Genomic DNA, 72,089 nt, shown 5'->3' on the forward strand with positions numbered 1-72,089 from the left:
CATCAAGGTAAAGCTATTGGGCACATTTGTGTATGTTATGCTTTATTGGGCTTAGTTGTTTGGTATATTTGTTCATTGGGCTTATTTGTTCATTTATTTATGTTTCAGCTCCAGAAACTTAGGCCTCATGTAAGGCCTGATCCAGGTACTAGGCCACCACCACCTTCACTATCTGCAGATGAAACTACTACAACACCAGCTCCAAGGAACAAACCAAGGACTACAAGTGGTGTTAGAAAGAGGAGAGGTGGAGCTACTCATGCATCAACTTCAAATGTTGTTGCACCATCTTCAACTGCTGCTTCATCAGTTCCACATACATATGAACCAGAAGTACCAACTACTAGAGGAAGAGGCAGGGGTGGAAGAGGAACTAGAGGAGGCAGAGGTGGTGCTACTGCACTATTTCCACTGTCAATTGTTGCTCCAGTTCAAGTTGCAGCATTTATAACAATTTCTTTTGGAAGAGGTGTTGGCAACTCATCCACTAATTCTGGGGGTGGTGCACTGAAAGGAAGAGGGGCAAGAAGCAGAGCAAGAGGGAAGACAGCGCATAGAAGAAATGGGAGAATTGTAGGTGTTGGAATACTGCAGGATGAGGGACCAACACTGACTAGAGAACCAACACCAGTGCAGGTTTCTGCTTTAACTTTTTGTCTTGAATTTGCAATTTCTTGTTGGTAATGAACTTGCAATTTGTGTCTCTTATGACCTTACAATATCTAACTTGTTTTTCAATGCAGGTAAATCCTATACCAGGACTAGATGGATCCTTCTTAAGAGGTACTTATGGTGGCAGGGGAGGTGGGCCAGTAATAAGAGGAGGTGGTGCATTTTCTTCTACATCTGGAAGGGGAAAGAGGCCAAGAATGATGTACTTGCTAGGCACAAAAGAGCAGTGTGCGAATGAAGGACTTCCATGATGTGAATTTGGTTTAATCCCTTCTTTAATGTTTTTTGTTTTTGAAACATCTTTGTGTTTTTATGGATCTTTTGCAAACATCCAACTCTTTCATGTTGCAAACATTTTTTTTTTGATGAAACATGACATGTTACTTTAATCTGCTTTTTTGTAAGACTTCTTTTATTCAGTTTTTCCATGCTGAGATCTGTTGATTCTGTCAAAAATATGTGCATAAAACTGTCTGCAGGTGTGAAAATGAGTTGCTGGAAAAGTGGTTACTAAAATAGCAGTATTTGTGCGTTTATAGGGATTTGAAGGTGGGCTCAACGATCTGAATGACAGACAAATAACCCAGAACGTTGGATTCATCTGTTCTCAACCGTCAGATGTGCCTCAATGATACTCTAGTTAACATGTGTGAGTCACGTGTTAACGGTAACTGACGGTGTTAAGTAAATAAAAATTAATTTTTAAAAATAAATTATTTCTTAACTGTCAAGACGCTCTCGTGACCCAAACTCTAATTAAAATTTTGGCGTGACCCAAACGCAAAGCTGGTCACTTTTATGTGACCCAAAGTCAAAATATCCCCAATTGATTCTCTATTTTAGGCTTAGTTTGGTATTGCTGCGACTTTTATAAAAGCACTTTTTTGCTGTGCGTTGTTGTGTTGTGCTGTGAGAAAAAAGCAGTTAGACGTTTGGTAAAATATTAATTAAATTTAAAGCTGATTAAAAAAGCAATCAAAGTGTGTTTGGTAAAATATCATATTCAACCATTGTTATTGTGACAAATGACAAAAACAGACATATCTTTGAAAATAGTTTTATTCAATTTTATTGGGTTTAAAAATAAATAATCTTTTCTACTATTAAATATAAATATATAAAATATTGAATTTACTAATTGTTACTATTATTATAATTGTTAAAAAAAACATTTTACTTAACCACTTTTTAATATATATAATTTTCAAACAAAAAATCAAACTAAAATTAAGTAATTATCTAATATTTGTTTTTATTTTTATGTTTAACAAATTAAATGAAATGGTACCATAAAATAGTGTGAAAATAAAATATAATAATAATTAAGAAATAAAAAATTGATTGTATATATATTTAAGGGTAATTTTTGTCATTTACAAAATAAAATAGGGACAAAACGGATAAATAAAGCATTAAATTTTGGTGGGACCAAAGCTTATGCTTTTGTAGCTTTTAAATTAAAGCTCCTCCTCCTCAGCTTTTAAAAATTGAGGAATTTGGGAAGTGTTTTGGGTTAAAGTCACTTTGATATTTTTTTACCAAACATTAATTTCAAAAATTATTGACATATATAGATTTTGAAAGTGCTTTTGGAAAATAAAAGCATTACCAAACCCAACCTTAACATTGTTATTTTATTATAAAGACAATGTTATCCTAGAACATTGTAAGTGATCATTGTACTTTCAGCTTCTATTTGTTCATCTATTTTGTATCTTTCTCTCTTTTAAAATTTATTATTATTATTATTATAAGAAAGGAGCCATAGGGGACACAATATTATTAAAAATATAAGAAAATATTATAAAGATGCGGTTGGTAGCCTAGCCACAAGCTGGGCACCAATACCTTTCTGAATAACCAAACTTAATCTATGAAAAAGAAAATTACCATGACCACTGCAAGCATCAAGGTTAGCCAGGCAATTCTTAGTTAGACGCTTTAAAAACACAACAAAATTCTCACCAAGTTCACCTAAGATAGTGAAAGACAAAACCCCAAAACCAGAACCATGAGATGCACATTTATCCAAATATTTTATATGTTTACGTGAAACTGCATTGGCAATGGCTTAACCTGGTATGAAAACATTCCCAGCAGCGGTAGTGAAAGGTGAAACACCAGTAATATCAAAACAAACATCGCGTCCATTCAGTAACACCAATAATATTTTATCCTTTAATAATATTATCAAAGGTATTTACACAGAAATGGGTCGACGCCAGGCAACAGTTGTGCCCGACGCCTTTCTGGATAGACAACCCTACCCTTTGAAAAAGACTATTACAATAAACTAGATGGAAACCTAACAAGCTAAGCTCTAACATCGTACTACTACATTAGTTGAACAGGTTTCCATGGTAGCCTACCAGCGAGCCTCATGAGGAACCAACCAAGGGAACTGAAGTGGATAAGGGGGTTGATTATGTTGCAAAGGGGGCAAGCTAACTCTACCTTCCATGTTAAATTCTTCAATATTGCGCCATTGAGGAATCAAACATGGGACCTCTTGGAACACATGAAACCTTTGAGGAACGGGGATGACCAGCTGATCTAGCTACCCCTTTTCAGATTACACTAAAATCACAATCTTTATTTTATAGGTCCGATTTTTGGGAACCTCAATTCCTAATTGGAACAAGTACCTTATGTCAAAATTGAAAAATTCTATGGCTCGAATCTTTATGCATTATATGGTGGCGAGATCATTCTAAACAACAGTATGAACACGATACCAAGGAAAACTCGTAAAAATACCTCTTTAACAAAAAAATATAAATATTATATTACTTTATTGCATTGGAGAGGACTCTGTTTGTGCTATGGACTTCTAATTTTCCTGTCAAGGATCTTTGGTTTTTGCACTATATTCTTGGTTTGGAGGTCAAGCCTTATTCTGCTAGTCTCTTTATTTATTTCTTTCTTTCTAAGATTAGATATGTTTTTTCTTTACTCAATAGAAACGATATGTTTGGTGCAAAACTATGTTTTTCTCCTTTAGCTGCTCATACTCAGGTTAATCATGATGGTCCTTTGCTTGCCAATCTTACAGAGTTCAGATCTTATATAGGTTCTCTGAATTATTTAACGTGGAGTATACCCGAGATTTATTTGTTGTCATCCAGGTGTGTCAGCATACTATTACCTATTTTACGACACCTAAAAGGATTTTAAGATACCTTAAAGGTACAACTCATCATGGTATGTGTTTCACCAAAAGCCCTCTAGTTCTTAATGGTTTCTCAAATATTGATTGGGATGGTGATGCTAATAATGACAAGTTTACTTTAGGGTTTTACATCTAAATTCATTTCAATGCAGTTTCACGATCTGCTAAGAAACATGTTATTACCTTTATATCATACATAAGATATAAATATGAAGTTTTAGTTATTATTGCAACTGAAATAGCGTGAATATGTCAGCTTCTTAAGGATTTTTTCTTTAAAAAAAAACAAAAAAAAAAAACAAGGGCTATGGGATAGGATATTAAAACATCCTATCTTTTTCAAAATGGAGTAAACAGGAACCAAGAGGGTGTTCTTGCCAGTGATTGAGTATCTTTACATGTCATATTTGAGGGTATCCCAAAAAGAATTTGGGGCGACTAATAAAACAAAATAGGGTTACTAAGAATTAATATCAACACGCCCCTTATCCATTTCTTTTTCATGGTGTCTAATCTACCCTCGCTTAATTATTGTTGATGTTGATTATATTAGTGTTAGAAATATCATTTGAGCTATAGTTTTAAAAAGAAATAAAAAACGTGTTAGAAAAGAAGAAGAAGAAGTTTGGAAAAACTAGGGTTACTTAAAATCAATAACAAAAACGGATGATATCAAGAAGAAGATGGGAATCATCATGAAGAATATCATGTTGAAGGTTCAATAACGATTAGAGATGACGACTGAATGCATTCAGTGCCATTAACGTCTCGGAGTCGGTAGATAATAAAGTACGTTATCTACTGATTATACTCTTTTGTTCCAAAAGAGAAATACAATCGGTAGTTTCGATAACATAGACTACTACCGATTATGCCAAAAAAAATGATTTTTTTCCCCAATTTTGAATTTCTCTATTTTCATAATCGGTAATTTCGTGAAGTTCACTATCTACCGATTCTGATTGTAGCCACAATTTTTTTTCAAAACTAATAAAACTTCGAATTTTTCTACTTTCATAATCGGTAGTTTCGTGATGTTCTTTATCTAATGTTTGTGATAGTAGTCCGAAATATAAATTTAGCAAAATAAAATTTCAGATTTCTCTACTTTCGCAATCGGTAGTTTGATGTATTATTTTAGTATTAGACGTAGAGTCTATTTGTTTGAGCCTTGGATGTTTTCTTTATAGTTCTCAATGTTTGGCATTCAAGTCTCCTTTCTTCTAGGGTTAGGAAAATCATAGTGACCAAGTTTCCTCCTATTAGAAATCCTAAACGCTTCCAAGAAGTCTCTCTTGGCTTTCCAGTCTCGTTTCTCATCTTTCTCTCGATTGAAATATCCCCAAAACTCAATTTTTTTGTACCCAAAAGTGCCATAATGGTAGGCTCGATATCCATCATATTTACCGATTGTAAGACCTCTAAATGGACTTTTTCTGTGTCCGAAACTTCCTATAATCGGTAGGCTCGGGTTCCCTATTATCTATAGATTGTTTGATGTGTTTTCGCTCTTTATTTCGGCTATTTTGCCTGCAACTTCTTCGTCAGAACTAGGAATGACCTCATTCTTTTTGCGTTCAGTCCATATTTGAATTCTCTGCAAGATGATCATAAGAACTCCTGGATTTCAATGAGCTGAATTTGGTCTTTGGCTCTTCTTCATCAATAACACTTCACTTCGTTGCTTCTTTTAGCACTTTGTATTATAGCTATAACAAGTATGAATTTGACACTCTAAACATGTAAGTTAAGCACTTATAATAGTTTCATGATGTTCATTATCTAATGCAATAGTTGCCACAACTTTTATTTGATGTCAAAACTAATAAAATTTCGAATTTCTCTACTTTTACAATCGGTAGTTTCATGACGCTCATTATCTATCAATTGTGATACTTGCCCCAAATTATTTTTTCTCAAAACTAATGAAACTTCAAAATTCTCCACTTTCACATTCGATAGTTTAGCAAATTAGATGTCTACCGATTATGTCTAAATTTGGGTATAAAAACTCAAAATACGAAAAATAATTGGTAGATAAGTATCAATAATATCTACCGATTAAGATCGCTGAGGAATGAAGAATACAGTCATAATCGGTTGATAAAACCAATACGAAACTACCGATTATGAACTGTTACAGAAAACCTTAGAACCTTTTTTGGCCAACTCATTTATTTAAAGCAATAAAAATTCAAAAAATGATAGAATCTCAACCTATTGGTTTAGGGAAGTAGGGGTTTGAACCCCGTAATTGCCAGAATCCACTCCAATTTAAGGAGTTTGGAAGTAGTTTAGGGACCACTAGTTTATGGTGTCAAAAAAAAAGAGCTCGGTGGATAATTATATTGTTAGAAATTGTATCCAAAAAATAATCGATGATTTGGTTTAAGTTGTTGATTAACAATGATGATTTCATTATGAAAATAAAATGAATTGGTTATGAATTGAACAGGAGAAGAAAAAGAAATAAAATGAATTGATTACGGATGATGATTTCCTCTGATTTAGTCGGTAGACAAAAGAAATAAAGAAGAAGAGCTACAATTGAAATGGGAATGAATGATTTATTTCATTACTGAAAGGGCATATAGGGTATTTAATTAACTACTAGGACATCCCATGGATGGGTATACAGAAGGGAACATTATTTGAATACCCTTCAAAATCCTCCTCTTAAATATATCCGTATCTTCTGAAAAGTGAAAGCAACTAGCACAAATTGTTTCCAGAAATTGAAAAGATGGAAACAATTTTCTCAAAATGACTCCAAAAAAATGGAGGGTATTTATAACATTCCTAGTTGAAGTGTAATCCCAAACTCCTGTTCGCCCTAAAAAGCGCTAGGTATTTTTACGGGGTAGAGCAAAGGATATATAAAGAGACTAGAACCCAAGGTAGGCGGCACACCAAGTGGTTTTCACATTTTTAAGGGGAATAGCTCCCAATGCTCATATAAATTTCCGGCATGTGTGTGATTTTTTCTGGAGATCAAACACTGTTCTGGAACACGTCCTCACATCTTTCTGACCAAATACACCAAATCATCTCTTTTGTTCTTGTCCCTCTAGTAATCTAAAATTGGATTTGGTAAAAGAGTAAATCAGGTGTTGATACTCCTCTGTCCGTGCAAGGAGAACGGAGGAAAAATGGAACACGAAAACTCAATTTATGTCGACTGTTACTCCTAACATCTAACTTAGTTTTTATCAGTTTTGACATTGTAGTTGGGTACATCCATGGAAACTTAGAAATTTGGGGGCCCCACAATTTGAGGCTCTAGACGATGGCCAAGCCTATAACACCTCTGCATAGACTTCAGTGAAATGATCAACAAACTTGAGTCACAATGAACCATTCACACCTAAAACTTCAAGAGCATGCAACACTCCTTTTTACTGGCTAGATGACAATGATCTTTCTCTGTGTGCCCTCGCATAGTTTTCAGGCGTTCGGCTCCTACTTCGACCAACTGGCCCTCTTTCATGAGGTGAACGAGAGTAGGATGACTCTCGTCTGTACCTTCTCTCGTCAGGCGAATATGACCTGTTCAGTTAAGAGGTTAGGGTTAGATGTGTCACAATGCATTTCTTGTCAGGTAAACACAACAAAAGCGTAGTTTTTACCTTGAGTAACGCCCTGGCCTTGGAGAGCAGGGATAATAACCTGGGCTCCTAGACCGATATCGTTCCTGGCGTGGCGACCGAGAATAACGTGGGGAGTGTGAGTGCCGAGCGGGGGATCGTCGCCTATCATATGACCGACCCCTGAAAAAAAAGATCATCAACGAATTATAAGAATTTAAAAGTTACATTTCCTAATGCATGTGTCTCTAGAGTTACATAAACAATACCAAACTCAGAACACATCTCGACCCGATCCCAAAGACAGATCCACAATCCAATAAACAATGATATAATCACGACACATAAATCCAAATAATAACTGAAGGATAGTAGAAGCACGGACTTGATGTTTCTCTAGACTGGGGTCACACCTTATATGTAAGAATCTGCTGAAATAATATCTACACCAAAATCCAGCCAGGATTCCACCACAAAATGGCTGCTCTGAACGTTGGGAGCAAGTCCCAAAATCAGAGTCTATAAACAGTACTTCCAAAATTCTTAACTTTCAACATCTAACTCTCCAATCTTTTCTCCTTTCAAAACTTCCAAAAAATCCAAACTTTTCCTTCCTTACCTCAATAATTCAAATTTGAGTAAAGCGGATAATTTTTGACAACTCTTAGTCTTTATAAGCTAAACCAATTTCAGGTCCTGAATACTACATAGCAACCAACTCTATAAAAATGTACTGTGGCTAAAGAGAATCGTAGAAATAATAATATGTTTTTTTATGATCGATCAGCAGCGGGAATTGAACCCGCAACCTATAGGTTGGGAGTCCAACACCTGGCTAACTGGGCTAATGCCAGTTGGTTTATAAATAATGATATGGCCTAAAGAAAGATAAAAGGCGACATTACCTCACTCGCTCTCTTGCCCTCATGTCAGACGGCTTCTTTCTGTTCTCCTCAGCAAATACAACTGTCAGCTCTCGCCCATGAAGAATTTGACCGTCCATCTGATATTTGGCTTCAGCAGCATCAGCAGGATCTATATACTGGACAAAACCAAAGCCACGTGGATCCCTGAAAAACAAGACTTAACTGTCAAAAAAGGAAGGGAAACAAGCAGCCTGTGAATAATTCGGGAGTGTTCTAGTACACCAAATATTCGTGCCAGCTGTCGAGATAATATCCATCACAAGCCATGATAAGTACAGAAATTTTCAGTACTTCATAAAATTCAAGTAAAGGTAGCACTTTGGCTGCTGACCTTGCATGTGTCTAGTATAAAGATGACTTGAAGTTCTTCAAGGCTTTTAACATTCTTCAAATGTAACAAAACCTCTTTTTCTTCCCATCCCCACACACATTAACATCATCTTCAACATAACTATGCTTCAAAAAAAAAATCTTCAACAGAACTCTTATTACTTGATATCTTCATAACCTTATTAGATCCACTGCTAAATTCTTAGTAACAATTTTAGAAAAGCAAAGAAATAGTGGATGCTAAAGGAAAGAACAGGGAGAAAAACGGAGCTAATATTGAATCAGAGAAATTCAGCCCCTCCTATATTTTTCCTTTTTAACATGCAGTCACAAGCATTGTTACTAAATATCATTACTACACTTGATTAACAATTAAGGTACTTAACTAAGTATAAAAAATAAAATTAGATTGCTGTCCTCTTTGTAGTTCAATAACTCCGAAGAATTGAAAATAGCAGAGATCCGCTTACCCTGAGTAGTAATCTCGTGGCAGATAAATGTCCTTAAGAGGACCAAATTGGCCAAATGGCCTACGGAGGTCTTCCGGTCTGCATCCAGATAAACCGAACTATAAAAGTTAGTGGAATGAAATTATTGAGTAATTAGCATTCTATTGGGGGGATTACTACACACAATCCACTACCCATGTGTCATAACATAAATGTCCGACCCATTTCACACTAGTAGGATAGAAAAGTTCAACAAAGGAATGAGAAAGAAAGAAATCCAGAAATCAGATGCATTCCTTAAACCTAAAACTTCCAGGGCCTTATAAAAACAAATTGCACTCAGAAAGAGGGTTGCATCATTCACCGGGAGAATTAATAATATGTATAACAATTGAACTTAGGTTTCAACCAGACCTTATAATTACCATGCCCACACTCAATCTTCATACAGTACAGCTGTTCTTGAGGAGTGTCCTCCTGTGATAGTGGTATACCTAACTATTCCTAGAACATGTGGTACTATACCACATTAAACTAGAGTAATTTTACAACATAGGAAGAATTAAAATTAACCGTTGACTATAGCATGCTCAATATTGTAAATTCAAAAAGAGAGAGCATAGATTACGATAAGAATCTAATGTAACAAAACTAATCTTTTTAAGTCCAATCCTTCAAACAAAATATTAATACAACGATTTAACTCCTACTGGGATTGCAGTAAAGAAGATGCTTGTGCAAGAACTTATGACATTAAACTTTATTTAGTACAAAGAGATGAAGAATTTGTATCTGCCTCCTATCCAAGTATCAGAGTAGTACTTGTAAACATGTAAAAAGGAACTTTACCGGCTACCCCGCTTGATCAAGATTCAAGGCTTTTGTGCTATCACATATATATAAATGAACGTAAATTAAAATAACAGACAGTAGTTGAAAATCTTACCTACAATCCCGTCGCAAATTGCGAACTAAAAGACTGGTAGGAAGATCTCTACTACGAGCTGCATAACGACCTCTAGGGCTAGGGCTCCGAACTCTTCTACCATAACCTCCCCTTGGAGGTGAGGGACTGTAACTGTAGCTTCTTCCCCTCATTTGTATACACAATGCAACCTATTCCCAAACAACAAAACACCAAAACGGCAAAATTTATTAAGTACACAAAATCAATAAACTTAACACCGTGTACAAGATACAGGAAAGAACATTTACTTAAAACTAAATTTATGCTGTCATCAATAATTTACTAATGCTTCAGAAAAAAAAAACAAAAAAAAAAATCTACTTTCGTTCTTCCATCCTTCAAAGATAAAATATCAAACGCAAGAAATTCAAAGGGATAATCTGCGCAAATATATCTAATTATTTATGCATCAAAAAAAAAATCTAATTTTTTTTTGAAGCAAAAAACAATACAAATTTTTTAGTTGTTAATTTTAATTAACTGAATTGAATACTCAAATAGAATCACACTAAACAAGTATAAAAAGATCTGCATATACAATATAGCTCCTTGATGATATATAAAATAAGTTATTCCCATGTAAATCAGTTATGAAACATAAATCCAACGATCACTCAACGCGATCAAATCAAAATTACATATCCAAAAAGAACATACAACCTCTGATGGTAAAACGGAGATCAACATAAGATACAATGCACCGAAATCGATCATAACACCCTAATCTGAAATATGAAATATTGAGCTCTGAATTACCTCGATGATATTTGCTTTGGATAAAATTTCTGTCGTCTTATGTTTCTTTCCTCCTCATTAAAAAGCAATCCCTTCTCTTCCAGAAACTTCCCAACGCCTAAATATTCGACACGCAATCGTCTTTGTGTAGCCTCGTTAAATTGGGTGAAGGAAACCCACGTTAAATTTTGGGCAGATCCTAACAATTTTTGGGTGGGTTTTGTTTTCCAAAATGTTACATGTACCGTGAAATGGTACTTTGGTTTGCACCTTGTGAGATTAAAAGCTGGCCCATTTGAACCCTTTCTAATTCCGATGCAGAGAAGCGCTGCCGGAGCCGCACAATCTCCTCTTGGGACACATTGCGGGAGAAAAGCTCGGTGTGTCTATCATCACCATTTTGTTTTACATTCGAGGCGATAAGTACACACGTGTCCATTAAGAGGAAAAGATTGGATCCCTTTATCACCACAGTTACAACAAGCATTATGAACCTGGTGCTTCTAGTTAGCTATGACCGATCCGGCAAGTGAGTATAATGATTGTGCATTACATGGTTACAGTCCAAGTCAGTGTCCGACAATGATTGCACGATACTGCATGGACTGTCAAGTGCTAAATATGGCGTAAACTTGCAAGGCCAGTGAAGCGCAAAGGTATCGTTATACTGTAAAGACATTTGGCTAAGTAATGAAGCTTATTGGCCGACACAATGAGGCTTCGTTGAGGGAAAGGCTGTAGTGATCTACACTATAAATTAGCACAGAAACATCTCTGAATCTCTAAGGATAGAGATTGGATTGGGGAGAACAGAAATTTGGGAGAAAAAACATAGTTTTTCTTATTATTTTTCATAAGAACATCAATCTGCAGAACTGAGAATATAAAGACTACCCTAAGACAGCAGAACGTGTGACTCACACAATGACTACTAAACATGGTTAACAATGGCTCATTATGGGATAATGACCACCAGCCCATTCAGATATCCCATAGTAATGGGTCAGCCCTTAACAACTCTGGAAATGTGCGAAAAGGTTCATGACAAACCCTACTCCTTCAAATCATCTTTATCCTCAAGGATGGAGGATATAACAAATAAGTTGAGCTCTTGATGGAATTCATAGCAACGACAACTTCTTCTCATCAGCATAAGAGTCGAGTCCTTCAAAAAATTTAGCTTCAAGGCCCAGATTAGACTGAGCTCAAACCTCAATCTTGGAATTTCAGTAAGCAAACCAATTTTCTTCATCTTCACTGCTGGTACATCTTAGTAGCAATGCAGCCGACTGTATAAGCATATTCTAACACCATGAACAAAATTAAATCATAGGCAAGATAAAAAGTAATCACAAACATCTTCGTATCATCGTTTGTGATTCCACAATATCTTTTTTCGCTGCGTCAATTAAGACTATTGTGAGGTGATTGATAATACTAGGTTGTTCTTCGGGAATATAAGTCTGGATTATCAATTGGTTCTTGTTCACCTTGATTTATCAAAATACAGAACAAAACTCATAGGTATATTCTTGGGAGACGGATTTATCTATTATCGTAGACTTTTCTGTGTACAGGTTTGTTTAAAGTCTTCGACTTTGGGTCGTAGCAACTCTTAGTTGTGAGTGAGATCAGCTAAGGGAATCAAGTACGTAGTATCATGCTGGGATCAGAGACGTAGGATCATAACTGTACCTTGGATCAGTGTGAGATTGGTTGGGGTTCAACTACAGTCCAGACCAAAGTTAGTTTGGAGTAGGCTAGTGTCTGTAGCGGCTTAATACAGTGTGTGTTCAATCTGGACTAGGTCCCGGGATTTTTCTGCATTTGTGGTTTCCTCGTTAACAAAATTCTGGTGTTTGTGTTATTTATTTTCCGCATTATATTTTTTCATATAATTGAAATATCACAGGTTGTGCGTTGTTCAATCAATTAGAATATCTGAACTTTTGGTTGTTGATTTAAATTGATTGACACTTGGATATTGGTCATTGGTACCGTCCAAGTTATCTCTCTTTGATAAAGACTCGCAGATTTCTATTTGCTTGAGTATAGATCAAATCGAGAGATTGAGATACAAAACTCTTTGATGTACTTTTATCTAGATTGAGTCTGACTGTCTAGTTGATTCTCTAGAAAGTATATTGGAGTTTGTCCATACAGATTGCTAAGTGAAAGATTGGGTGTGGTTGTTAGACCCCCGCTTTTTCATAAACATTTATAAAATAAGGAATAAAATCCGTGGCTATAATGTTCATGAATTGATTCGAGTGAATCAAACCGATTTTGCCTCAATTGTGTTCTTGTATACTTCTATGAGAATATAGAAATTGAACAACTCTTTAACTAGTTTCACTTGAGTCATTTAAACTAGTTATGGTTAAGATGAACAAGGTTGATATGAGAGTGATCATATGGCTAACCTCGGGTAATTATTATTGAACCAACATAGTGTACACGTTTAGGTAGGGTTACATAAACCTAAATGAGGCTACACTTCATTTGCGTGTAACAAGCTTAGTTCGATCTAACGTTTGAAAGATATTATCTTGGTTGAATCAGGTTTTTAATCTAACAGTGAATATTGAATCCACAGTTACCAAGGTAACTTAGATTGCAAACCTTGATATGAAAACTATATATAGGAGAACTCTAGCAACTGGGAAAGCTAATCTCCACACTTCTGTGTGTTACTAGTTGCATAAACTAGAGTCGATTCTCCTTAAACTTAGGTTTCTATCGAGACCCTGTAGGTTAACGACTTGAAGACTTCATTGAGATTGTGAATCCCGACCCAACTATTTTCTTTGTAGTTGCGTGATTTGATCTTGTTGTTTCTATCGTGTTGAGTACAATTGAAATAATTGGCTCGAGATTAATATCTCCGATAGGCAAGACAAAAAGTAATCACAAACACCTTCGCTTCATCGTTTGTGATTCCACGATATCTTGTTTCGCTATTCGATTAAGATTATTGTGAGGTGATTGATAATACTAGGCTGTCCTTCGGGAATATAAGATCGGTTTATCAATTGGTTCCTGTTCACCTTGATTTATCAAAAGACGAAACAAAAACTCTTGGGTATTTCTGTGGGAGACAAATTTATTAATTCTATAGACTTTTTTGTGTGAGACATATTTGTTTATCAAGTCTTCGAGTTTGGGTCGTAGCAACTCTTGGTTGTGGGTGAGATCAGCTAAGGGAATCAAGAGCGTAGTATCCTGCTGGGATCAGAGACGTAAGGAACACAACTATACCTTGAATAAGTGTGAGATTGATTAGGGTTTAACTACAGTCCAGTCCGAAGTTCATTGGTAGTAGGCTAGTGTATGTAGCGGCTTAATACAGTACGGTGTTCAAATTGGACTAGGTCCCGGGGTTTTTCTGCATTTGCGGTTTTCCTGTTAAAAAAATTCTGGTGTCTGTGTTATTTCTTTTCTGCATTATATTTTGTTATATAATTGAAATATCACAGGTTCTGCGTTGTATCGATCAATTAGGAAATCCAACCTTTGGTTGTTGATTGAGATTAATTGATCCTTGAACATTGGTCTTTGGTACCGTTCAAGTTTACTTCTCTTATATTCAATCGGGCTCGCAAATTTCTATTTGCTGATTGCAGATTGAATTAAGATATAGAGATATAAACTCTTGTATATACTTTTCTCTAGATTTAGTCTGACTGTCTAGTGATTCCATAGAAAGTATATTGGAGTAAGTCCTCTCAGATTGCCAAACGAATTGTTGGGTGTGGTTGTTGTACCACCGCATTTTCAATTGGTATCAGAGCACACAAACACATTACAGACCTTATAAGTCTGTGTTTGTAGTGATATGATATGGACAGAAGTGTTATCTCTGATAAACGCATCGCCAGAAATAAAAGTCATGTTTCTATAAAGTCTATTAAAGAGAAAGATTTTTCAATCTCGAATATAGATGAACCCAGTGTTCCCATGAAACAGACTTGCATTGACAAGTGTTTCACCGATTACCTTACTGACGAGTCTGACTCTGAAGTTGAAAGGAATGCATCCAAGTGAATGCAGTGATTCTAAAACTTGTTAGAATGGAGGCTGATAGTCTCAATCAGTTGAAGCGCAAAGTCAATGTTCTTGTTGGTATGGTAAATGAGCGTGACTCTCTCTAAAAGTACTACGTGAGGAAAACGCCTCTGTCTGTCCTTCACAGACTTTGCATGAGGGAAAACTCAAATAGGATGCTTTGGAAACTGACCTTCTTTTTAGTAAACTCTCTATTCAAGAATGTTCCAAAGAGTCCACTATACCAATTGCTTCTGATTTAACTGGAAAAATTTCTGGTTCAGAAGCAAAATCAAAATCCCTTCATGTTGAAAAAGATGTTCCCTTGTCTTCCTCTAATCAAGGAATGTCCACATCACATGGAAGGAAGAATCCTCCCAACGATGGTATTAAGACTGTGTTGTCTAATCACTAAGGTGATCAGAAAGTGTGTCTCTTTTGTGATTCAAAAGGGCTTAGTGAACAAAATAGGAATCCTTGGTTGAATGACAATTCTACTATCCGTCTTCAACACACCTTAGATTTAATTCTCAAAGGTGTAATTGGCATACATATGTCTAAACCAATTGGTTTTAGTATACACCATGTGTGCCCCTCCAGGAAAGTCAGTTCAATGTGTTCCTCAAATATTCAAATGCGAAACAGTCTTCCAAACCATTTCGTCGAAGAAGAACTCATGGATATTCTTAAGTTAAGAAGGGAGATTACGTTGTTGATGATGTGAAAAAGGTACCAGAAGAAGGAACCAATAAAGAGATGGAAAGAAACCTAAAAAGGATAATTGAAGGATATTAAGATATTATCAAAAGGCTGTCAATTCCCTCTGGTTGAAATTATTCAGGTAAGAATCAACGCTTTGCGTCATATTTTGATGATAGTAAATTTTATGATAACTTTTCACATCATAATGGTTTTCCACCCAAAGATCGGGAAAAAGAGGTTTAACCGAAAACAACGTTTATTTGATGAGCTCAAGGCTCACACTTATGCAAATTAATCACAATGTTTAAACCTCACTCTCAATAAAAATCCTAACAGAGTGAGACTTATTCAGGTATACTTGATGGCAAAATATCTCTCTGATTCTCTATGCTATCCTCTTATCGTTTTTAGCTGGATGATCATTCACAAACATTTCTGCTTAAGTATTTGTGTTTTGTTTTATTAATCTTAAATATTTTTGCTGTGTCAAAATTTCTACTCTTGCTCTAAAATTGTTCTCCTGTAAGAGTACTATTTTTATTGAGCTAAGATCTGTGAGTTTTCTCATATAGGCAAACATTATCGCTGAATAGTCATCTTAATTGAGTTTTTCTCGTATTGTATCGTTTTTTAAATAATGTGCCAAGTTTTTGTTCGTACGGGTATCCTTGTTACATGTCACGAACCGGCTTTGGAAACCCTAACCTCTGGGTTTATGTGATACCGTTTAAATACCAAACCCAACTTTTGAAAAGTATGCATACTCCAGACTACTTTTTCTGTCAAGAATGACAGCACCTTCGGGAACTTGTAATTTCCCAAGAGGTTTTCTTGATAAGGGTTTTGATCTCACACTCAAAGAGGATGAGAAAGGAACTCTCGTGGAAGTTGATGCCACGTTTCTCAATATCCTAATAACTTTTCTGATATTGAGGATGATGAAGAGATTTCTATTGAAGTTGTTCAAAACTTTATCAATCAGTTTAATGATGCAAAGCTGCTGCTTGTTAACACTTTGAAAGATCCAGATGTGTTAAGAAATGATTTGATAAAAGTCAACTCCGATCTTTCTTTAATGAAGACACTACTTAAGGATCGTCTCAACGTTGTGTCTGAAGATACGGTTAATTCCGTCTGTCACAAGCTTGTAGGTCTTGGAACCAGTGAAGTCTCCGCACCGGAACTCTGATTATCGCTTATGGTCTCTCTGTGTTTTTAGAGTTGTTTTTAAATTTTTCTAGGAAACTTCTTATGAGAATTTTATTGTTGTATTTTTTAAAAAGGATAACTAGGGTTTGGAATAGTCATTATTGTGAGTACACATTGCTATGTCCAACGTTTTCATCTCCAATGTTTTTAGATTTATTTATTTAAATTCTAAGTTATTTGGAAGATGATTTTTGCAGTATAAATATGTATGGTTTTATAGATTGCAAATTGTTATGAGATATGTTGTTTACGTCCATGATCCTTGACTGTCCCATACTTGTTCAAAAGTTATCTATATTATGTCGATATGAAAGTATTGATAAAAGATAGAATGAACTTTTGAATACAAAAGTTAAGCCTTTTGTGTCATTATTTTGATGGGAGAAATGATGAACTTTTGTTTACAAATATTAAGTCTATTATATGTCATTATGCAAATAGTGATGAAAATAGAATGAATCTTTGTTTATTCGGCAGTATTGGTCTTTCCCTGATCCACATCTTTGTGCATATACTGTGTTGCTCCGTAAGTTCTCTTATGTTGAGCATGTCCAATTGAATTGATCATTTTGTGGCTAATTCAATTGTGATTTTTAGATACAAATTCATGTTCTCATGAGATTTGATCATGTCCAAAGAAATCTTTCTTTTCTCATAAAAGTAAGGTCGCGCTTGTTGTTCTTTCAGGAAAGTCATTTTATGGGGAGAGTTCTTTTTGAACTTGTGCTTAATTGCCAAATCTTTGTGGGGAGTGCGGTTGTGGAATATTTTAGGAGTTATCTTGTATATTTATAAACTCCTTGATGAATGCATTTAGCTTCGGCTATATGATTGCATCTAAATAAGTTGGTATGTTATTCTCTTTTGGTCATGAAGTATCTCTATGAAAATTTCATGAGGATCCCACTATTTTTCATACCTTTGCCAATTTATATTGACAAAAAGGGGGAGAATTAATGTGTGGTTTTATATTACAAATACATATGGTTTACGGATCATTATGTAAGGGGGAGTGGTTTTCATGTCGAGATGAAGTATTGACTAAGGGGGAGTGATACATATCACCATAGTATTGTTGTCAAGGTTGTGATACAATTGAACTTTGATGTTGTGTGATGATACTATGGCACTGTATAAAAATGATTGGAATATTTTTTTCACGTTGTTATCACTACGGATCTTCAACAACTATGATGATGAGTTGAACACGTTTAGAATCATGGAGTACTTGGAAGTAACGAAAATTTCGAGTCGTGTTGAAGATGCCGAGGAGATTAAGCATTTGGATGAGAAGCTATAGAGTTTTGTTTATTTTGTAATCCATATGTATTGATAGTTTTGACACTAAAATTGACAAAGGGGGAGATTTTTAGAGCACTGCTCGGTCTAACTCGCATGCGTTGCTATCTGAAGCATGTTTGTCAATGTTAGTGATCAAAACTATATGTCTTGATTTCTAGTCTACTTATAGATATCTCAGACTAGGACATAGATTGTGTAGTTGTGCCTTAGACTTCACGGCGTTCATCATTTGAAGACGAAGAACTACTAAGGAGAGCTTGTGGAACTTCATCAACAAAAGGTATGTGGAGACTGAAACTCATCTATCACTTGGAAAGCCTATTTCTACTCTATCTCCTATATTGAGACATAAGTTGTATTACGATATAGTTTTCTATTATACATATTTGAGATTTCGAGCTGAGTTTAACTCGCTTACATATTTCTCGGAATATGTGTTGGCAAAGCTTTCGCTTCGACCAAGTTCATCTTATATTCTTGATGCAAGTCAAACGATGGTCATATGAAAATTGCCGAGTAACATCTTACATGGTTTGTGTGATACAATCATTTGGTGTAGACTTGGAATATCTCGTTATGATTATTTCAATAACTTGAAAATTGCTTTGATGCTAATAGTGTGTGAAAACAGATATTGTCATAGATTGTGTTAAAGGAGAATCGACTCTAGCTTATACAACTAGTATCACACATGAGGTGTGGGGATTAGGTTTTCTAGTTGCTAGAGTTCTCCTTTATATAATCTCCAAATCAGGGTTTGCAATTTAAGTTACCTTGGTAACATAGATTGTGTAGGCAAGATAGAAAGTAATCACAAACACCTTCGTCTCATCGTTTGTAATTCCAAAATATCTTGTTTCGCAAGTCGATTAAGATTATTGCGAGACCGATTGAATATAAGACAGATAACTGGAACGGTACCAAAGACCAATGTTCAAGGATCAATCAATTTCAATAAATGACCAAAGGTTGGATTTACCAATTGATCGATTCAACGCACAACCTGTGATATTTCAATTATATAACAAAATATAATACGGAAAAGAAATAACACAGACACCAGAAGTTTTGTTAACGAGTAAACTGCAAATGCAGAAAAACCTCGGGACCTAGTCCAGATTTGAACACCATACTGTATTAAGCCGCTACAGACACTAGCCTACTAAAAAGCTAACTTCGGTCTGGAATGTAGTTGAACCCAAATCAATCTCACACTGATTCAAGGTACAGTCGTGCTCCTTACGTCTCTGATCCCAGCAGGATACTACGCACTTGATTCCCTTAGCTGATCTCACCCACAACTAAGAGTTGCTACGACCCAAAGTCGGAGACTTGATAAAACAATATGTATCACACAGAAAAAGTCTTCCACAGATATACCTATGATTTGTTGTTCCATCTTTTGATAAATTAAGGTGCACAGGAACCAATCGATAACCCCGACTTATACTCCCGAAGAACAACCTAGAATTGTCAATCACCTCACAATAATCTTAATTGATTAACAAAACAAGATATTGTGGAATCACAAACGATGAGACGAAGATGTTTGTGACTACATTTATATCTTAATTCTTTATCGTCCCCGAACTCCTTGTTGTCAACAACCATGAGAACATATGGTTCGTGAAGAAAGGAGTCAATTCCAACAAACCTTCTAGGCTGATGATGTCGAACCAGGGCCTTATGAATTTCAAGAGTTCTCATAACAAAATCTTTTATTTGTTGAATCTCCTTCCTTTTTTCCTTCAACACTTCAAGAACACCAGAAAACTTCCGAGAGTTTGAAGGAACAACTCTTGGCTTCCTCACATTCCTTTTTTTTCTTTTCAAAGTTGGAGGTAACCAAGATCTTTATTTTTCCTTCATGATTGATGGCTTAACAATCATATTAACATCTTTTCCATCAGAAGACATGATGCTTGGAGTATCCATATGCGTACGAGTTTGTGAGAGGAATTCACAATTTAAACCCAACAAGCAGTCTTAAGATAAAAAGAGTTTCAGATAAGGAAATAGGACTGCAGGGTTACGAAACCTTTAAACATAAGTTCGTGCACGCACAACTCACAACCCTAAGAAGGGTCGAATTGTCGAGAATAACCCTCTTTTATTGATTGACCAGGGAATCCCTTTCCAATATCAATTAGATATGGAAGAATTACAAAACTTGCAACATGTAGCAAATCTTAAGAAAGAAAATCAAGAAAACAAAAAATTTCTTTTCCTAAAGCCTGAGGTGTGCACAATCTTGTTTCTTTTGATCAGGCAAATGAGACAAGATGCACCAAACAACACAATCAAGTTATCCTGCGGTGAACAACAATTTGTTCACCATAACCTTTTTGAAAGGAATTCTTTGAACCCTGCCTTTCAGAATGTTTAGACCATACTTTATTCTCTAGTGGTCTTGTCTTATCCTTGGAAACTAACTTCTTCAAAAAAGATAAAATCTTACATACCTCAGCGGGTTTTTTAACAAGTTTGAGCTTGTTTGCTAATCGATTCGCTCTTCGTTTAAGTTTGTTGACATACCTCATTTTTTGTTTGTACTTGAAACACTTTGAAAGTTCATGACCTTTGAGTGAACAGTACGAGCATGTCAACCTGGAATATAATTCAGACGCCCGAGATGTGCAGATGCTAGACACATAGTGGAACCTGAAAAATTAGACAAAGAGTTTCCAACGGAAAGGTCATTTTTTCTAGATTGGTTGAGTTCTCTTCTGAAAGAATATAAAGATTGAAGTATGTATTGCTACAATTATCAAAATCAATATTTTCACAAAGAAGCGCAACACTTGATTTTTCGTCTTCATTAGAATCATAGTGATCAGACATTTCATCAAGAGTTTTCGCAAGACCTTTGTTCCCAGTGTATTTTCTGCGGTTCAGACACTCATTTGCAAAATGACCAAAACCTTTACACTTAAAGCACTGTGGCATATCCTCGTCATCAGTCTCGTCAACATCCCTGGTTTTAGGAGGAACACGATTGTGAAGTTTAACTGACGACCTAGGTTTGTATCTTCAAAACCGTTTACTTCTTTTCAATAGAAGATCCCTAAACTGTCTTGTGATCATAGAGACTTATTTGTCAAGATATTCATCTGATGAATCAGTCTCAGAAAGATCATCCTCAGAGGCATAAACACTTTTACTTTTGTCAAGTAATTTAGTGTTCTTTTGTGCTTTGAAGGCAACATCCTTTCCTATTTTGGATGTATGCTCATGATCAAAGATCTTTAGCTTTCCAACCAACGTGTTTCTGGAAAGAGCATCAAGGTTATTTCCCTCAACGATGGCATGCTTCTTAGAATCGTATCTAGATGGCAGCGATCTGAGAATTTTCATCAGAATTTCCTTTTCAGGAATAGTCTTACCCAATGCAAAAGATGCATTAACAATTTCAGACACTTTGTGATTAAACTCATCAAATGACTCTTCATCTGCCATACGAAGGTTTTCACAATCGGAACATAAGTTTTGAAGCCTAGCTTACTTTTCAGATGTATTCGCTTCAAATACAGTTTCTAAGATATCCCAGGCTTCTTTAGACTCTGTGCAAGTAGTCACATGATGCTGAAGATCCGGGGTAATGGCATGTATTATAGCATTTAAGCCGTCAGATTTTGTTTCACAACAAGGATTTCTTCAGGACTATATCTACCAATATCCCTATGTATAGATACATCTCCTTCTGTATTCACCGGAGGATCATAGCTATTAACAACACATACTCGTGTTTGAAAATCACGATCTTCAAGAAAAGCACGCATAGGGATTTTCCACCACAAGTAGTTTGAGCCATCGAAGACTGGTGGTACGTTTATGGAGATAGAATTTTGTCCATATAGTAAGATCGCTACAAACACAGACTTATGAGGTCTTAAACATGTTTTCCTGCTCTGATACCATTTGAAAAAGCGGGGGTCTAACAACCTCACCCAATATTTCACTTATCAATCCAGATTTGAACACCACGCTGTATTAAGACGCTACATACACTAGCCTACTACAAAGTTAACTTCGGTCTGGAATATAGTTGAACCCTAATCAATCTCACACTTATTCAAGGTACATTCGTGCTCCTTACGTCTATGATCCCAGCAGGATACTACGCACTTGATTCCCTTAGCTGATCTCACCCACAACTAAGAGTTGCTACGACCCAAAGTCGGAGACTTGATAAACAAATCTGTATCACATAGAAAAGTCTACTGAATATATAAATCTGTATCCCATAGATATACCTACGAGTTTTTGTTACGTGTTTTGATAAATCAAGGTGAACAACAACCAATCGATAACCCGAACTTATATTCCTGAAGAACAGCCTAGAATTGTCAATCTCCTCACAATAATCTTAATCGATTAATGAAACAAGATATTGTGGAATCACAAACGATGAGATGAATATGTTTGTGACTACTTTTGTATCTTGCCTATCGGAGATATAAATCTCACGCCAATCTTACGATTGCACTCAAACATGATGGAAACAGCAAGATCAGATCACACAACTACTGAGAAAATAGTTGGATCAATCCCAATGAAGTCTTCAAGTCTTTAACCTACATGGTTTCATGAAAAACCTAAGTTTAAAGGAGAATTGACTCTAGCTTATACAACTAGTATCACACAGGAGGTGTGGGGTTTAGGTTTCCCAGTTGCTAGAGTTCTCCTTTATATAGTCTCCAAATCAAGGTTTGCAATCTAAGTTAACAAAGCATTCAATATTCACCGTTAGATGAAAACCTGATTAGATTCAAGATAATATCTTTCAACCGTTTGGGTAACCGTACCTAAACGTGTATACTTAGTTGGTTCAACAATAGTTAACCAATGGTTATCCATATGAGCACTTTCATATCAAGCTTATTCATCTCTACCATAACTAGTTCAAAAGAACTAGTTAGAGATTTGTTCAATTGCTTAGATCTCATAGTAGTATACAAGACACAATCGAAGCTAAAATCGATTTTTATTCACTCGAGTCAATTCATGAACATTATAGCCACGGTTTCCAAAGATTGCATTCATTATTATGTAAATGTTTTAGTTCATGAACAAACCGATTTTAGAAAGCAACCTACTTAAGTATGCAAACGGGTACACATACCTAAGTGGTCAGATCGAGTTTTTTTACGCCAGTATGCGTACAGGTGTGCATACCAATTCACACTTCCAAACTCCAGAAGAAATTCATGGATGTGAAACTTTCGTCAGTATGCATAATGGTACGCATACTAGCCCAAGTTTCCAACAACCGCCGGTACTCGTACATGTACGCATACTTTAGGTTCCCGGTTTTGGACTTTTACACAAATGTGAGAACACACTATGTTTATATCCAAACATGGTTACTTGTTCTAAACTCTCATTTCAATCATTGAAAGTTTCTTAGAGGATGCTAAAATAGTCGTTATCTACAAACTATTTTCATCAAAGCGATTTTCAAGTTATTGAGATAATCAACATGACTTTCTTCACGAGTAAAGATGAACTTGGCCAAAGAGAAATCTTACCAACACATATTTCGAGAAATAGATAAGCGAGATAAACTCGTCTCGAAATAGCAATGTATATGATTGAAGTCTATATAACAATACAACTTTTGTCTCAAAATAGGAGATAAAATAGATAGACTTTTGAGTGATATATAAGTTCAAGTCTCCACATACCTCTTTGTTGATGAAGTTACACAAGTTCCCTTTAGTAGTTTTTCGTCTTCAATTGATGAACGTCGTGGAGTCTAAGGCTCAACTACACTTACTATCCTAATCCGAGATTTAGCTATAAGTAGACTAGAAATAAAGACTTATAGTTTTGGCAACTAAACTTGAAAAACAAGCTTGAGATAGCAACGCTTGCGAGTTCGACCGAGCAATCCTCTAACACCATTACGTACATTTCATTCAGCGAACCCTACCTTCCGAATTGGGATATTACAATACTACCGTCTTAAATTGGAGCCGTCCTCGACACCAAAATATATTCAATCTCAGATGTATGATGTTTGCTTCCCCTCATGAGACCAGTACATAATATATTCCTTCCATCGTATTCTCTCACCCTCGTCAGGTGATCCATCATCAGCTCTAATACTGAAAAATCGGGGGTCTAACAAGACCACCCAAATTTCGCATAGTAATATGTATGGACTAACTCCAAAATACTTTCTAGAGAATCAACTAGACAGTCAGACTCAATCTAGGTAAAAGTATCTCAAGGAGTTAATATATCTCTCTTGTTTTGATTTACTCGAGCTAATAGAAATCAACGAGTCTTTAATAAAACACAAGGAACAACTTGGATGGTACCAAAGACCAATATCCAAGGATCAATCAATGACAATCAAAAAACAAAGGTTGGATTACTCTAATTGATGATCTAACACACAACTTGTATTATTTCAATTATAAAGATAAAACAATATAATGCGGAAACTGAAATAACACAGACACCAGAAATTTTGTTAACGAGGAAACCGCAAATGCAGAAAACCCCCGGGACCTAGTCCATATTGAACACACACTGTATTAATCCGCTACAGACACTAGCCTACTCCAAGCTAACTTCGGACTGGACTGTAGTTGAACCCCAATCAGTCTCCCATTGATCCAAGGTACAGTTTTACTCCCTACGCCTCTGATCCCAGTAGGATACTGTGCACTTGATTCCCTTAGCTGATCTCACCCACAACTAAGAGTTGCTACGACCCAAAATCGCAGGCTTTAACAATAAACAAATCTATCTCACACAGACAAGTCTATCAAAGGATCAATCTGTCTCCCACAGAAAAACCCTAAAGTTTTTATTCCGTCTTTTGATAATAATCAAGGTGAACAGGAACCAATTGATAATCCGGTCTTATATTCCCGAAGAACAACCTAGATAAATCAATCACCTCACAACAATCTTAATCGTATGATAGCGAAACAAGATGTTGTGGAATTACAAACAATGAGACGAAGATGTTTGTGACTATTTTTTATATCTTGCCTATCGGAGATATTAATCTCAAGCCAACCAATCTGATTTTACTCGTACGATAGAAGATGAAAAATCAGATCACACAACTACGATAAAAGTAGTATCGGCCTGGCTTCACAATCCCAATGAAGTCTTTAAGTCGTTAACATGGTTTTAGAAGAAGAAAACCAAAGGTTAAAGGAGAAATGACTCTAGCACGCAAACTAGTATCACACATGAGGTGTGGGGATTGGTTTTGTAGAGTTGCTAGATGTCCCCTTATATAGTCTTTCAAATCAGGGTTTCGCCTTGGTCACAAAGCAAACAATATCCACCGTTAGATGAAAACCTGATTTAGATTCAAGCTAATATTTCTCAACCGTTAGATAGAAAACTTAGCTTGTTATACACAAATGAAATGTACGCTTCTAGGTTTGTTAACCGTACCCAAACGTGTACATTGTTGGTTCAACAATAGTTAACCAAAAGGTTAGCCATATGAGCATTTCATATCAACCATATTCTTCTTCACCATAACTAGTTCAAATGACTTCATATGAACTAGTTAGAGATTTGTTCAATTGCAAGGAAATCTTATTTACTACACAAGACACAATTGAAGCAAAAATGATTTGATTCACTTGAATCGGTTCATGAACTTTATAGCCACGGTTTGCAATTTGCATTCCTTAGTCTTTATAAGTTTAAGTTCAGAAATCATCTTCAGATATATAACTTTCTTAAGTTCGCACACTAGGTTTGCGGACTTAAGGAACTGGACAGAGTTTACAAACTCCAGCAGAAAATCTCGGCAAAGACTTTCCGCCAGTTCGCGGACTGTTACTCACGTAACAAGTTTGTCAACTCCAGCAGAATTTCTCGGGATGAGAAGTTCGGAAGTTCGCGGACTTGGCAACAAGCCATTCTTCCGGTTTATCTTGATCAACAAAGTTCGCAAACTTTGGTTCAAGGAATAGGACTTATGCACATATGTGTTTCCACAATAATACTTATATCCATCATTGGTTATGTAATCTAAACTCTCATTCCAACCATTGAAACATTCTTAGAGGACGTTATACAGTTGTTACACCATTTCTCGTCAAAGAAATTTTCAAAGTGATTGAAACATATCACGACTCTCGTCACTAGGTAAAAATAGGAATGGTCGAAGCGAAACGCTTACCAACACATATTTCGAGATATAGATAGGCGAGGTATACTCGGCTCGAAATACCAAATGTGTATAATCTAAGTCTATATATAGCATACGACTTTTTGTCTCAAGAAGTAGGAGATAGAGTAGATATACTTTTGAGTGACAGATAAGTTCAAGTCTTCACATACATTTTTTTCGAGAAGTTCCACCTGTTCATTGAGTAGTTCTTATTCTTGTATGATGAATCGCCATGAAGTCCTTGAGCTCAACTACACTTTCTATCCTAGTCCGAGACTTAGCTATAGTAGACTAGAAATCAAGACTTATAGTTTTGATCACTAACATTGACAAACATGCTTGAGATAGCAACGCATGCGAGTTCGACCGAGCAATGCTCTAACAGGTACTATTTGTAATGACCCGATACTCCACTCATATTATCCTCACTTAGCCACTACGGTTATCCGGCAATGTAGGGTTTTCAATAGGCGACGCTGCGATGATCCAACAACAGCTTCCCAGGAGGTTACACATCCATGTATTACTTCCGCCCGAGCACGCTTAACTGTAGAGTTTTATGTCAACTCTGGAGATAACTGTGCTGAAAAGGACTCAAAGTAAGAAAATGACAAACTGTTACCTATATTCCGTTCAGCGAACGCTACCTGCCGAATCGGGGTATTACATAAACATTCCCGGGTTCTTATCATCACATGATTAATTAAGTTTCCAAGTGACATTGACGATGGTGTGGGCGACATGCCAGATGTTTCCTTGTTGTAGGACCATACCATAATGTGGATCTTGACGATGTAAATCTCGGTACTCGTCTAAAAAGATCCCATCCTTGCTTCCAGGTGGATGTGTCTATATGCATCCCTGGACTTCTCTTCAGAACCTTTAATCATCATTGGGGAGTAGGTGGCCTAGCGACAAGAAAATCCTACGGCTCCGAGAGTTTTAATGGGGATGATGTTGACAGTTGTGCCAATGTTGGTCAGTGTTCTCTCAAATTAAATATCTTTGAGGCGAAATACAGTGAGTAGTCCCCAGTCATATTTATCCTTCCTTTTATTGGTCACATTCTTCCGAGCAGGCTTTGGACACACTTCAATTTTGATATGGAAAAAAAAGTTCCTTCCGGATACAACTTGATTGAGAGCAATGAAAATATCCTTGCGTTGCGTATTTGAGAAGTATAGAAGCTCGCATAAGTGCTTCAATAAATAATGGATTGTCCAATTAATAGGATTTCTAGAGAAAGTGAAGCTCCTAACAGGAATATGATCTTTGTGAACACCTTCAATTCCCCAAGTATAGTTCACCTGATTTTATATTTTCCTTGAAAATACGTTTCAAGCCATTGCATTCACTTTTTGGATGATTGCCAAAACTATGGAATTAACAACATTTGGGATCTATTACTTCTTGGAAAGTTGTTGGGCATCGTACGACATGCAATTTGATAATGTCGTCTTTGTTAAATTTATGATCGGTCGAACCCACAAGTTTTCCTATATAAATCTTGTCGTCAATGTTAGTTGAACAAACTATATCTTCATTTCTAGTCTACTAAAGTCAAGTCTCGGACTAGGATTAAAAGTTGGGAGTTGAGTATCAGACATCACTGAATAGCCCTCAAAGTTTAAAGACTGAAGATCGAACGAAGATATCAACAAAGGTATATGGTGAATGATTTCATTTGGAATTCTTATTCAATTCTACCTTTATAATCTATCGAAACAAGTGTTCACTCTTTGGAACAATTCCAATGACGGTAAATATATATTTATGTATGACTCGAGGATATTTGAGCCAAAGACTTTAGTGAGAATGACCTATGTACCTGGAAAGGTCCTCATGTTCTAGTGAATGAGCATACGAATTCAACGAGCCAAGAATCACTAAATTCCGAGTTATAATGAAGAAGATTAGTGATTTATTGAAGCAACACTTATAAGAATTGTTGTTGATGTTGCAGTTCGTGATTGGGAAACAGTCCATGAACAGTTTGTCACGGTTCGCGGACTTAAGCAGTAAAACGTGACTAGGTGCCTTTTTTAGTAAAGTTTTTGATGTTTCTTCTTCTAGGAAAGATGGATATACTTCCAGACACAATTGATTGCCATATTGAAGTGTGTGTGATGTTTTAAACTCCTTTCCAACTTAAATTATAATTTATTTTACAAAAAAAAAATACAATTTATGCTAAAGTAATTATTTATGCAAGAGGTGTAACTTATAAACGGAAATAACTCATGAACTTTCTTAGAATTCAAGCAACCATTCACTATAAATAAAGGGTTCATGTAAGCGACACAATTCATCCCTTTGGAAAATTTGTGTGTGCTTCATAAGGTTGTTTTCCACTAAATTTTTTCTTCGTAAACAATAGTGAGACAATAAGACTTTGTTTTGAGGATCACAAAACACGAGTTGGTAATAATATTCTTGATAGTTACACAACTTGTAATCTAGGTTAATTTAATAATTCTTTTCTATTTTAAGGTCCTTATCTTCTTATATAAGGAAATTCAAGAATTGTTGATCATAAACCCTAGATTTGATAGATTTCAATCTAAAATCGTATACTGACACTAGTTGGTTGAAATATGGATTAGAAAAAAAACTTCATCTAAAGTGTCTTATAAATTCCTTAAGAAGTTTTATCAAGATATCTCTACATTTATTCTAGTGGTTTTTGTTGTGGAATATTTAGGTATCTCTATGTGTTTTAAAGATTATAAACCCTAAGTTTACATGTTTGTTTTGATATTACTTTTACCTGGTAATTACTCAAAACAAACACAAGATTTCCAAAACCTTCATTTCATCTAAAGGGAAATAAAACTGGTGCTTTGTGAAAACAGAATATCAAAAAGTCTTCATTTAGGTTGAAGCAACTCTTAGGATGTAAAGGACGTCAGCTAAGAGAGCCAACTACGTAGAGCCTTGTGAGGTTCGAGAGACGTAAGGATCAAGGATGTAACTGAATTTCTTGGAGAGTGGATTCTATATCAACTAAATTACAGTCTGAAGTCTGATAATAGGTTAGTGTCTGTAGCGGCTTAATATAGCTCGGTTTTCAAATTTTGGACGAGGTCCTGGGGTTTTTCTGCAGGTGTAGTTTTCCTCGTTAATAAAATTTCTTTGTGTCTTGCTTTACTTTTTACTTTCGCATTATATTTGTGTTTTATATAGTGAAAGTAAACACAAGTGATTTGATAATCAACTTAAACACTTTTTAAATAAAACCGTATAGAACCTACAAGACTTGTTCTTGAGAATTCGTATCTTGAAATATAGATTACAAGACTTGTTCTTGTTGTAATTCGGTTGGTGCACTGTTCCGGTACATACTAGGTTGATCTTGGATATTGATTTTTAAGATCGTCCAAGAGTTCTTGTAATCAGGTTCACGGATCTTTGATCTAAACTACTGATTGTACAAGAAAGATAAATTGTATACACATATTATTCAAGGATCGTTAAGTTGGTCTACTTGCAATTGTATTAGGTTTTGTCTTATAGGTCCAAAAGAAAAGTTGGTGGTGTACTTGATACCCTCTCTTTTTCAGTCTTATATCCACACATCTAGCAATTCAGTCACCTATTCTATAAGGAAAGAAAATCGGGGAACGTTAAGGCTGCCTTTGGCTGTTGTTGCTGGTGTGGAGCACAGAACAAAGCTTTTTCTTAGGCCGATGATCGATAGGACTAGATATGGATTTGAAGTTGAGGATGATGGGAGCACTTGGTTTGAAGCACTTGCTGAGTTAAAGTCTACCTCCTTCACCACTAACAACATCTATAGATGGTTGGATGTTGTATTATTCGTTGAAAAGGCGTCTGCTTTTATGTGTCTATATGTGACCTTTTTCTGTAAGAGGTCTCTCTCTCTGCCCCCAATATGGAAGGTGCAGTTGTTGTTGATCGTTTGGTAACCTCATGTGTTCAGAGAAAGTTTGAAAGCTTAGTTTTTATAGCAAATGACGATAAACATGTATCATAAATTGATACAGAATTCCACCAACTGCAATGACATATGGATCATGATAGTCGAGATCCTGAGTTCTGAATCACTTTATGTAATCATTAGGATACTCATTATTTATACGGAATATTATCCACAATCTGACATGATTTGTTCACAGACAAAGAAATACTTTTTGTAATAGGCACTGACCATCTCAAAATAGTTACAGATGTTGTTGGGAGAAATATAGTTATACCAGGTGACACTCTTCCAGTAAGAGATTTTGAAAATTCCATGAGACGTAGTATCTGATTGTACTCATGATCTCCTAACAAATCCAAGAATAAGAAATATGCTCGCGATTTTTTTTGGTCCCATCATACAGCGAGAAGGGAGGATAGGAATATCCCCTTGATAGAGGAATCCTCCGACTTTGGAGGTTGGAGTTAGTAAATCAAATATGAGCCCTCCTTTCCACGGTTTTGTAGGAGATTTTCCAGATTTTCACGGGTGATGAAGTTGGATTATTGATTCCTTTTCAGGTTCATGATCAATGATGACACGAACTTCATTCTCATCTTGGAACTTCATTCTCATCTTAGACTGGGAAGCATTTCTAGCTTGTTCCATCTAACGTTGACATTGTTCTGGTGATAATTATTCCACAAGAGTCTTGAGAAAGGTACGTACCTCCTTCAGAGTGGTAGCCATATTCACTTGTGTCTTGGAAATAATTTTTTGTCTATGTATCAGATCAACTATGTTGGCAAAGCATGGAGTATTTTCTGACCTCTCCAGGAGCACGACAAAAGGCATGAGGATTTGGATTACCGAGAATGGTGTTAAGAGGAGTGGTAGTGGTGTTAGAGGTTGCCGAACCTGAAGATCGGCCATTTTGAACAAACGAGAAATTTATGTTGTAACCGAGAGATTGATCTTGCGTTGTGGTCGTTAATTATTTTAGAATAAAAATAATATGTTATAAAAGTATGGAGTAAGTTCGATATTTGAGTGAGTTTCAGAGATCAAAATCGTATAAGACGGGGCTAAAGCAAAAAATAACTATTCACGTCTTATTTCGGTCACAAAAGAGCAGAAAGGTTGATGTTAAGAGAGAAACAGATAAAATATGAGAAATAACTATCTAGTATGCTTGCAGAATGAACTTGTTGAACTATAGTGTAAATACTAGACTTGTAATCGTATGTCTGATCTCATTTTCTCAATAGACTTAATTATCCATTTATAATTGCAGTAGACACACTGATTTGTCGTAAGAAGTGGAGAAGTAGAGGTTGTGGAGGTAGTGGTTCAGTTGAGTCTGCAAAAGAAAAAGAAGCACACCCTGTATAACAAACGATATTGGTTGCGGTAAATTTGGTCCCTTTATAAAAGACAATTTCCATTAGGCACTTAGCAGAACCACGCACAGTATACAAATTTTTTATTCCATAGATTTTTATCCGGCATAAATTATATTTAAGTTTTTTTTTGGTAAGAATTATATTTAATTTTTTATTCCATAGATTTTTATTCGGCATAATTATACACCAAAAGGCTTTTGATAATAGCAATCGAGGTTGTCACCTACACTGACCCCCATCAAGCTACAATATCTCTGGTAGAATCCGATTCTATCTTTGCCACTGTCATTTGGACCTTTATTACATTCGATTCCTCCATTGATGATATTAGTGATGACCCCGTAACCTGGCAAACGGCCAGCTGATACATCGGTTGACGAAGGTTGCCACTGTCCAATAACGACTTCGTGGCAAGATGGCTTCAGAGATTGCGGAGTCATCCAAAACCATAACGCTGTCTTGAATGAAATGATAGGATCTTGAGCAACCAAATCTGGATTATTCAAGATGTCTACTTGTAAAACTTTTGCAGCTTGTCCATAATTGTAGTTCCTATCATGCACGTTAATACGATATATATATCAAACATTATAGTACAATGGACCTTGAGAATGACTTTTTTAAACTAGAATTAGAAGTTGAAATTAACCGGTAAAAAAAAGTATTACCATGAAATTTGAATGGGTCCTCGACCATGATAGCTTTTGCCGGAAGCACAAGGCCACTGCGTACCTGATTGACAGTAGACACTTGTAGGGCTCTTCTCTTGAATAAAACAATAACCCCATGAATATGGTCCCCCGGAAGCTGTAGCCCACCCACCTGTATGTAAAACACAAAATTGGTTAAAAAGACTAAAATCAATAATTTCTGGGTGAAATGGACAGTTAGATTTTGATATTGTTTAAATGGAAAAAAATGTAAAAATAGACAGGATGTAACCAGTTTCATCGTGCCCATTTTCAAATATCTTTTCTTATTTTTAATTTACACAGGATGTATCCAGTTTCATCCTTGCTATTTTTTAAATTTAAGCTAGGATGAATCCAGTTTCATCCTTGCTATTTTTTTTTTTGGCGATTTCACCCAAACTATTTTTTACTCGTCCATTTGAACCGTGATTTAAAAATAGTTGGACAAATGACCCATTTTCCGTATGTAAAATTTATCTTGTAATGCGTAGAAATGTAATTTTAATAGTCACTTTTTGTTTTATTTTTAATTTTAGTAGACCCACCGAAAAAACAGACCGAAATTTACACCGAGAAAGATCGCATGAACATAGTGGAAATGTGGAATGTGCTGTGCATTGGGATAGGGAAGGGAGAGTAGGCCCCACCCTCCCCTCTCACACGTTAAACCGTTTTCGTTTTATTTTTGGTGGAAAACGTTAAATATTTGTTGGTCCATCAAATTGGGAGCCAATTTAGAGGAGCCTATATTACAAACTAGGTAAAATTTTAATTTAGCATACCAGTTGTTTCATGAGAGGTTTGAGCTAAGAAAGCAGAAATCTCTTTCTTGCGCGTATTGGTATCTCCAACAGAAGCAAAACTGCTAAAAGACTTGGCTGCTTCAATAAAAGCCGCATACGTGTAAAATTTTCCCATGCAGCTTGTGTCATTGCGATACGCCAAAAGTTGATCGAAAAGTGATTGGCTAATAAGTGAGGTTAAATTCCCGCTGGGAGGTGGAGGAGGCGGTGTTGACGGGTGTGGCGGCGGAGGTGAAACAATTGTGCATTGGCTTTGGCAACCAGCACCACAATAAGCAGAGGTGCTACCGCAATAACCGTATTGACTGCAACAAAGACCTCCTGAACACAGTGCGCCCCCGGCTCCGGATCCACATTGGACTTGTGCGTAGGTTACATTTGATTCAAATGATATGTTGATAAAGATTATGGATAAACAGAGAAAAAGAAACGACTTCATTGTCCATTTGGTTTCCATCTCAAAGCATACAGCAGTACTGCTTTATTCAAGGGACTTACAAATACTAGTATTTGAGATGATGGGTTCTTCATTCAACTACCATTGATATAGACTGCAAATCTAATGACTTTGTTCGTAGGTTACCAATGTTATATCATGGAGTTCGCAAAAGAAAGTACTATTCAATTGCAAGGTTCTTGATTTGTGTAATGTATGTGCATCTTCGTATATGAAAGCAACCAGTTTATTTGTTTTTTAAGCATGGATTTAAGACTTTTTAACTTTTTAAGTTTTTAACCATTAAGTCAGGCTTCACTTGGAAAATACATTCATGTGATTAAAACAGGAGGGGGCAATGAATCTGTTTGGTAGACTTTTATTTGAGCTCATTTTATTTCATTTACTCCCTACGTTTCAAAAAGATTATCATCTATTTTATTTTGGCCTGTTTTAAAATTGTATCCAACTTCTGTTTATAGTCATATTTTTCCAATGAACTCTCTAATATATCCTTAAATTTTTTATTTTCATAAAATTTATTTTTGATGGGATCCAATCTAAAATATTAAAAACATTTGTATAAGTACGGAAACAAACATATATCCTTACTAGGTTGGCCGGGGCTCAACCTGTTTTTGAGTGCAGCTTGCGAAAGCACAGTGAAGCGCCAATCGTACAATGACCAGTTACTTATGCCCCCAAAGAACGTCCAAAAATTTCATGCCTCTCTGGCCAACTCTCATTTCCTTTTGTGGGCTCCTTTCCGGAGAAGTGAAGCCAATTTTATAGTAATTTTTATCTTTGAAAAATGCCTTATATAGGGTTCTTATTCTCGCAAAAAATCAATTTATCTAAAGTTAGATCTGAAAATCGACTACTGAAAATTAACTCTTCACTTGTAGAATAATGTACAAATGATATTAGTATTTTCTCACGAACCATTTTTCAAAATTTTAAGTTTGGGATAGAGGATCAAGGTTATGTTTTTGATCCTACATAAAACGAAATGCGAAAGATATACTTACACAAACCTAGTCTTAATTAACTTCTAATCAGTATGGTGCATTAATTACCAACTGTTTCAGTAAGATAATTTATATTTAGGATGTCTTAAAGAAAAGTTTAACTTAACTCCCAGAGAGTTTTTCATAGACGGGCTACATTCATACCATGAATAGCGCACCATTTTACGGAAACATTAAAGCAAGATTTCCATTTTCCCATACAATGAATAGCGCCATCTATACAAACAAAGTTAACGCTTAACCGGCACAACTACATTATGAAAACAAAGTTATATAAAGAACGTTCCGTACACAATTGGTGTCGGCATTAGGAAACCACGTTACTAAAGGTATCGTAACAAAATCAGGAAACCAGGACATCCGACGTACGAAAATATCTCTCACCCAACTCTCAATACACGCCGTCGGATGACGAAATTGATGGTCGGATATATCCGAATAGACAAACACCACTTCTTTTTATAATATATAGATTACTTTTAAGAAAATGTATATTTGGCTCCAAAAATTAAATTCCTTATTTGTGACGACTCCAAGATATGGTGACAGTTATCATGTTATTTCTAACACCTGAGTTATGTCCTTCGAATAAACTCTATTAATATAGGTCCCTCAACTCTTACGACCACAATGTTTTCATCCACGTGTTATCTTGAAGACACGAGTTTCTAGACATTGGAGTTCTTTTAATTTTCCTTTTATATTTCGTATTTATAATCTTATGATAATTTTAGGTAATTTTTAATGCTAGCATTTTATTAAAATAAAATAGGTGTTATAAACGTTTATTTATGTTAATAATATATAGGATAAATCACGTTTATTACTGGGATGCCCTTGTGTCTAGCCTTTATAAATAGAGGTTGTATTCTCCCTTTTTCGTCACACACATTAATAAGTATTCTTCTTATCTCTCTACTTTCTCTGTCTTTTTCTTTGTGTCACACTACATCATCAGCTACGAGCTCACCAACTGGGTGACAATGTCCAAACTCTCTAACCTGGACTTCATGGCCCTTGACATTATTGGAAAGAACTATTTGTCATGGATTTTGGATGCAGAAGTGCACCTTAGTGCCAAGACTTTGGGAAACACTATTTTTTTGAACAACAAAGAATCCCTGAGGATCGCTCCAAAGCCTTAATATTTCTCCGTCATCAGCTTGACGAGGCTTTGAAGTCCCAATATCTTACGTGAAAGACCCATACACTTTGTGGACAGAGCGGAAAGATCGTTTTGATCATCATAAAATAGTGATTTTACCTCGTGCAAGGTATGAGTGAATGCATCCGCGCCTCCAAGACTTCAAGAGTGTAAGTGCATACAATTCAGCACTTTTTCAAATTGTCTCTCGTTTAAAACTATGCGGTGAAACAGTTACTGGTGCTGATCTTTTGGAGAAGACTTGCTCCACCTTTCATGCTTCAAACATTTTGCTTCAACAACAATATCGTGAAAGGCAGTTTAAAAAATATTCAGAGCTTAGTTCTTGCCTTCTAGTAGCCGAGCATAATAAAGAGTTATTACTCAAGAACCATCAAAGTTACCCAGCAGGTTCAATAGTTGATCCAGAGATAAACTCTACAGAAAGTCGTGTCAATGCTACTGAAAACAGTGGGAAATAACAGGGACGTTCGTCAGGTCCTAAAAAGCCCAACTTCAAGAAGAAGGCTGGTAATAATTCCCATTATCAGAAGGGGAAGAAGAACGTGTTTCCAAAACATAAAGGCAAAATCTCGCAAAGCCATTCAAACCACCATGAAAGTGTTTGTCACCGTTGTGGTTCACCAGGGCACTGGGAAAATGTTTGTCGTACTGCAAGGCACCTTGTTGACCTTTATTAGGCGTCTATTAAAGGAAAGTAAGAGAAGGCTGAAACCAATTTTTCCCAACATGACATACCAATGGATATTGCCCATCTTGATATTTATGACTTCAAGAATGATGGAAATGAGATTGAAGACGTGGACTCCTTATTCAAGGATATATGAATTTATTTGTTTTATGATCAGTTATTTTTAGTAGATTGAGTAGTAGTTTGGTTTGAATAAGTGACAATATTTTGTCATATTCTTTTTAGAGATTGTTATTCTTTTAGGAAGTTGATTTTAATGTATTAGTTATTGAAATTCTCTTTAGTAATGAAATTATTTTCTTAGTATTTATTCTCCATAACTTATATTATTGTCTTTATTTTATTTTCTAAAGGGATATGGATATTGCTAATGGAAAGCCAAAAACAAGTAACGAAGATATATGTCTTGTTGACAGTGCAACAACGCACACAATTTTTCATAACAAAAAGTTTTTCTCCCATTTAACGTTATCTACGGTCAATGTTACTACAATTTCAGGGACTTCTAATCTTGTTGAGGGACATGGAAAAGCATCGATAGTGCTCCCTAATGGTACAAAAATCCATGTCCAAGATGCCTAATTTTCAACAAGGTCTAAACGCAACTTGTTGAGTTTTAAAGATGTTCGTCTTAATGGGTATCATATTGAGACAACGAACGAAGCTAACAAAGAGTATCTATGTATTACTTCCATTGTCTCAGGTAAGAAACAAGTCCTAGAAAAACTTTCATCTCTATCTTCTGGATTATATTGCACTATCCTAATTGAATCACATCTTGTGAGTCATTCTAAGACTTCTGATCCCGGTGTTTTTAAACTTTGGCATGACCGTTTGGGTCATCTAGGATCAACTATGATGCGTAGAGTTATTGAAAACTCATATGGACATCCTCTAAATAGACTAAAAGTCTTATCATTTAACGATTGTCCATGCATCGCTTGCTATCCAGGAAAATTGATTATTAGGCCATTATTGATGAAAGTTGGCATCAAATCACCTAATTTTCTGCAACGAATTCATGGACCAATTCACCCTTCGTGTGGACCATTTCGTTATTTTATGGTTCTTATTGATGCTTCAATACGATGGTCACATGTTTGCTTACTTTCGACTCGTACTGTTGCATTGGCAAGACTTCTTGCACAACTTATTAAGTTACGAGCTCAGTTTCCAAATTTTCCTATTAAAACTATTCGTCTTGATAATGCTAGTGAATTTACCTCTAAAACATTTAATGATTATTGTATGTCAATTAGCATTGATGTTGAACACTCCATCGCTCATGTGCACACTCAAAATGGCTTAGTGAAATCATTTATTAAGCGCTTACAATTGATTACCTGACCATTAATCTTAAGGTCTAACTTTCCAATTTCAGCATGGGGTCATGCAATATTACATGCTGCAGCATTGGTCCGTATAAGACCAACCAGCTATCAAAAATACTCACATGTATAACTCGTATATGGGCATCAACCATATATATCCCATCTTCGAACTTTTGGTTGTGCTGTGTATGTTCCCATTGCTCCACCACAGAGAGCGAAAATGGGTCCTCAACGTAGACTCGGCACATAAGTTAGCTATGACTCTCCATCTATCATTCGGTATTTAGAACCTCAAACAGGAGATGTTTTTAGAGCAAGATTTGCTGATTGCCAATTTGATGAATCAAATTTCCCGTTGTTAGAGGGAGATAAGCCAAAACTTGAGGAACGTCGTGAAATTTCATGGAATACACCATCATTAGCCCACTTTGATCCTCGTATAAAACAATGTGAACTTGAGGTTCAAAGAATCATACATTTGCAAACCAAATGCCTGATGCATTTACTGATACAGGTAATGTAACAAAATCACATATACCTGCTGCAAATACTCCTGTGAGAGTAAGTATCCCAGAAGGACATCATGACAAAATCAGTCCACGATACGCTTAAAGCGTGGAAGACCTCTCGGTGCAAAGGATTTAGTTCCGCGGAAAAAGAGATCATTAGTTGGCATTCCGGAAAAAAGCCATTCTCTCTGAAACATTGATTGATCAATCAAATACAGATACACAAGTTACACGTGAAGAGGCACGTATACCTCAAAACAATGAGATCTCTATAAACTATGTTGGTACAAGACAAAACTGGGATAGGAATACAATTATTCCTGATAGTAAATTTTCTTTTAAAGTTGCTTTGGATGTCATTGAAAATATTGATGATCCTGAACTACAGTCTATCGAAGAATGTAGTCGTAGAAAAGATTGTCCTAAGTGGGAGGTTGCAATCCAAGCAGAGTGCAACTCATTAGTAAAACGTGGAGTCCTTGGTCCTGTTGTTGTAACTCCTGAAAATGTAAAAGTTGTTGGATACAAATGGGTATTCGTACGAAAACGTAATGAGAAAAATGAAATTGTGAGATATACAGCTCGACTCATTGCACAAGGTTTTTCACAAAGACCAGGTATTGATTATCAAGAAACTTATTCTCGAGTGATGGATGCCATTCAGGTTTCTTATTAGTTTGGCAGCTTCAGAAAAGCTTGAAATGCGTCTTATGGATGTAGTTACAACTTATCTTTATAGGTCAATTGATAGTGACATTTATATGAAACTTCTCGAGGGATTTTGTATGCCTGAAGCAGACAAGTCCAAAGATCGTAGTGTATATTCAATAAAACTTCAAAGAGCTCTATATGGACTAAAGAAATCTGGAAGAATGTGGTATAATCGCCTCAGTGAATATTTATTGAAAGGGATATACCAATAATGCTATTTTTCCATGTGTTTTCATTAAGAAATCTAATTATGGGTTTGTTATTATTGCAGTATACGTTGATGATCTAAATCTTGTTGGAACTTTAAAAGAACTCACTGAAACCGCTGCTTACTTGCAGAAGGAATTTGAGATAAAAAAACTTGGTAAAACTAAGTATTGTCTTGGTTTACAAATTGAGCATGTCTCAAATGGGATATTTGTCCATCAATCTACTTATACAGAAAAAGTCTTAAAACGATTTTATATGGACAAAGCACATCCACTGAGTTCCCCTATGGTTGTAAGATCACTTGACGTGAATAAAGACACATTTAGACCTAAAGAAGATTGTGAAGAACTTCTTGGTCCGAAAGTGCCATATCTAAGTGCAATTGGTGCTCTTGTGTATCTTGCAAATTGCACAAGGCCAGATATTGCTTTTTCAGTTAATCTGTTAGCTAGATACAGTTCTGCTCCAACTCGAAGATACTGGAATGGAATCAAACACTTATTACGTTATCTTAGTGGCACTATTGATTAGGTTTATTATACCCTTATGAATCTAAGCCAAAACTAATTGGGTACGCATATGCAGGTTATCTTTCAGATCCACACAAAGGACGATCACAAACTGGGTATTTGTTTATTTATGGAGATACAACTATATCTTGGCGGTCAATGAAGCAAACAATTTCAACTACATCTACAAATCATTCTGAACTACTATAAATCCATGAAGCAAGCCGTAAGAGCGTCTGATTAAGATTAGTAATACACCATATTCAAGAATCATGTGGATTTCCTTCAACTAAAGATTCACCAACAATATTATACGAAGACAATACTGCTTGCATTGCACAGCTAAAGGAAGGATTTATCAAAGGTGATCGAATAAATCATATCAGTCCAAAGTTCTTTTTCTCATATGATCTATAGAATGATGGTGTGATTGATATCCAACAAGTACGTTCAAGCCACAATCTAGCAGACCTCTTCACTAAGGCATTACCAACTTCTACATTCAAGAAATTAGTTCAAAATATTGGAGTGCGTCAACTTAAAGATTTGTAGGCCAATATTTCGCTGAAGTATCCATCAGGGGGAGCATCATTAGGACTTAAACGCATTGTACTCTTTTCTTCGTCAAGGTTTGTCCCACTGGGTTTACTTGTCAAGGTTTTAATGAGGCAGCATATGCGTGTCCAACACTGTTCTGAGTCTCACACATTTCAGTTTTTTTCTCTCTTGATTTTCCTGATATATTTTTGTGACTTAGACACGGTGGTCATCAGGGGAGTGTTATAAACGTTTATTTATGTTAACAATATCTAGGGTAAATCCCGTTTATTACCGGGATGCCCTTGTGTCTAGCATATATAAATAGAGGTTGTATTCTCCCTTTTTCGTTACACACATTAATAAGAATTCTTCTTATCTCTATACTTTCTCTGTCTTTTTCTTTGTGTCACACTAATAAGTATGTATCTAAGGGTAGTCAAATAAAATACCATGGTCTCTTTAATATTTTGACAAAGTCAAAGCGGACAGTCTTTTTGAAACTCTGCGAGAGTATTTATTTTGAAAGTAGATATGCATGCATACATGTAAAGAGCACAAGCCATGTTATACTCTTTTCTTTTTAGAAAATAATATTATTGCATGTTGTTTTTTTAATAAGTAAATTTAATTAATATTTAAAAGTTGTTACAAGGAAAGCGAAAACAAACAAAACAAAAACAAAAAATAAAAACCACTTAAATCCCTAAACTGATCCGGTATTGGATACGTATATGTTGCCTCAATAAAACATTGATAGGGAAACTTCATAGGGACAAAACCTTGACAAAGAAAAAGTACAACGTGATACGTCCGAAAATAAAAATAGTACTCAAACAAGTCTTATTGTAATCTAAACAAAAGTAAAGTAGATTACAGTAAAATAGGTAGATGTAGGCTTCTCGTAAATGTAGCCCACGGTTTTATTAACTGTATAACCCATATAAAAGAAGGCGCAATTGGGGATATAGAAAAAACACAAAAATCGGTTTTAAATTGTAAAACACAGGCACCCCTTATCCATGTATTTTAACTAATTCTTAATATACCCCTCACGAATCAGGCTTAGTGATTAATTATAATTAAGAAATTTATAAGATTATTTGTTAAGTGATTAGTATATTATGATTTGGGTGAGGTGATAGTAGAAGGAGAGGAAATTTTAAGAGAAAAGTTTTAGATGAAAATAGGGGATGATAGTGAAGAGATAATTGTTGCTGAATCTTTAGCTCAACTACAACAAGGGGTCTATCTTGAATCTTCTTTGAATGACAACGATTCACAATTGCAATTATTTGTGGAACCAACACCCTTGAATCATGATTTTTATGAGCATGGATATTTACGTGTAAAACCAACCCAAGAAAGTAAACAAGCTCAACATACAATCACTCCAAATACTCAGGTATATGTGCTAATGTGTTGAAATTCGACTTATTTCTCTTTGATTTCGCCATTTTTATAGCTGAAAAAGATCAGTGCCGACATGGACGTAGTATGAATACAATACCGGCAAAGGCTAAAACGGCATGGTATTCATACTACAACCATGCCGGCTAACAATAAACCCCATTTTGAAATGCATGTCGGCATTGTCAGAAGAAAAAAAACTATGTCGCTATACAAGTTACTTTTAATCTACCATTGAATATTCCACATATTATTCTATCGGCATGATCAAATACAAAACTTGTAATGCCGGTACCTCAAAAAAAGCAAAGGAAATTCAAAGTTAACTGCCGGTGCAGTTGGTTATTTGTCGAGAATGTCGGTACGATGTACCTGCATTGTACTATATTTGTTCAGCATGCCGGCACATGGTTTCCCGACATTTTTTTCCAATGAAAGTTATATGCCAACAACATTAGCAATTTTGACATAATTATCAGTTCATTTCAATCATATGTCGGCATTGCGGTACATTGTCGAGCATGCCGGAACCGTGATCCGACATAGTTATATATGGTATTTTTTTTTGAACTAATTCACTTTCTTATCATTCGTTTCTAAGATTGTGACATATGGTGATCCAACAAATGCAAAACCGCTGGGTTGGGGTATGTCAGAATACTATAAAATTTGTCCACTATGTTACCAAAGAATACTTTTCACCTAGTATTTTGAACTTTACTTAGGGATTGCTTATAATGAACCTTATAATCTCCTGTGGTTATCCTTATATATGGAATAAAAAGTAAAGATGAAGCAATCAATTGGACTTTGGAGACGGCTTGTAAGAATATGTGTGTGCTAGTGAGGAATAACCAAGGTCCAAAGATTCATTTTGAAATGGATTGCGAGAGAAGTTGTCGTACAAGGAGAATAACAACCACAAGAGAAAAGGTTATGTGTATCCAAAGAAGACTAATAGGGTATACAAGACTCATACGAGGAAGGATAATTTCCCCTTTAAGCTTGTATTCAATTTCAGAGAAGGTGAATGGAAATGTTCGGTGTGGTTTGGATACCATAGCCATGGTTTTCAAAAGATTGCATTCCTTAATATATAAATGTATTAGTTCATGAACAAATCGATTCTAGAAAATAACCTACTCAAGTATGCATACAGGTACGCATACCTAAGCGGCCGGAATAAGTTTGGGTTTGCCAGTATGCGAACGGGTATGCATACCTTCCAAACTCAGTTAAATCCTGAAACTTCAAACTCACGCCAGTATGCATATCGGTATGCATACTAAGTTCCTGGATTTTCATTAATCAACCAGTAAGCATATGGCATGCATACTATGGTTCCCGGGCTTGGAATAACTTGCAATAGTTAGCATACAAGTACGCATACTGTGTTATATCCAATCATGGTTATTTGTTCTAAACTACCATTTCAACCATTGAAACATTCTTGGAAAACGAAAATAGCTGTCTCACACAAACTATTAGCTTCAAAGCAATTTTCAAGCGATCGAATGATCAATACGAAATATTCCGAGTCTACATCAAATGACTGTCTCACACAAATTATGTAAGATGTTACAAGGCGATTTTCACATGATCATCTTTTGACTTTCGTCAAGAATATAAGATGAACTTGGTTAAAGAGAAAGCTTACCAACACATATTTCGAGAAATATCTAAGCGAGTTAAACTCAGCTCGAAATATCAAATGTGTATCATCGAAGTCTATATAGCTATACGAATTTGTCTCAAATAGGATATAGAGTAGATAGACTTTTGAGTGATATATGAGTTCAAGTATCCACATACCTTTTGTTGATGAAGTTCTACAATCTCCCCTTAGTAGTTCTTCGTCTTCATATGATGAACGCCGTGAAGTCTAAATCTCAACTACACTTTCTATTCTAATCCGATACTTAGATATAAGTAGACTAGAAACCAAGACTCATAGTTATGGCAACTAAAATTGACAAACAAGCTTGAGATAACAATGCTTGCGAGTTCGAACGAGCAGTGCTCTAACAGATACGTCAATCTAATTGTGATCGATTACGAGACTCGTTTCTTATAGAATTCGTATCTTGAAAGATAGATAACAAGTTTTTATTACTTAGCAGAATTCCAATTGGGTTTTTTGGATACGACTAGATTGATCTTGGATATTGGTTTTTGAGATTGTCAAAGTACTCATCTTAACAATCGGTTTATAGACTCCTTGTTTATATACGTACTGATTGAGATGAGATAAACATATAAACTCTGTTAGAGTATAGCTCGGTTGAACCCACCAAGCGTTGGTATGTCAAGTTTGATTGTCATATTTTAGTGAATGAAAACTCATTTAAAGAGTCGCTTGATTATTTATTAGAGTCAACTTCGTATAGGTTAGCTAGAAAGTTACTATGATATGAGACTTACAAGTATTACGTGAAGACTTGAAGAATGTGAAGAAGTAAAGATCTACAACGACGACATCATCCTTCCTCTTGAGGTTAGTAATATTTGACTTGAACTGTTTCATTCCTAACGTATCTTTCAAGTCATGCATATTGAAAACATAACTATGAAGCTGTGAATGATTACACTCTAATTAGACATAGTATTAAGGAATTATAATACGAAGTATAACGTCTATCTTTTGAACTTCGTATATAAGACATCGACATAATCATATGAATGCTATTGTGATTATGTATGGGTATGGGTGAATATTTCGTTCTAGGAAACAATGTTTTACATTCATTTAAAGGAAGTACAATTCATAAAATTATTTTATAAATCGAAAGAAAAATCGATAGGCTTATTGGTATTGTTATTCATCGTAAATCTTTGATTACCAATATGTGTGTTTAGTATAACCGCTCATAACTTGTTTGTGTATCTTGGTAAAATTATTCACAATGCCCGACTTTTGTATTAGTATGACTTTTATTAGTGAAGCCGATCTTAAGTAATCACCTGAGATGGTGTGATCGATATTTTGTAATTGGTATGACCAACTCTAGACATTGGGGAACCGATCCTAGTAAGAGGTGCAACCGATCACAAGTTTGTGGAATCGATCCTTTTAAGAGGTACAACAAGTCTTAGTAATTGGTAACTGATCCTATGACTTGTGCAACCGATTACGAGTAAATACCATAATTATGTGGTAACCGATCCTAGTACCTAGTCAACCAATTTTTAGAAAGATAATGTGACTGATCCTAGTACCCACATGGAGGTAGAACCGAAGCGTTGTGTTTTGGTAGAACCGTGAAACCCATTAATGGTGATTTTATAGGATAATCAATCACATAGTTCTTGGAAGTCATGTGAACCAATTCTAAACTCGTTTGGAAGTGTGGCAAACCGGTTCCAAGATTTTAAATATGAAAAAGGATTTACAAAGTAAAGATGTCGACATACTTTGAACATATGCATTAATTCTTATCTTTTATTGTTCACAGATATTCCTTAATAATTAAAGGAGAATCCCGAATCGAAATAAATTGAGAATCTTTTAATTAAGGTTTTTAGTTTTATATATGCTTTTAATTTCCAACAATTAAAATGCATATCTTTAGAAAATAAAACTTGGTAATGTGCATTTACTAATTGGAGATTTTCTACTGATATTTCGGTCAATATTTGGACAGAGCATTTCCAGGAATTACGAAAACCGAATTTGGAAATATATTGCATATCTTGAGAATATTTTCGGTTTTGGAAATTCCTTGGTGTCCAAACTTCCTTGGTCTATAAATATTGAAGTTTGCATTTAGAGCAAACTAATCCTAAGAGCCAGCAAAACTACCTAGTTCTGTTGTTACTGGTGGAGCCGTCTATTCGTAGAGGGAAGTACCCTAATTAGGAGAAATCTCTTACGGCCGCTCGTTTTAAAAACTTCTTTGGGATTGAGAAGCTCTACGAGTACCGTTGGTGGGAAACTAGATAATTACAGTTTATTATTAGTTTTCGGTTGATTTGATTGACCAACGATTGTAGAACTTTGATGGCACCTAGTTTGTTTATGCTTGATAATTTTCTCTTCTGATATAAGATTTACTCAAACTCGATCGAAGTATCAACGGAGATCTTTAGACTGTTTATAGATCTAAAGACGTCTTGTGATAATCCATTGTTAACATACTTCGTTCTGTGTGTGATTGATCACAAGAGATTCAAGTTGTTTGTGTGCAGGTGTTTATTGAAGATCTAATAAGATTTGAAGACAAAGAATATTTCTTATTTGAGTTCATAATCTTTGGTGTGCACAAAACTTGATCGGCTGGGGATCCAACTATAATCGGTTTATCTTTTGATATATTGGATTGATTAATTGACTAGATCGGCATCAATACAATTCTTTGTGATTCAAAGTATTGATTGCATAGTCTAGACAATTACTTTGGCAGTTATTAAATAGATTGATCTAAGAACCTGACAAAGGAGTTTATTGGGATAAACGGAAGAGACTTTTGTCAAACTCATATCACTTGTTTGAAAAGAGTTGTCACCGAACATATTTGTTGTTCCTTTACTGTTTGGAATACGAACCAAAGGAATTGTTCCAAGTGCGTGACTTATTGCAAGTTGGAGGCGCAGGGATACAGACGGAACTAGGTGAACTATGGGTTTATTTGCTTGGTCTCAACTATACGAAGTTGGTTTCGATTTTGTATAGCGGCTTAATCCTGAGAGTATTCAATTCTGGACAAAGTCCCGGGGTTTTTCTACATTTGCAGTTTCCTCGTTAACAGAATCTTGTTGTGTCTTTTACCTTTTCATTTCCGCAATTGTAATTGTTTTTATTTTAACTAGAAGTAAAATACACACTCATCAATTCCTAATTACTTGATAGCAATCCTATTGTGTTTGGTTAAGTCCGAAACTATAATCAAGGAATCATACTTCTTTGTTGTATTGTCTCGATCTTGTATCCATAGTCAATCACACAAGTTATCTTGTTGTCGTATTGTCTCGATCTCGTATCCATAGACGATCACACGAAGTGTGAAATGGTTAGTTGTATTGTCTCGACTCAGTCCATAGACAATCACTTTTGGAGAAATAACTTATAGGTGGAAAAGTTTTAGATTGAGGTATATTTGGGTGCCCTCGTCTTTTCAAACTCTATATACATATTTTCAAGGATCGTTGAGTTGGTCTAGTTGCAACTATATTAGGTTTTGTCCATACAGGTTGCCAAACGAAAAAGTTGGTGGTGTATTTGGTACCATCGCATTTTCAAGTATGGTTATGAATCAATTTAAATTACAACAATAAATACATCAACTGAGGTTGAAACAACTTGATTATGAGGAAACTGAAGACAAATAACTAATCGACACTCTGATGCTTGTATGTTCAGGCCAATACCTAGAGTTCTAGATCAAAAAAAAAAGTGTTCTCAAGAATATATACGTACCGAGGGAGGTAATTTTACCATCGGATGCTAATGCACAATTATTTTCTTTCCAGTTGTGTGTACTCGGATCAAAAATTTCAAGGTCAATTCCGCATGTCCTGACACCTGGTTTAACAAATTATTTTTGATTTTTGTCTAGTAGAACCTCAATGTGATTATCAGTTTGATGCACTAAATATTAGAGATCATAGTACTGAATAAAAAGTTACTTCGTCTCTAAGGATTCTAGGTTACGGCAAAAATTTATGGCAAAAAGTTACTTCGAACAATTAATACCTTCGTATGGACAAAATAATTTCATTCACTTATCTTTCATTGTTTTGCGAAGTCGTAATTAATTGTTTTGTTCCAATGTATTTACGAAAACTAACCGAAGAAGATGTTAGACAAATATTAAGGGAAAATATGGATATGGGATTCTCAGGAATGCTATAGGTAGTCTTGATTATATGCATTGGATATGGCAGGGATGCCCTACTTAGTGGGCCAACCAATACCCAAAACCAATCGTTATCCTTGAAGTTGATGCTTCTTATGATTGTTGGACATGACACGCTTTTTTTGGTCTTCCGGATTCACAAAATGATATTAATTTTTTGCACAAGTCGCCTATGTTTGAAGATCTAAAGGATCAAATTTGTCCCCAAGTTTGTTTCACAATCAACGACCATCAATACACTCATGGGTGTTATCTTGCGCATGATATCCATCAAAAATAGTCAACCTTGGTTAAATGTTATCGTCAGTCCCCTGCCTGAGAATTGGGTCGTTCATACCGCCATTTTAACGAATGCCAAATGGCGTTGAGGAAGGATGTGGAACGGGATTTTGGAATTTTCACTATCATTTGTGGGCCATATCATGGTTTAAGTCCACGTGAAATGCACAAGACTATGCTCACTTGCATAATTCTACATAACATGGTAATTCAGGGAACCCGTCGTGATAAAGAATGGAGTAACTATGAAGATGAAGATTCGAGGCCTGAGATTCAACTAGAAATAGGCTTTTTTGCAAGATACTACGGGAAAATGACTAATTAAATTCAGAAGCGGAATATGCATGACAATTTAAGAGAAGATTTGAGAGTGAATCTTTGGCCAGAGTATGGAAGAATCAGTGGGCGTAATTATTAAGTTTTATTTCATGTGTTAGTTTAATAATTGTTAATTTGTTTGTAGTTCGTTATTCAATATTAATTTTTATATAAAATATTCAATTATCACTTAGCGATTTTCAGTTGATTGAGTGATAAACACTTTATCGCCAACGACTAGTTTTCCCAACGACTTTCAATATATCCCATGTATATACACCCACTCATCCCATTTCAAAATTACACCTTCTACTCTCACCATCTAATCTCAATCAACATGCCTAATCCTAACTTTACTCTATACTAAGATTTATCTCTTTGCAGAGACTACGTAGGATATTATCCGAAGGAGGGAGAATAACGACAACAAGTTGGTTTAGTCAGTCAGAATTATTGGGGTAAAGTTCACGAGACCTTTTACAATGACACAGGTAACCCTTATAATCGGGGTCATGCAAAACTGTTATGTCGATTATTTGACATAAGAAAACAAGTTGAGGATTTTATAGCTTTGGTTCGGATTGTAAGCCAATATAGACTTAGGGGTGAAAACTATGACGACATTGTTGTGCGCTCTCGAGAGGAATGATGAAGATGAAAATGAAAAGATTTTAAATACAAAGCTCATTTTCACATCCTCAAGGAGTTTCTCATTACCCGTATGAGATTATAATACGATGGTGTTAAATGTTATATTGTAATTAAGTTAAATGTGGCGTGGTGTTATAATTAAGTTAAATGTGGTGTGATGTTATAGTAAAGTTAAATTTGGTGTTGAAAAAGCGGGGGTCTAACAACCACACCCAATATTTCGCTTAGCAATCTGTATGGACGAACTCCGTTACACTTTTAAGAGAATCAACTAGACAGTCAGACTCAATCTTAATAAAAGTATATCAAAGAGTTATATCTCACTTTATCGATTCAATACTTACTCAAGAAAATAGAAATATGCGAGTCTAATTGAATACAAGAGAAACTACTTGAATGGTACCAAAGACCAATGTTCAAGGATCAATCAATTTCAATCAACAACTAAAGGTTGGATTTCCCAATTGATTGATTCAACGCACAACCTGTGATATTTCAATTATATAACAAAATATAATACGGAAAATAAATAACACAGACACCAGAAGTTTTGTTAACAAGGAAACCGCAAATGCAAAAAAACCTCGGGACCTAGTCCAGATTGAACGCACACTGTATTAAGCCTCTACAGACATTAGCCTACTACAAACTAACTTCAGTCTGGACTGTATTTGAACCCCAATCAATCTCGCACTGATCCAAGGTATAGTTGTGCTCCTTACATCTCTAATCCCAGCAGGAACTACACACTTGATTCCCTTAGTAGATCTCACCCATAACTAAGAGTTGCTACGACCCAAAGTCAAAGACTTTAATAAACAAATTTGTATCACACAGAAAATTCTACGGTAATAGATAAATATGTCTCCCACAGAAATACCTACGAGTTTTTGTTTCGTCTTTTGATAAATCAAGGTGCATAGGAACCAATTGATAACCCGGACTTATATTCCCGAAGAACAGCCTAGAATTATCAATCACCTCACAATAATCTTAATCGACTAGCGAAAGAAGATACTTCGGAATCACAAACGATGAGACGAAGGTGTTTGCTACTTCTTTTGTATCTTGCCTATCGGAGAAATCAGTCTCAAGCCATTATTACGATTGTACTCAAATACGATAGAAACGACAACATCAGATCACGCAATTACAAAGAAAATAGTTGGGTCTGGCTTCACAATCCCAATGAAGTCTTCAAGTCGTTAACCTACGGGGTCTCGAGAAGAAACCTAAGGTTAAAGGAGAATCGAATTTAGATAATACAACTATTATCACACAAAAGGTGTGGAGATTAGGTTTCCCAGTTGCTATAGTTCTCCTTTATATAGACTTTCAAATCAAGGTTTGCAATCAATGTTAGCTTAGTAACAAAGCATTCAATATTCACCGTTAGATGAAAACCTGATTAATATCTTTAAACTGTTAGATCGAAACTTAGCTTGTTACACACAAATGAAATGCACGTTTATTTAGGTTTGTGTAACCGTACCCAAACATGTACCCTTAGTTGGTACAACAATAGTTAACCAAATAATTAGACATATGAGCCCTTCCATATCAACCATATTCTTCTTTACCATAACTAGTTCAAATGACTCAAATGAACTAGTTAGAGAGTTGTTCAATTGCTTAGATCTTATAGAAGTATACAAGACACAATCGAAGCAAAAACGATTTGATTCACTCGAATCAATTCATGAACTTTATAGACACGGTTTTCAATTATGCATTCCTTAGTTTATATAAGTTTAAGTTCATGAATAATCGTTTTTAGAAAATAACCAACCTAAGTACGCGAACTGGTACGCGGACTTAAGTACCCGGAATGAGTTTGTTTTTAGTTCACAAACTCCAGCAGATTTTCACGGGACGTGAACTTCCGATGGTGCGCGTACTGGTACGCGGACTTTAGTTCCGGTTTTCCTGAGCAGCAAGTATGCATACTTTGGTTCAAGGAATAAGGTACACACATATGTGTTACCACACAATGTTTATATCCTTTCAAGGTTATATATTCTAAACTCTCATTTCAATCATTAAAACATTCTTAGAGGACGTTACATGATTGTTATTCACAATCCATTTTTCGTCAAAGCCATTTTTAAGTAATTAAAACTTAATATGACTTTCGTCATTAGTAAAGATGAACTTGTCCAAAGCGAAAGCTTACCAACACATATTTCGAGAAATAAATACGCGAGATAAACTTGGCTCGAAATAACAAATGTGTATAATCAAAGTCTATATAGCAATACGACTTTTGTCTCAAGATAGGAGATAGAGTAGATAGACTTTTGAGTGGTAGATTAGTTCAAGTCTCCACATACCTTTTGGTCGATGAAGTTCCACAAGTTCCTTGAGTAGTTCTTCGTATTTGTATGATGATCGCCATGAAGTCTTGAGCTCAACTACACTTTCTATCCTAGTCCGAGACTTAGCTATAAGTAGACTAGAAATCAAGACTTATAGTTTTGATCACTAACATTGACAAACATGCTTGAGATAGCAACGCATGCGAGTTCGACCGAGCAGTGCTCTAACAATCTCCCCCTTTGTCAATTTTAGTGACAAAACTATCAATACATATGGAATACAAAATAAATAATAAATTTTGTAGCTTCTCTTCCACATGTCTGATCTCCTTGGTTCTTCAACATTACCCGAAATCTTCGTCACTTCCAAGTACTCCAATGATTCCAAAGGTTGTAAGTTTAGTATCATCGTTGTTGAAAATCCGTAACCATAACAATGAGAAAACAAGAATTCTCAATCATTGTTAACAGTGTCATAATATTATTACACAACATCAAAATTCAATTGTATCACAACTTCGACAACAATACTATGGTGATATGTATCACTCCCCCTTATTCAATAACCCATCTCACATGGAAACCACTCCCCTTTACATAATGATCCGAAAACCATATGTATTTGTAGTGTGAACTACACATTAATTCTCCCCCTTTTTGTCAATAAAATTGGCAAAAGTACGAAAACTAGTGGGATCCTAATGAAATTTCCATAGAGACATTTCATGACCAAAAGAAAGCACATATCAATTTTTTAGATGCAATCATATAGCCGAAGCTAAATGCTTTCATCAAGGAGTTTATAAAGATATAAGATAACTCCTATAATATTCCACAACCGCACTCCCCACAAAGATTTGGCAATTAAGCACAAGTTCAATTAAGAACTTTCCCCCATAAAATGTCACTCCCGAAAGAACAACAAGAGCGACCTTACTTTCACAAGAAAAGAAGGATTTATTTGGACATAACAAATCATATACGAATACGAATTTGAATCCAAAAATACTCAATTAAATTAATGCACAAGAAAACCCATAATTAATTTAACCGGAAATGCTCAACATAAGAGAACTTATGGAGCCGCACAGTACATACATAAAAAATATGGATCAGGGAAGATCAATACTGCGGAATAAACAAGGATTCGTCCAATTTTCATCACTATTTGCACAATGACATACAATAGACAAACTCCTCGTAAACAAAAGTTTTATCCTTTCTTCCATCAAAATATGACATAAAAGGCTTTAACTTTTGTAATGTCAAAAGTTCATTCATTCTTTTATAAATACATGCATATCAACATATGAAAGACTTAACTTTTGACAAAGTCTGAGACAATCATAGTTCACGGACGCAAACATACATATGCCATAACATATTGCAATATATAAAACCATAAAGATTAATACTGCAAAAATCATCTTCCAAACAATTTTAGAATTTAAACAAATAAAACTAAAACAATGAAGATGAAAACATTGGACATAGCTATGTGTAATCACAATATTGGCTATTCCAAAAACTAGTTATTCTTCCTAAAACACAAGAAATAAAATTCTCATAAGAAGATTTACTAGACAAAATAAAATCAACTCTTAGAGAATATGATTCGAAAAACATATTAAACATAGCCAGCAACCAAGGATTGAACATGGATGAGTTCATCAGTTGCTTTCTTCAGTTTATTTTTCAGAAAATCGAGATTCCTTGTTGCAATTCCAAGTTGTTCACGTATGACCTCAAAATATCGAAGAAGATTTTCGACCAGTTGTGATGACATCTGAACTGGTAGTTTGTTTTCATGATCAACAGCATGATAGCAGGTTATGAAAACAGGGTTCTCGTGAAACTCGATAGGCTTGTTCTTCCCAACATTGTCTTCCTTGTTGCATCCATCCATTGTGCACACAGAAATCAGGTGAACCTTTTGACGTTACGGAACGTGTATGTACCAAAACTGAGCATGATACATACATACATACATACATATATATATATATGTGTGTGTGTGTGTGTGTGAATGTTTCTTAGGAAACCCTAGAGATACTCGTATACGTTCCGTGTGGGTTAGGTGTACGTGCACTTATGGTTACAACCTTGGTATGAGACCAAAAGAATAATGGAGCTAAATTTAGAAGAAGTCTTGAAAAACTAAAGAATCATTCTAAACAAGGGATGACCTTCTTAGTTCAAGGGAACATGTTTAAAATCAAGGCAATCAACAAGAAATTATTCTTAAGAGTGAACAATCAAAAAACATTACATCATGTAAAGTACTGGAGCAAGGCTCAACAGTTTAATGATCATTCGTTAAACAAATTAAAATATCACAACAATACTTTCTCAAGATACAAAGGTTTCTTGAGAATTATAAGCATCCTTCCATATTACAAGAAGGATGCTGCATTGATTAGTCATGTTGTATCTTGATAAGCTTTTTTCTCATCAAGAATATTGACTTCTTCTATCTTTCCTTCTTGAAGATTTTCATAAAAATTATTAGGATTAGTAGAAATAGATTTAACCAGAGGAGAACAAGGAATACTTGAACCCGCTGCTTTCCTTGCCTTTTTGATGCTTCGTTTGAGTCTGTTTATGCTGATCTTGAGCTCCAATACTCGATTATTGATATGAATGAAATTTGGAGCTGACACCTCGGGTTCACTGTCTTCTTTAGAAGGAGATAAGGAATTTGGTTTATCTTTCTTTCTCCTATGCTCTTTTCTATTCTCAGAGTAATTTAAAGAGCCAGTTGTCCACCTAACATTATTCCTTCTACAACTATAGACATTTTGTGTCTTAAAATCATAATCTATAAATGACTCATCACAACATTTATCTTGATTGCAGACATAGGTTTAATTACTTCTTTAGACATACATGCAAGAATGTTATGAAGTTTCTCATTACTCATTCGAAAACGACATCTTCGTTCAAGATGTCCTTTATTTCCGCAATAATAGTAGTTAAAGGTTTTGTTCTTGAGTGTTCTCATGCGAGTTAATTTTGAAGGAGTACAATCCTTGTTCCTAATATTGTCGGCTGCTTGAAAGGTTTTTTCACATGAAGAGTTTTCATTATCATGAACAAAATTAATCTTACCAGTACTTGGAGCGTCTATTCCCTTATAGCCCAGACCACGTGTATCACAATGTTCTTTACATTCTCCAAGCATAGAAGATAATTTTGTAGAGCTAGTATTAATCTTTTCAGATTTTCTTCCATTGATTTTACCTTATTAAGAGCAAGCAACGAGGTCAGTCTCCAATGATTTTTCTCTGGCGAGGAGACTGAGCTCTCCGTCATTAAAACATTTTTGTTGAGAGTCATATCTTGTTTCATATATCACAAGTCTTTCTTTCAACACAAAGAGATTTTGAAGAAGTTTGTCACACTCGGACCTTTTTGATCATAAGTCTTCGTCTCAATATTTAATGGTAGATTGTAACAGTTTATATCCACAATCGTAACCTTTAAAGAGTTTTCTCATCTTTCTGTTTTCTTAACAGAGAGGTGCCAAATATTTTATCAAGCAAGCTATTGACATACTTCCTCATCAATAGTCTGTCTTTCTTCTGAATCACTCTCATCTGAAAGATCATCCAACTGTTTATCAAGACTTTTCCCAGTTGAAGTCAGATTCAGACACAAAAGCAGAAACATGAGATTTCTCAAATGTCTCAGGATTTTGAAACATCTCAGGGGAACTCTGATATGGTGTTGCGTCATCAGAGAGATTACTCTTGTCCATAGAGTCAGATTGCTACAAACAAAGACTTATAAGGTCTTTAAACGTGCTTGCCTGCTCTGATACCAATTGAAAAAGCGGGGGTATAACAACCACACCCAATATTTCGCTTAGCAATCTGTATGGACGAACTCCAATATACTTTTAAGAGAATCAACTAGACAGTCAGACTCAATCTTAATAAAAGTATGTCAAAGAGTTATATCTAACTTTCTCGATTCAATACTTACTCAGGAAAATAGAAATATGCGAGTCCAATTGAATACAAGAGAAACTACTTGAACTGTACCAAAGACCAATGTTCAAGGATCAATCAATTTCAATCAACAACCAAAGGTTGGATTTCCCAATTGATCGATTCAACGTACAACCTGTGATATTTCAATTATATAAAAAAATAGAATGCAGAAAAGAAATAACATAGACACCAGAAGTTTTGTTAACGAGTGTGACTACTCGTTTTCCCATAGTCTACGTAATGTATACAGTTCGGAGAATCAGATACTAAGTAGTATCGATGCCTCAGTTGAACTGATGATGCTAAGTAATAAAAGATATCGAATATCACAATAATAACAAAGAACACTAATGTAAAGTAAATGCTACTAAGTTATCATGAGACACAAGATATTACGTGGTTCGACTTTCGTTTACATCCACGGGGTAATGATTGATTTGTTTGTATTATATTGTAGTGGTTACAAAATATCTTAAATGTTTTCCAAAGTAGTAAAGAGAACTCAAGTCGAAGTCATTACTTAAGTTCTAAACATTAAAGAGGTATAAGCTTAAGACTAGATCTTCTTCTCCTAGGAATTGAATGCCCTTAGTTTGTTGGCGAGGCTTGGTATTTATAGCCTCTTATGCTCCAGGTATATCTTTGCTGCCTCTGGGCCCATCGTTTCCTGATATACCTTTCGTACAGATGGTACCTTCGTTCGCTGCGTGCTTTCTCCAATCAAACTCTGCCACCTCATCTGACCCACGTTCCTTCGGGAACTTTCCAACCTCAGTACAGATGTACCTTCTTTAACCGCCAACCTTTGCCAATCTGGTTCCGACACATCATCTCTCTCCACGTGCTTTGATTATGCATGTAGATAAGAGATTCGTGCATTTAATGCTAATTAGATATGTCATCTACCTCTGTCCCTTCACCAGCTGCCTCTCCATAGATTAGGCTTTTACTTCTTTCATTCCCTTCTTCAGTATTTTTTTTGTTTTTCAAATAAGATACTTCTTGTAGGGTTTGATTTTTTCTGGTTTTAATTGATGGGTAGTGACTTTGTGGGTTTGCTGGATACTTTTTCCTTGAGATGATTTAGGAAAACTTATTTTGAAATAAAGATGCTTTTAATTAAAATCGAAACCCTAATTATGAATGCAAGCAGTGCAATCATTTTGGAGGGATTACAAATATTGCAGGGAAAGGGAAATTACTGAAGGAAATACTTAAAAGGAGAACACTGGAGGAAAAGGTAGCACAACGTTTTAGGTATCAAAGGGCTTGAGGCATCGTGAATGAATTGTCACGCCTTCCAATTTGTGGGCATTGATGAGTTTGTAGTAACCACCCCAGATAACATCTACCACCAGGTATGGCTCATCTTCCCTTTCTTTAGGCGAATCAGTTTGAGCGGCTAGCTTCACTGTTACATCTCCAACTTGAAACGAGGTCACCTTGATTACCATATCTCCAATTAGAAACGGGTTTGGGTGTTGTGCAATCACTTGATTTTTTAGCTCGTTATATTTGACTGAGGCAGCTTCTAAATTTTTGACAAAGCATATGAAAGGCCCATCATCCCATTCACATCTCTTAATGACGCCCGAGTTGATAACTGGACCGAGTCCCCATGCATGACCGAGAGGAGAAGAGACTGGGTGCATGATAGGAGTCTAAAACACCTAATTTTATATTTAGTATTTATGCTTTCTTTGCTACTTTTCTTGTAAATTATGTATGTTATGTTTGCTTTTGAGTTTATTAGGTGCAATGGAGTCATTATGAGCAAAAGAAGGAGAAACGTCCATTTGGAGCGAAAAGCGCAAAGAGGTCAAGTCACTGGCGATATTTGGAGCAGACTAGGTCATGCAAAAGGAGTTATGCAGAAAATTACACTGTCAGTCTCTTAGAACCGACAGTTGAACTGAGAATTAGGATGTCGGTTATAAAACCTGGAAAAGAGTTTCTCATCATTAATTTCTTTTGCATATGGAATTGAGAAAAGGAGGCGTTGTTCTGTGTCAATAGAGATGCAGAAATTCAGAGAAAAGGGAGATCGAGAAGAAGATGCTATCATGGATCGATGAAGATGAATTAGGGTTGGTGATTAACAGGGATGAACATAAGACGATGGAATTAGAGAGTAACAAAGAAGAATCTGATGTTGTTGGATTCAGAGATGAATGTCGGAGGTCGAAGAGATGGGTTTTGTCGGTTGAATCTCGTGGATCTGAGAATGAAATCAGATGGGGAAGTTTGCTGTCAAGAAGAAGATGGGGATGAAGGAGTTGGAAATTGAGATTCAAGGGTTCGAGAGATTAAATTGGGGTTTGCTTCTGGTGGTTTGATTCTGTGTGAGAATGGCTCGAGGCAATGAGGAATTGCAGGGAAGTGGTGATATGAACTGGAAGAAGAAGTTGTAGTTGTGATTGGATGAGTTACAAGGGTTTTTTGGAAAAGATGCAAGTGCCAGTGGAGAAGTTGTGATGCTGGAAAGTCAGAGATAGAGTTAGTGCAATGGCAGTTCGAATGAGAATGCAGTTGATGCGGCTTAACAGCTGCAGTTTCAGGTGGTGTTGATTTAGATTTAAAGTTGCAGTTCAAGATGTTGCAAGTGGTGATTCCAATACAACTGAAATGGTGAATGATGCTGGTGGTATATGAATTTGTGAAGCTACAGCTGAGTTAGGTGGTGATGCAATGGGTATTTGCTCTATGTTGTGGCTTTTGCAATTGATGGAGAAGAAATGGGTTGCACTTGGAATTTGAGAAGGCTTTGGATGGAATTTAGATGAAGACTCAATATAGGCCGAGAGGAACAATGGGTACAGGTTGATAATGGTGCTGTAGCTGTGGTTAACTGAGATGCAGGATTGCAAAGAATCAGGAGCTGAGAAAAATTGAGCAAATGGGTCAGTGTTTGAATTGCAGAGAGGGGTTGGTTGCAGAGAATGAAACTGCAGGTGGTTAGATCCTGCTGCCGTTGATTGAAAACAGATAAAAAGATGTTACATGATGAGTCTCAGGTGGCAGTGTCGATTGGTTGGTTGTAATTCCAGATGGTGGTTGTTGGCAAATGGTTTAATAAGCTGTAGCTGCAATTGTAAGTAACTGAGCAAGTCAGAAAGAGGCATGAAATGGTGAGATTGAGCTGAAATAATTGAATGAGTCAGGCGCAATTAAATATAGAGTATGTGAAGCAGTTGCAGCTGGTATTGAATTATAAGAAGAGGAAATTGCAGATGGTATTGATGTTGAATACAAGGGTTACTGGTTGCAGTTTTTGAGATGATCAAGGATTGCACTCAAGAGCTAAATGTGATGTGTTGTTTGAAAGAGGCTGGTGCTATGGTTGAAGCAGGCAGTGGTATTGCAGCTGCAGGTTAAGATGGTTGTGCTGAAATTGCAAGTAGGAGACAGTTATGGTGCTCAGGTTTTTGGATTTGGCAAGAGGACATAGGGAGATTGTGGAGCTGTTGGTTTGGAGTCAGAGTTGTGTGAGCTGCAGGTGATGGGATAGGCAGGAAAGAGCTACAGAATGAAATGGGTCTGTAGATGGAAACAAAGTAGTGGTGCAGCTGGTTATGGAGATGAATGGCAGTTGGTCTTGGTTTGGCACTGCAATGGAATGAATTGCAGGTATGAGGTGCAACTACAAATGTGCTTGTTCAAAGAAGCTACAAAGGTGGAGTTTGGCTGAATGCATTGGAGCTGATTGAGCTTGTATGAGTCATGAAGGAACTGAAGTCGCAGCTGGAACTGCAAGAGCATTACAGGATTTTGGATTTAAAAGTGGTGTTGCTGTCATCAATGGGAGTTGGTATTGCAGCTGGTAATGACTCCGGAGATTCTTACAAGATAGTGCGAGATGGAGTTGTGCTGGAGATTACAAGGAATAGCTGAAATGGGTGAGAGTGTTGCCATGGGACTGAAGCTGTGATGTTGTTGGTGGTTTCTGGTGTGCATTTGAAGTTACAGGAGCAACAAGGTGTTGGTGGTATGAATGGGACTGTAATGGGTTGAGATTGAAGTTGCAAGTGTTGCTGTGATAGAAAGAATGAAGGTGTTGAGGCTAGGAAGTGTTGGGGCCTTTCATGGCTCTGCAATGGTTGCAAGAGAAGGTGTTGGTGCTTGAAAGGGAGTGTTGGTGTTGATATTAAAGTGGAGATGGTTGAATCAGTAAGATGGTGGTGTTGCAGGTGATAAATGACCGAGGAAGCTGAGTTGCAGTTGTGTAAGCCAATGCAGTGGTGGAATTGGAGCTACAAGGAAGTCGTGGCGAGAAGACAATGGAGTCTGGGTTGTGATACAAAGTTAGTACATGGATGAATTTGTGGAGTTGGCCTGAGTTGTGAAGAATGAATGAATAGATGCATGTTAGGATGAAGTTATGCAGTGAAGGTTAGAATGCTTCAACAGAGGAGTACACTGTCAGTTCCATGGGACTGACAGTTGAACCGAGTTGACTTAATCCAGTGAGACAGGCGAGCTGACTCAGACCCGGTTGGACTTGGACTTGGGATTGGCTGATGGGTGTTTTAGGAGCGGGCATTTGGCAGAAAATGGTGCGACCTAGTTAAGAAATCAGGGAAGGAGAGAAAGTATATAAGGGTCTCGTATTCTATTCCATAGAATATCTTTTTATCTCTTCTTCTACTTTTTGCCTAGGGTTTAGAAATATGAAGCTTCTTTTCATTCTTGTGATGAACTCCTTTAACATGAGTACTTAATTTTATCATTGGTTTAAGGAATAAGTTGAATTTCCAAACATGGGTTGTGCTCAATAAATTAGTTTTGTCTCATGTTTTATCGAATATGATTCGCTAGAAATATCGCCATGTATGATTGATTGTTAGTTTTGTCAAGTTGCAAATTGGTAGAACTCGTAATCATATCTATTGCTAGTTTAGGGTTTATTATACGTAAACGTGATACACCTTGAATACAAGTAGCATAATTGTGATTATTGCTTGTAGTGATACATCCTAGTAGTCACAAGTGAGTCATAACCTTTGTTAAATCGGATTAGTGCTTTTACACGTTCGATTGCTTTGATTGACCTGATTTCATAGAACTTAATGCATCTAGAGAATTAAAATTTATTAGTGTTTTTACACGTTAGGTTGTTCTCTTAGATAGAACTCATACTCGCATCTTTTAATGTGTTTGTTGATGACAATAGGAGATTTGCGGGATATACTTGAGATCAAGGTATCTTAGGGCCTTTGATAAATAGAGATTAAATATCAATTCTAGTTATTGTTAAAAAGCATGTTTGTGAATGAAGATGAATCCTTAACCAATATCTGCTCTATTTGATTTTCTTGTTTATTTCTTTGTTTTGTTTTTATTTTATTTTAGTACATAACCCCCCATTGGTATTTATAGGAAACTGAAACAATTTGACAACCCAAGTCCTCTCTGTGGGAACGATCCTTTCTTGCCCTTGCTATATTTATATTTCGAGTAGTAAGAAAGTGTAATTTATTTTTGACGCATACGACAGCGATCAAATTTTGGCACCGTTGCCGGGGAGGCAGCAGTTGTCACTTGTTTTTGGTTTCTTATTTTTTTTTTAGTTTTTTTTTTCTTCTTTTTTTCTTTCTTATTTTCGGATTTTGACATAGTTTTGAGAACTCTTGTTTCAGGTAGCAATTTCTATGGACGGAGCATATTGGAACAATGGGTACGGTTATCAACCTCAACAACATTATGACAACTATCACCCTTGTGGGGAATACAATCAAAACCAATCCTTTGGTTATGGTCAATATTCCACGTACCCTTTGAGTTATTCTCATACATACCAACCTTCTTACGGTAGGTATGTAAGTGAGCAACCACAAGGAGGGGAGACTAGTTGTACTCCTATTCATATTTCTTCGAGTTTGGTAGATGAGATGCAACAATTTATGGTGGGCATGGATTCAGTTTGTAGAAAACCAAGCGTGGAACCAATTTCGTCGACCGAATATGCTAATAGTATGTTTGGCCCAATTTCTGATCGTAGTTATGATCATTCACCCATTCAAAGGGAAGATAATTGGTCTAGCAATACTGACGTAAGTGATTCTATTTTTTCCTTGTCGAACGAGCTTTACCAACAAACGGAAGACTATTTTCAAAATTTGGATGGATCACTCCAAAAGCTTCAAAAAGGTGTTTCCATTTTAAGACAAGGCATTAAAGAATACAAAGAGGACATGCAAAATTCTGCGAAAGACCAATCTTTGGGAAGTGGTAGTCAATCTTATGTCAACTATGATAGTGGCGATGACTATGAAAGTACAACGCTTGAACCAATTTATGATGACATCCCCGAGGAGTGTACAATGGAGTCTTTTTGCGATCAAGGTGAAGATGAAAAGGAATATGATGACACTAGTGCAGATTACTCAAGCATTGATCTTAATAATGATCAAGAACCTATTCAAAAGGTAGAGTTTGAGGATGATGCAATGCGTGTTCTTAACAAGTTCCTTATGGAGAGAATTGAATCCGCAGTAGCATATGTGCCTTACAACAAAGAAGAGTGTGTTGAGAATGAAACCAATATGACCAATATTATGGAAGACCCAATTGAGCTTGCAAAGGATTGTAATGATGATGTTTATGTCGAGACTTTGGTTAAGGCAGAAACGGACGAAGAATGGTTGCAAGGTTTAATAGAGGACCATGATTAAAAGAGGTGAGTAATTCACTTGAGTTTTTCAAGGATGAAGAGGATTCCGTAATACAAGAGATTGTGCAAGGTTTGTCTAACCCTTTGCATATTGTTTCTTCTCCCTTATCTCTTATTGGTTTGGCTGTATATGCTTCGAAAACATTGTTGAATGATTTGTTTCTCGATATCCGCCATTGGAAACATTTGATTTTCATGCTATGCAGGTTTGTGAACAAGAAACCATGAAAGTTCCCGAATTCTATATTTTATATCCACTTCCAAGTGTGGACAAGAATAAGTGTGGGGGAAACTTTTATCGGTTTATAGCTTCGTTTCAGTTTTATATTACTAATATTTGTGTGAAGCTAGTGTTTGCAAAACAGGTTCTATGGAAGGATCCTCAACTTTTCAGGTTATTGGTGTATGGGGAATCGGTCTTGCAAATCGGGCTGACGACTTTAAACCAAGCGCTAAATGGGAGGCAACCCACTGGTTTTGTGTATCTATCTCTATCTTTTTATTTCTCAAGTCTTTTATCTTTATTTTCTTATTTTGGATATTTTCATATCAAAACTTCAACTTTTATAAATTTTTGAACAATTTAGAATAAACACTAGCCTTTCTAAGTAGATGGAATATTTTCTTGACGATGAGGTATATATCTTGGCTGAGTTAGGATTAGATGCCAACTAAATAGCTTGTTTAGTGTTTATCCTCTATTGTTCAGAAATAGCTATGAGTTGGAGTATGAGTTTTTATTATGCATTTTATTTTCTTATTGTGTATATATATCATGTTATGAATTTCCCATCTTAAATTTTACTTTGGATGACTTAATTTACATTGAGGACAATGTAAAGTTTAAGTGTGAGGGAGTGTTTTCGCATATAGAGTTTTTGGCCTTGTTAGTTTTTCCCTTTTATGATTAAAAAAATGATTTATACACTTCGAAACATAGAAATATGTGCCTTTAGGATGACACTATCAATCTAAATGGATGGAACCATCTTGGCTGCGGGAGTTGAGGAACTCATTAACTACAAGGGACAAAATTATTCAAGTGTTACAAATAATGTGAAAGTTGTTACCATATCTCGGAATATCACCATATCAGTTGGATTATCATTGGTTTAACATGGTACTTAATTTTATCATTGGTTTAAGGAATAAGTTGGATTTCCAAACATGGGTTGTGCTCAATAAATTAGTTTTGTCTCATGTTTTATCGATTATGATTCGCTAGAAATATCGCCATGTATGATTGATTGTTAGTTTTGTCAAGTTGCAAATTGGTAGAACTCGTAATCATATCTATTTCTAGTTTAGGGTTTATTATACGTAAACGTGATACACCTTGAATACAAGTAGCATAATTGTGATTATTGCATGTAGTGATACATCTTAGTAGTCACAAGTGAGTTATAACCTCTGTTAAATCGGATTAGTGCTTTTACACGTTCGATTGCTTTGATTGGCCTGATTTCATAGAACTTAATGCATCTAGGGGATTAAACTTGATTAGTGCTTTTACACGTTAGGTTGTTCTCTTAGATAGAACTTATACTCACATCTTTTAATGTGTTTATTGGAGGTGTTATACTTGAAGAAAAGTTGGGGGTACCAGCAGCGGCTCTGGCTCTAGTGATCGGAGGCGTAACGCCTGAAAGAACACTTTTCATGCCGCTGGTGTTGGTAGGTGGCGTATTAATGTCACTGGAGGTAGCGCTACTACCGAGGATGATTTCAGAGCTAGTGCTCTCGGGGTTTGATGCCGATCTGGACCTGAGTTCTACCATCTTGAGATATGAGTTGAAAAAATGAAATTGGAAATTGGAAATTGATATTGTAACCGAGAGATTAATCTCCCACTGTGGTCGCCAATTGTTTGAGGGTGAAAACGGTTTCTGCTGGTTTTGGTAAATTCGTGTGTGTGGATGAGAAACGGGTCTAGACCCTAAACAATGTACTGCACAAGAGTACTTTTGATTCGAGAGATCAATCTGTACAACCCTGGCCTAAACCAAGAAATGGCCGTTCCAGGCTTGCTTCTGTCACAAAGTGAAGGAGAAGGGTTGGTCTTAGGGAGGGAAACGAAGAAAATGTTGAGACCAGGATAGTTGATTCTGAAGGTGTGGTTGTTTACGGCTTGTATCAGAAAGTAGAACTGGATAGCTGAATGAAAAACTATCAGGTGATTTCTGGATACTGTGTTGCTCTCCTGACCAAAACTTATTGTTTGGTGGAAATAGGTGACACATATTTATACAAGTCGTAGTAAAACGTACCCTGGTCTCGTAGGAAGTAGAAACGATTGAGTAGTGGAAGAGTGGAGTAACGTGTAACATCAGAATTTATGCTTCCGTGATGAAGTACACGTTTACACCATTACTTCTTGCCACTACTAACCGCCTTTCTTCATGGCACTTTCTTGTAACGGGCGTATTGCACGCCGCACGTTGTAAACCGCCAGACCAATACCCTGATGAGTATCCCCCAGTTTGTGACATGTTTGATGTCTCGACTGTTTTCGTGGAAAACATGTAGCACTTTTCTACGTGTGGCAAGTTAAAATCAAGAGGCTTGCCGCAGGAAAATAGCATGTGATGCTATTAGGCTTGTCTTGGCTGGTCGCCTGAAACTTGACACAAGTATGCCGGCTCGGTGGCGAACTTTGATTGCTGAGATTGCATCTCATGATGAATGGGAACTTTGATGGCTGAGATTGCATCTCATGATGAAGGGTAGTCGTTGATTATGGCTACCTTCTGTTGGCGCCTGGTAATGCCGCAATGGCACTTTTGGTGCATGCCAGCGGCATTGCAGCATGGCTGGCATGGCTCGTGCATGTCAGTGGCACGTGGTGCAAGTGGCGCCTGGCGTAGCCGTGGCCACTAGATTTAGGCGGCGGGTCGCCTAAAAGTTGCCACAAGTCTGGGAATTTGGTGACAAACTTGGATGGATGAGATCGCATCTCATGAGAAAGGGTAGTCGTTGATTATGGCTACCTTCTGTTGGTGCCTGGTAATGGCGCAATGGCACCTTTGGTGCATGCCAGCGGCATTGCAACATGGCTGGAATGGCCCGTGCATGTCAGTAGCACGGTGGTGCAAGTGGCGCCTGGCGTAGCCATGGCCACTAGATTTAGGCGGCGGGTTGCCTCAAAGTTGCCACAAGTCTGTCGGTTCGGTGGCAAACTTGGATGGCTGAGATTGTGATTCAGGAGAGAGAGTGGCTGTTGATTATGGCCACATTTTGTTGGCACCTGTTAGTGGCATAATGACAAAGCCGCAGCGTAGTGGCATGCGCCTACGGCATGGTGGTATAGCCGCGTCTGTGGCGTTGTTGCTTGGCCACGCCTGTGGTGTTACGACATGGCAAAGGCTAGGATTTGGCGCGGTGGCCAAAGTTAGGGCTTGGCGGCATGGCCAAGGCTAAAGTGGCTCGTGGCATATTGTGGACTATGACCAAAAATTAGGGTTTTGGCTAACGCTACTGAAGCAAAAGTCTTGTTTCGATAATGAAATCCTAATTGGAGTCCGTTATGGAATTGGCCACGAACAGAAAGTGGATTAGCACGTAATGGCGTCATTTGTGGAACATTGGCATGTTACTACCGCAGAGTGGCATGTTGGCATGCCAATTAATATGTTGTTGTAGCATGGCGTGTTTGGCTTGCCAGTTAGTATGGTGGAGCGACAAGGTGTGTTTGGCCTTTAATATATGGTGTCAAGTTTAGAGCGACTTGATTGGTCAACAAAAGGGGTCGGCCAAACATAAGGCGCGCCCGCACCTATAATGCTCGTGGCACATTTTAAAGTGACCTGATTGGTCGGTAGAAAGGAGAGGGGTCGGTCAAGCATGGGCGTGGATACACTTCTGGTGTGAGCGCGGCGGCTTTAGAGCAACCTGATTGGTCGAGGGAGATGGTGCCGGTTTAGGATGGGGCGTGGCCAATGGCCCTGATTGGCCTAAGGCATGGCCACGCCTCCCTTTGTTGTTGCTCCTATCTTGCGGCTCCTTGTTTTCTGATTCTGGCAAGATTTTGCTCCTGCTAATCCACGGCGGATTAATTACCTGGTTTGCCTAGGCTTAATTTCGACAAGAAAGGTCTGATATACCGCGCAAGGCGCAAAACCCTAACTTTTGCGAATTAGTCAGGATAATTGATTGAACTCTATGTGCTGACACAGAGTTCTTTTAAGTTCATTTCCAGAGAGCAGCATGCTTTCTGATTGAATACCTTATGCAAAGACCTTATCCTTGATACTTGGAAATTCGTGTTACTCTGCTGCGAGTGAGCACAAATTGTCATGCCATATCAACATTAAGGGTTCAGCCGGGGAACATAGCACAGGAAGCATTCAAAGAAACTTATATTAATTGAATGTAGGCAAGCTGCCAAAATTTACAGAATACTTGGGATTGTTGCTACATGCACCATTCTGGGTAAATTTTATGAGAGAATATTGAGTTACTCAATAAGTGTGTCAGTGAAGAGGTTAAACACTCATCACCCTCATACGGATCTGTCTATTTACAGAGTGCCGGCCTATTAGATGCAGGGTTTTACAAGTTTAGCCCTGAACTAAAAGCCACCATCAACACAAGGGTAACCCCCAGTCCCATCCGTGCTGGATCAGTGGAGGGTGAGAACCTCGTAGCTGGTGGTGATGCTCCATTTTCTAACCATGTTAGTGTTCAAGCTCCATATCCTACTTTGTCTCCAAAGGTTCCTTCGTTTTATGCCCCTGGCGGAGCAATGCCTGTTATCTCGGCTACTACTGGGGATGTTGTTGTAGCTTCCAAGAGTCTTCCTTCGTCTCCTGCTACTTTTCTTCAATCAAGTGGTTTGTATGCATAGATTGTTACCCCAGTGGTGAGGGTTATCATCTCAGACTCTCAGCCGAAGAAGAAGGTTGTGATTTCACTGGACAGCTTCTCCTTGAATGTTACGCCAACCTCGTTAGGGAGCGCCCAGTTTGTTTCTACTGCCTCTGTTAGCAAAGTTGTTGGACCTCCGCCCTCGTCACCAGATTGGACCGTATTGGGCAATCTTCCTTCTGCTGGTGATATGGACTTAGGGGGTGCTCAAGCTTTTTATTCGGTTCCCATCTCATCCACCATGTCGTCTCTTCGTCGTGGAGAGGGCTCAGTAGTCGTGCCCCATGTTCGATCTCAAACGATTGATGGAGTTGTTGTTGAGTCTAGCAAGGGTAAGCTGCCTGAGAACTTGATCCTTGGTAGTTCTGATGATGCCATTCTTGAAGCCATTATGCGGGACCCGAAGGGTCCTTTTTCTGCTGAGGTTGATCGTCATCATTTGGATAGCTCTTTTGAAGTAGCTTCGTAGTTGGATGTGCTGTCTGCTCAATATCGTGCGGCTAAGGATCTATTCTTTGACCCGGATTGCCTTCGCTCCAGCCAAAGCTTTGGTGAAATCCGCAGGGGTAGCATCCCATAGATGGAGGCTTTCATTGACACCTACGTTGATTTCCTTTCTCGTCTCTCAGCATTCTCAGTAAGTGATTCTCACCTTACCGCTTTGCAATTTGTTTTGATTCACCGTCTGTTGTTATACTCCTTTGTTCGCAGCTTTGCAAACAGATAGATGTTGGTTGCACCTTGTTCAAGTTCTATAGGGCTAAGTGTACTCACTTGAGCGCTCTATTGGAGCGTGCTCGTAAAGAATATGACCTTGTTAGCACACAACAACCTTCGTACAGTGATGCTGCTTCTATTGCTAGGATATCTTCGTTGGAGGATAATTTGAGGAAGACTCAAAGATCTTTGGAGGCTTGTTTGCTGGCTCTCGAGAGAGCTAACAATGCTGCTAAAGTTGCTGAGGACGGGCGTAAATCTGCTGATTCCGCTCTGGCTACTGAGTCCTCCAAATCCATAGGTTCGTTTCTTTTGTCCCTTAGCTTTGTTTTTGTTCTTGTTTGGTTGCATAGTCCTAAGAAAACCTTCTCCTGCCAGCTGGTAGCTCTAGTGAGCTTAGATATCTCCGGGATCAAGTAGCCAATTTAACCTCCGATGTTTGATATTATCAGAAGAAGTCTGACAGGTTGATGAACGTAACTGTTCATAATGAGGCCCAACTTTCCCTTGAATCTGCTCATAACGCGGATTTAGCGAAGCAGTCTTTGCTTCGTAAAGAATGCGACGAAGCCCTTAATTGGAAGGAAAGACTCATTTTAAAGCAAAAGGAGGATATTGCCTTAGTTGAGAGACGCCTCTCAGCCCAAGAAATCATCCGCAAGAAATATCATGCGGATTTTGAAGACGCTTGTGCTTCATTAGCTAAGATTACTGCAGAGCGTAACGTTTTATCTTCTAAGGTTTGTTCTCTTAAGAATAGACTTGTAGAGGCAGGCTCCGCGTCATCTTCCATGTCACATACGTCCTTAGTTAAGAAGTTGGAAGAGTTAGAGAATGTTTACCAAGTTTTATCCTCTAGGAATGCTTCGCTCCGGATTGATGTTGATGACCTACGAACTGAACGTGATACCCTCGTGGAGGATCTCGAGGCCGTTGAGGTGGATCTTGATGAGGCTCAACATAGTTTAGAAGGATCCCTTAGCCATGCAGGAGGTAGTTTAGGGTCCTTATATTCCAGCAGCATCCTTTGTGTCTTTTGCTACTTCTCCTTATTGCTTACACCCTTTGTACCCGTAGGTCTCCAGGAGCATCTGGTGGGTGAAAATGCCAAGATTAACCGTCTTGAGGGTCAAATATCTTCGTTGGAGATATCTCGCCAGTTTGATGCTGCTGCTAAGTTCAAGGCTGAGGTGCTCCAGCAAGCTAATGATCAGCTTAGTGCTCAGGTGATAGGGCTTAATCAGAAATCAACATCTGATTTGGCGGCTCAGGCCTCCCAACTGAAGGTTCAGTTCGAGAAGTCGGCCATTAATTATATCAATGACGCCTTTGCGGAAGTTGAACGTTAGGCTGAAGGAGTAGTCTTTCCTCGTCTTCCTTGCCCGTGATCATGCCGTGTCCAGTATATCTTAACTGAACTCTTTATTGTATTATGCCCCCAGCTGAGGGGCCTTTGTATCGTCTCCTTTCCTTGAAACAATGCTTTGTGATGGTTTGAACCTTTGTTATCTGCAACTTTTAAGACATGTCAGTCATATTTTGGTAACATTATTACTGTACCTATATTATTGCATGAAATATTTTGTTTGTAAACGTGTTGTGTCTAGATGATTGCACATTCAAGTCATCACAAGGTGGTAAGGTATGTTTAACCTTGGGTGGAACATTCATCGTCCTACCTAAGTATCCTTTAGCTAGAAGGTACCGTGGTGGCGAAGGCTCCTACGTGGGCAATAGTTTTCCTGTAACCCTACACGTTCAGCGCAAAGGCTGCTTTATTTCGATAAGGTATCTCTATAGGGGATATCTTACTTTTTCTTATTGCCTCATGAATGGAGCTATCACTCCAAGAATCCGAGTATTAACATATGCGCAGTTATGTCTTGCCTTGTCTCATCGTCAATCCTGACGGAGGGTGTCTGTTAGAGCATTGCTCGGTCGAACTCGCATGCTTTGCTATCTCAAGCATGTTTGTCAATGTTAGTGATCAAAACTATAAGTATTGATTTTTAGTATATTATAGCTAGGTCTCGGACTAGGATAGAAAGTGCAGTTGAGCTCAAGGACTTCATGGAGATTCATCATACAAGAAGAATAAATACTCAAGGAACCGGTGGAACTTCTCGACAAAAAGGTATGTGAATACTTGAACTTATCTGTCACTCAAAAATCTATCTACTCTATCTCCTAATCTTTGAGACAAGAAGTCATATGTTGTATATATAGACTTGGATTATACACATTTGGTATTTCGAGCCGAGTATACCTCGCCTATCTATATCTCAAAATATGTGTTGGTAATCTTTTCGCTTCAATCAAGTTTATCTTTACCATGTGCCGGAAGTCATGATATGTTTCAATCATATTGAAAATTGCTTTGACGAGAAATGGTGTAACAATTGTATAACGTCCTCTAAGAATGTTTCGATGATTGAAATGAGAGTTTAGATTAGATAACCAATGGTGGATATAAGCATTGTTGTGGAAACACATTTATGTATAAGTCCTATTCCTTGAACCAAAGTTTGCGAACTTTGTTGATCAAGAGAACTGGAAGGATGGCGCAATCCAAGTCCGCGAACTCAGTCCGCGAACTGCCGAAGTTTTCAAACCCGAGAATTTATGTTGGAGTTGACAAACTACTTGCGTGAAGCTAATTCCGCGAACCGGCGAAGTTCTCAAACCCGATAATTTCTGCTAGAGTTTGTAAACTCTGCCTGGTAACTTAAGTCCGCAAACCTAGTCTGCAAACTTGAGAAGGTTATATATCTGAAGATGATTTCTGAACTTAAACTTTAAAAGACTAAGGAATGCAGTTTGCAAACCGTGGCTATAAAAGTTCATGAACCGATTCAAGTGAATCAAATCATCTTTGCTTCAATTGTGTCTTGTGTAGTACATAAGATTTCCTTGCAATTGAACAACTCTCTAACTAGTTCATTTGAAGTCATTTGAACTAGTTATGGTAAAGGAGAACATGGTTGATATGAAATGCTCACATGGATAACCTTTTGGTTAACTATTGTTGCACGAACAAGTACATACATTTGGGTACGGTTAACAAACCTAGAAGCGTGCATTGTCAAGTGTGTGTAACAAGCTAAGTTTTCAATCTAACGGTTGAGAAATATTAGCTTGAATCTAAATCAGGTTTTCATCTAATGGTGAATATTGAATGCTTTGTTACTAAGCTAACATTGATTGCAAACCATGATTTGAAAGACTATATAAATGAGACATCTAATATTGTGCAAAACTAATCCCCACACCTCACGTACGATACTAGTTTGCATACTATAGTCGATTATCCTTTAACCCTTTGGTTTTTTTCTTCTGAAACCAGGTTAACGACTTAAAGACTTCATTGGGATTGTGAATCCAAACCGATACTACTTTTATCGTAGTTTTGTGATCTGATCTTGCATCTTCTATCGTACGAGTAAAATCAGATTGATTGGCTTGAGATTGATATCTCCGATAGGCAAGATATAAAAAGTAATCACAAACATCTTTGTCTCTTTGTTTGTGATTCCGCAACATCTTGTTTCGCTACCATACGATTAAGATTGTTGTGAGGTGATTGATAACTCTAGGCTGTTCTTCGGGAATATAAGACCGGATTATCAATTGGTTCCTGTTCACCTTGATTATTATCAAAAGACGGAACAAAACCTTTAGGGTTTATCTGTGGGAGACAGATTGATCCTTTGATAAACTTGTCTGTGGGAGATAAATTTGTTTATTGTCAAAGCATGCGATTTTGGGTCGTATCAATCTTAGTTGTGGGTGAGATCAGCTAAGGGAATCAAGTGCGCAGTATCCTGCTGGGATCAGAGGCGTAGGAGCATAAATGTACCTTGGATCAGTGGGAGATTGATTGGGGTTCACTGCAGTCAAGTCCGAAGTTATCTTGGAGTAGGCTAGTGTCTGTAGCGGCTTAATACAGTGTGTGTTCAATCTGGACTAGGTCCCGGGGTTTTTCTGCATTTGCGGTTTCCTCGTTGAAAATTTTCTGGTGTCTGTGGTATTTCAATTTCCGCATTATATTGTTTTATCTTTATAATTGAAATAATATAGGTTGTGCGTTTAGATCATCAATTAGAATAATCCAACCTTTGGTTGTTGATTGTCATTGATTGATCCTTGGATATTGGTCTTTGGTACCATCCAAGTTATTCCTTGTGTTTGATTAAAGACTCGCTGATTTCTATTAGCTCGAGTAAATCAAAACAAGAGAGAGATATTAACTCCTTGAGATACTTTTACCTAGATTGAGTCTGACTGTCTAGTTGATTCTATAGAAAGTAATTCGGAGTTAGTCCATACAGATTGCTAAGCGAAATATTGGGTGGTGGTGTTAGACCCCCGCTTTTTCAGTGTCTATTCTAACCCAATTTGTACCTAATCAAAAATTGACTTTCTCTTCTCAAAAAGTTTCTTTCATTGATTAGCAAGGTTCATAATACCTTTGATCAGGGATAAAACATGGTGGGCTATTGCCCATTCCCTTCTTCTCCTAAGTATTCATCATTCTCTTACGGGTAGTACTTTTTTAGGTACATTGCATTCCAAGGGTGTTGAAATACGTCACCTTTGAGGGTCCTTAGGTAGTATGACCCTTTTCCAGCGATGTCATGTATGATGTAGGGCCCATCCTACGTCGGAGCTAGCTTACCCCGCTCCTTCTTTCTTTGATATGGTGGTATCTGACATAACAAGTATTCTTCGACCACAAAGTTTCTAGGAATGACCCATTTGTTTTATTTGAAAGCTAGACTTTGTTGATAGTTTACCATCTTTTGCAAAGCCACTTCCCGCCTTTCTTCAAGATCATCGA

At 36.7% G+C, this 72,089-nt stretch overlaps 2 protein-coding genes across 3 annotated transcripts; both read right to left on the minus strand.

Annotated features, from left to right (window-relative positions):
- Positions 1-6,755: 6,755 nt before the first annotated feature.
- Positions 6,756-10,936, minus strand: LOC113321982 (serine/arginine-rich SC35-like splicing factor SCL33). 2 transcript variants are annotated; one of them, XM_026569977.1, is made up of 6 exons: positions 10,854-10,936; positions 10,077-10,246; positions 9,152-9,229; positions 8,331-8,495; positions 7,468-7,608; positions 6,756-7,387 (listed from the first exon to the last, which is right to left on the minus strand). In XM_026569977.1, exons 2-6 carry the CDS (start codon positions 10,226-10,228, stop codon positions 7,237-7,239), a joined length of 687 nt encoding a protein of 228 aa, XP_026425762.1. In that variant the 5' UTR covers positions 10,229-10,246; positions 10,854-10,936; the 3' UTR covers positions 6,756-7,236. The 2 variants fall into 2 exon arrangements, with proteins under 2 accessions (XP_026425762.1, XP_026425761.1); XM_026569976.1 differs by having other exon boundaries at positions 10,758-10,881.
- A 20,451-nt stretch (positions 10,937-31,387) lies between these two features.
- LOC113324277 (endochitinase-like) lies at positions 31,388-36,271 on the minus strand. The gene is made up of 5 exons (XM_026572600.1): positions 36,182-36,271; positions 33,038-33,491; positions 32,232-32,385; positions 31,747-32,115; positions 31,388-31,493 (listed from the first exon to the last, which is right to left on the minus strand). Exons 1-5 carry the CDS (start codon positions 36,269-36,271, stop codon positions 31,388-31,390), a joined length of 1,173 nt encoding a protein of 390 aa, XP_026428385.1.
- Between the last annotated feature and the right edge of the window lie 35,818 nt (positions 36,272-72,089).

Source organism: Papaver somniferum, chromosome 11 (genome assembly GCF_003573695.1).
Source record: "Papaver somniferum cultivar HN1 chromosome 11, ASM357369v1, whole genome shotgun sequence".
In the NCBI taxonomy this organism is placed as follows: Eukaryota; Viridiplantae; Streptophyta; class Magnoliopsida; order Ranunculales; family Papaveraceae; genus Papaver; species Papaver somniferum.

Bases quoted from the DNA above. Each gene is read 5' to 3' on its own strand.
- LOC113321982 (XM_026569976.1), bottom strand. From the start codon at position 10,811: ATGATCGATTTCGGTGCATTGTATCTTATGTTGATCTCCGTTTTACCA. The intron at 8,496-9,151 runs GTAAGCGGATCT...CTTGTTTTTCAG, and splicing joins CCACGAGATTACTACTCAGG to GGATCCACGTGGCTTTGGTT. The intron at 7,609-8,330 runs GTAATGTCGCCT...CTTTTTTTTCAG, and splicing joins AGGGCAAGAGAGCGAGTGAG to GGGTCGGTCATATGATAGGC.
- LOC113324277 (XM_026572600.1), bottom strand. From the start codon at position 36,271: ATGGCTTTGCGAGATTTTGCCTTTATGTTTTGGAAACACGTTCTTCTT. The intron at 33,492-36,181 runs GTTGGGCTTTTT...TGGACAATGAAG, and splicing joins TTACCAGCCTTCTTCTTGAA to TCGTTTCTTTTTCTCTGTTT. The intron at 32,386-33,037 runs GTATGCTAAATT...TTTTACATACAG, and splicing joins AACCTCTCATGAAACAACTG to GTGGGTGGGCTACAGCTTCC.